This window comes from Canis aureus, chromosome 21, assembly GCF_053574225.1.
Source record: "Canis aureus isolate CA01 chromosome 21, VMU_Caureus_v.1.0, whole genome shotgun sequence".
In the NCBI taxonomy this organism is placed as follows: domain Eukaryota; kingdom Metazoa; phylum Chordata; class Mammalia; order Carnivora; family Canidae; genus Canis; species Canis aureus.
The window spans coordinates 53,753,177-53,825,265 of record NC_135631.1 but is presented as its reverse complement, the minus strand read 5'-3'; positions in this window follow the sequence as shown (position 1 = coordinate 53,825,265).

The window sequence follows — 72,089 nt, the reverse complement described above, 5'->3', positions numbered from 1 at the left end:
AGAATAATGCTAGAGAACTCACACTTCCCAATTAAATAATTTACTACAAAGTTATGGGAAGACTGCATTGCTGGCATGAGTGTAGGTATATAGATCAATAGAATAGGGCTGAGTCCACAAATAAATCATTCATAACTATTTATGGTCAACTGAATTTTTGCATGATATGAAGGAATTCCCTAGAGAAAGGATGGTTGTTTCCAGACAAAAATAGTGATGGGACAAGTGGATGTCCATATGCAAAAGAGTGAATTTCAACTCCTTACATCATATGCAAAAATTAATTCTAAGTGATTTATAGGCCAAAATGAAAGAGGTTCTGTCTTATATTTAAAACTCCTTGAAGTATAAAACTCCTAAAACCAACACAAGAGTAAATCTTCATGGCCTTTGGTTAGACAATTGTTTCCTAGATACAACATGAAGAATGTGCAAGCAACGACAGCAACAAAAAAGTAGACAGATTGGATTTCATAAAAACTAAAAACTTTTGTGCTGCATAAGACATGGCCCAGAAAGCAAAAAGATAACCCGTGGACTAGGAGAAAATATTTTAAAGCATATATATGGTAAGGTATCGATGTCCAGGATATATAAAAAGTTCTTAAAACTCAGTAATAAGGGATCCCTGGGTGGTGCAGCAGTTTGGCTCCTGCCTTTGGCCCAGGGCGCAATCCTGGAGACCCAGGATCGAATCCCACATCGGGCTCCCTGCATGGAGCCTGCTTCTCCCTCTGCCTGTGTCTCTGCCTCTCTCTCTCTCTCTTTCTGTGACTATCATAAAAAAAAAACAAAACTCAGTAATAAACCGACAAATTACCCAGATAAAATATAGGTGGGGAATTTGAATAGACACTCCTCCAAAGAGGATATTCAAATGGGCAATAAGCACATGAGAAGACGATCAACAACATCAGTCATATGGGAAATGCAAATAAAAACACAATGATACCACTTGACATGCACTAGGGTGGCTAAAATATAAGACAGACATGGCGGGTGTTGATGGAATGTGGAGAAATTGGGAACTTTGTGCTTTGCTGGTGAGAATGTAAAGTGGTGCAGCCACTTTAGGAAATAGTCTGGAAGTTCCTTAAAATATTAAGAGCATATGACCCAGGAATTCCACTCCTAGCTGTATACTCAAGAGAAATGAAAACATGTGTCCACGTAAAACTCGTACATGAATGTTCTGAGCATATTCCTAATAGTCCAGGTGTGAAAACAACCTAGGTATCTATCAACTGGTAAATGCATAAATAAAGTGAATGTATCCATACAATGGAATTTAAGTTGGCAATGGAAAGAAAGAAGTGCTCCTGTCTTTGATGAATGTTGAATGAATATTAAAAACATTATACTATAAATAATATGAATCATATGCTAAAGAAGCCAGTCCCAAAGACCACATATTACAGGATTCCATTTATAGGAAATATCCAGAATAGGCAAATATTTAGACAGAAAGCAGGTTAGTGGTTGCAGGGGGCTGGGGTCAGATGGGGGTGCCGGCCGATGGGTGACTTATACAAAAGAAATATATGCTTTTCCAGTTCTGGAGCAGAGGTCTGATACTGACGTTGAGGTGGTTGTTCCTTCTGAGGGCTCTAAGAATCTATTCCATGCCTCTTCGCCAGCTTCTGGTAATTTCCCGGCAATCTTTGGTGTTCCTTGACCTGGGGAGGCATTACCCCAAGCTCTGCCTTCGTCTTCAGATGATATTTTCTGTGTGTATATGTGCACGCCGGTGTCCAAATTCTCCCCTTGTGTCAGGTCACTGGTCATACTGGATTAGAGCCCACTCTAATGACCTCATTTTATTTTAATTAATTGCAATTGCCAAGATCTTTTTGCCAAAGAAGGTCACATTCTAAGGTACTGGGGGGTGAGGACTTCCACATAGCATCTTTGAGGAGACACAATTCAACCCATTCAGAGAGTGAATGCCATTGGGCCTCATTCTGGGGTGAAGGAAATGTTCTAAAATTAGACCATGTCAATGGTTGCACAATTCTGTGACGAAAGTAAAGACCATTAAAAAAAAAAAAAAAAAAGAAAGTAAAGACCATTGAACTATACACTTCAAATGAGGAAGTTTATGATACGCGAATTATATTTCAATAAAGCCCTTACCAATTATTTTCATTAGTGCCCCAGGGTGCTTTTACATCTGTGGAGTGACAAAAAACGGACTTCACAGGGTGCCCAATTTTCAGTGGAAAGTATTGACATCTATTGGAAATCAACACTTTTTTTTTGTTGTTATATTCAAAGCACTTCTAAACCAATTCAGAAATTTGATAAACATGAATGTTGACTCTTGGAATAAGTCATTTCTTCCTCCAGAATTTGCCGTTGAGAATAATCCACAGTCATGATTTCTAAGAATTTATGATGCTATTTTAATTCTTAAAAAAAAATGTACTGTGACCCAGGACAAAATTCCAAGGCCTTTTAAGTGGTTTAAACACAGGAGCATAAACTCTGGGTCAAAGGAAAACAACTTACAAATTCTGGGTCGAACATGATCATCTTACCAATTGTACAATTGCGAGGACGTAATGTTCATGAAAAATGGGGCGTTGTTTTTTTTTTTTTTTTTTTTTTGCAGGCAGGACAAAAATATGCTGCCTGCCTCTCTAACCCTGGCATCCACAGCTGAGCTCTGTGCTATTTTTGAAGAGCTCGATTAACCTCTCACATCTGTGGATTCCACTGGCTGCTGACAAGTGGGTTTGCAGACGCCGTCGGGGTGCGGGAGGGTGGTACAGAAGAGGGAGGGTCAGAGATGAGAAACCCGCAAGGAATTTCCCTGGCAAGACACCAGGCTCCTCCCTGGTCCTCTCTACTCTCCAGCTTTAGCTGGCGCTGCTCACGCCGGGAGCCGTCACCACGCGTGACCACTGGCCCCGTGTGCGTCCACGAGTTTCGGCTGAGCGCTGTCTGTGCCAGGATCTCTGTGGGACGTAGAGGTGAAAAGGGGGCAGGTGGTCAGGGAACGAACCTCCCTTGACACCTCTCCTCGGCCTACGCTTTGCCCTTTTGCCCACTTAGGCCCCTATAACCCTTCACTTACCTTTTTCTGTTTGCAGGTAAGGAAAGAGAGGCTCAGGGACTGTCCGTGACTTGCCTGAGGTCAAACAAATGCTGGAGGACCCAGGCCCTGGACCTTGTGTATCTGAGATCAAAGCTTTAACTGGTGGAGGAGGGATGAAGACAAGAAGGGAGCAAATGAGGCCGGAAGAGGCAGGGGACGGGCCTGGGGACCGATGTCATGAGCAGGTCAGGGCAGGTCAGGCCCTGGGACCCTTGGGAGACTAATGGCTGTGGGGTTTCTTTTTTTAAAATTTATTTTATTTATTTTATTTTAGATTTTTTTAATAAATTTATTTTTTATTGGCGTTCAATTTGCCAACATACTGAATAACACCCAGTGCTCATCCCGTCCAGTGCCCCCCTCAGGGCCCGTCACCCAGTCACTCCCACCCCCCGCCCACCTCCCCTTCCACCACCCCTAGTTTGTTTTGTTGGGTTTCTGTCAAGGGGGTGGTTGGAGGCCAAAGGCTAAGGAGGGAGGAGTGCGGGACGAAGGAGCCACCCTCCTGGTACCAGGGGACTGGCCTCCGGCCCGGGCTGCATCCAGGCTAGGGGAGGACACGCAGTCCTCACCGCCGGGTCCTGAAGCCACACAGCGTCCTGCTCCCGGCCCAGTGGGCACAGGGGCCCCGAGATGCCGGGGGGTGGGAAGCGCAGCCTGGCCCAGTGCTGGGGGGCAGGACTGTGCAGGTGGGGGGGTGGGATGGGGGTGGAGGGGCAGGGACACACAGGGGCCGTCGGGGCAGACCCTGTTCCTGGGGGCGCTGCTCGGGGGCAGTCGCAGGAGGAAGCCAGGCGGGAGGTTTACGGGGAGCATCACTTCTAGATTCGGGGAGAGCGTGGGCCGCGACGCTCCCTGGGGGCTGCAGGGGGGCCGGAGGAGGGAGGAGGCCGTGGAAGGTGCAGCGCCGGGTGACGCCTGGTGGCACACGCAGGGCGGGTCTGGACGCTGGGACCCCGGTTCTGCGCCAGGTGGCTCTGGGGGCCCTGGGACCTCAGCCAAGTCCTGGGGCCGCTCGGACTGCTTTCCTGGCCGCAGGCCGGAGGAGCACTGCCCGCGTGGCCTCCAGCTGTGTGGGGGGCACTGGGAGGAGAAGCTGCTGGCGGGGGGGCGTTCTGGAACCTTCTGCAGCTCAGTTTCCTCGAGTGCACAGAGGGAGCCGGCTCCCTCCCCTCCTGGGGCTGTGACATAACATCAGATGAGATGACACCGTGCGTGTCCAGAGCACTGGGCGCCCGTCGAGTCCTCCTCCCCGGAGAGAACAGTAAATCCAGCGACTTTCCCGAGTCCTGGGCAGCGCCGCGTGCTGCCGCCGAGAGAGAAATCTCCCCCAGTAGTTACAGTGGCCGGGGGTCCCCGGGGGCTCGGGGCGGAGCGCCTGCCTTGGGCCCGGGGCGTGACCCCGGGGTCCCGGGATCGAGTCCTGCTTCGGGCTCCCTGCATGGAGCCTGCTTCTCCCTCTGCCTGTGTCTCTGCCTCTCTCTGGGTCTCTCATGAACAAATACATAAAATCTTAAAAAAAAAATTCGCAGTGGCCGAGTAAGGGGCAGACACAGGTTTCGGATCTAACTCTGAGGCACGAGGGCCTGCCCTGGACCGTCTGTGCGTGGTCTTTGTGAACGAGTGTTGGATGCGGGCCGACGCGTCCGGCCCTCGCTTCTCCTCGTCCGCGCGAGGGCGGCCGGTCCTGCCGTGGGCTAACCGTGGGGTCTTGACTCTGTGCCTCTGGTCAGCCCACAGAATCCGTCCTGGGACGGGGCGAGTGTAAGGTGAGCTCAGTCCCCGAGGCAAACAGTTAGGACGTTTATGCATCAGCGCAAGGTGCACCTCGCAGGTGACAGGTGACAGGTGACGTCTATCACCCGGACACAGTGGCGGAGCGTTGGGCAAATAAGGTGTGTTGAACAGATTTCAGTTCTCACAGACCTGACTGCAACAGAGAAGACCCTGCCGATAGGTCATGTTCATCCTATGATGGCTTTTAGAAGTAGAGAAAATATCAAAAATGTGCATATAATTGAAGTTGTGAAAAATGAGAAGTGTAGTAACAGAACTGATTCAGAGTTTACACTGGTGAGAAGAGTCCTGGCTTATAATTATAGAGGTGATTACAATCACCTCTTTTCTTCTTTCTTTCTTTCTTTCTTTCTTTCTTTCTTTCTTTCTTTCTTTCTTTCTTTCTCTTTCTTCTTTCTCTTTCTTTTTTAAAGATTTTATTTATTTACTCATGAGAGACACAGAGGGAGAGAGAAGCAGAGACACAGGCAGAGGGGGAAGCAGGCTCCATGCGGGGGGCCCGATGCGGGACTCGATCCCCAGACCCTGGGGTCACGCCCTGGGCCGAAGGCAGGCGCTCAACTGCTGAGCCCCCCAGGTGTCCTACCTGTTTATTTCTTTAAATATTGGCCCTATGTTTTCAAAAAACTGATTGGCGAGCTCATTTAATTCATTATTCCTCTGACTTTCTGTTCGTCCATCTTCTACATCTTTCCGCCAGTCGAGTATCCCTTATGCTAATTTTTACTGATCACCTTTAAGACTTCTTTTTTCTTTTTTTACTTAAATACATGTATTTGATCAGAAAAATGCGTATCACCGCTGTGACTGCACATCCACCGTTCTCAGCATTCATACGAGCCGTCTGTGGACCTGCCAGAGGACCCGAAAGCTCTGATCTGACCCACAGCTGGCAGCGGCGTGGACTGTGCCGGACGGGGAAGGGGCGCAGGGCGGGAGTCGCCACGCGAGGACTTTGTCCCTGGGCATCGCAGGTCTGCAAGGGGGAGCAGAGCGGCCGAGGAGCCCCTGAGAGACAGCACCAGGGCGGGCCTGTGGTCACACGGTTGGGGGGACACCCGGGGGCAAAGCTCGGGGCATTCCCACGTGAGGAAGTCTTTGTAGGGCATGAGGCTTGGGGGCCCGTCAGGTGGGCTTGGTGCGGTGGGAGAAGCTCAGGAGGGGGGCGGGGAGGCGGGACATGCCTTAACCCCGGGGAGCACCCCCACCAGAACTAGAAGAATCCTGTGTTTCATTTCCCCTGGGCTGTGGGTGCGAACTGCGGTTTGCGCGCCAGGGTCCATGCGGCCCATCGCCTGGTTTCTGAGAATCGGGTGCATCACCGTGCGTTATTGTTCTGTAATGGACATTGAAGCGTCTCCTAAAATCATTTCTTTTTACTCCTGGCTCTCAGCCCAAGCCCCACGCTTTGGCAAAGCGCCGATCTGTTCTAGCTGAAGTCAGGCAAACGGACTTGCCTCCTCGGTATCTCCCGAGTGGTGCTGTCTTTGCTTCGAAAATCTCCTGAAGGGGATACAGGAGATAAAAATGAAAAAGATGCTCCTTGCACCGTGGAGTACCTCCAGTCATCGGAAGGTCTTAACCCAAGCCAACCTTCACGGCTCTGTAATGTCTGTGTCTTCAGGTTGTTCTCGTTCTTTCCTCCGTGGTCATGCAGTTGGTAACTGGTGTGACCGCCTCTTGGTTCCAGGACACTGCAAACTTCCATTAAAAAACCAGTGAGTGTTGGGGCCCCTGGGGGGCTCAGTGGTTGAGCATCTGCCTTTGGCTCAGGTCGTGACCCCGGGGTCCTGGGATCGAGTCCCACATTGGGCTCCCCACAGGGAGCCTGCTTCTCCCTCTGCCTGTGTCTCTGCCTCTCTCTGTGTCTCTCATGAATAAATGAAAAATCTTAAAAAAAAAAAAAAAAAGCATCTGACTCTGTTTCAGCTCAGGTCACGATCTCCAGGTATTGAGGTCTGGGCATGCTCTCTGCTTATCAGGGAGTCTGCTTGAGAGTCTCCCTCTCTCTCTCTCCCTCTGCTCCTCCCTCTCTAAAATAAATAGATAAATCTTAAAACACACACACACATACACACACCCAGTGAGTATTGAATAGGCCCTTAGGACCTTCCTCTAACCACTCTCCTGGCTGTTCTAAAATACTCTCCAGTGTTTCTTGGATATGGATCCTCCCAGTCCTGACTCTCACTTCAGGTTTCTCCACTTCTCACATCCTTTTGTGAATTGGCATGAGAATCTGAGGGCCGGGATGGAGATGTGCCCCCAGCCACCCTCTCCCACGATGCCGGGCACCTGCTTTTTGAAGGTCCAGGGAAGGCCTTTTCTTTCATCCTTGTTCAATACCATGAGTGTTTGGGAACTGCTGCAGTGACTGATGCTCTAAAACCAGCCCATGGGGTGTGTCTCCTGCAGCTGTGCTCAGCAAATCCTACACCGGGTCTAGGGCTGACCAGAGACCCACAAGGATGGCCAGAGATCTGGTCTCAACCATACATCTTTTTTTCATCAGTCTCCTTTGTGGGCTTGTTACTGAAATTGGGTTCCCTCTTGGTGGGTGTTGATCCAAAAGACACAACCAAGCCAAAGAATAGGAAAAGGTAAGATTTTCTTTACAATAAGTAAGGAAAACATCAGGGAAGTTTCCCACAGAGTTGTCTCCTGAAACAACAAGGTTGGGGAAGCTTTAAGGATGCACGCACAGTTAAGAAGGGGCTAAGGGAACATGCACAGTTACGCAGGGGCTCGCTCAGGGGGATGCAGCATGGAACTGGGGCAAAGGTCATCTCAAGGTGACTGAGTCCCAGGCCCAATCGGAGGCCATCAGGGGTGGGCATCATCAGTTCTCAGGCTCTGGAGAGTCGAGCGTCTGGGTGCTCAGAGTTACCTCCTGCGAAGGTAACTCACGAGTGTACGTGAGCTCGGACCCCTGTGGCCTGGCCTCGTACAGCTGTTGATTCCCGTAATCTTTATAAGACCCCTGGAGCCTAACATGACCTTTCTTATGTCCAGAAAGCTCTGTCTGTCTTTCTTTTTCTGGGAACTCCTAACTCTTTCTGCCTGCAAATTTCTTGCTTCCAGCTTGTTGACCTGCTTACAAATTCTGGCCCTAAATATAGGTGCCCTTCACTTGTTAGCATCTTGTTCCCAAGGAAAAGTGAACTTTGCAAATCCACGGCCTGGTCTGAGAAGCACGACGGGGGCCTGCTGCCATCTGGTGGTGGCGCTTCTCACTGCCGCTGTAGGAAGCTCGGTGCAGTCTGGACAGGGGCGGGTGTGCTTGTCACCTCATTGATGCCCCCCTTCTTAGAAACCAGGACGCCAACAGTAATGAAGAGGGCATATAACTGCTAGTTAGTAGCTTAACTCTACTCAAGGCAAGAGCTCTAGTCATGGGACATAGATTCTGGGTTCTTTTGGGTCAGTAGTAGATGGGAGCAAGACCACATGACAAAAAAATAATCAGAAGGGTGGTTGTATCTTGGGGGTGGGTCAGGAACTTGCTGGAATGCATCATGAGGGATTTGGGGGGATGACGATAATGTTCTCTATTAGGACAGGAATCTTGGGTTCAGGGTGTGAGCATTTTAGGGTTTGTGCATTTTGTTGTATGTGAACTTTACTTCCAAAGAACAGCATAGGATCCCAAACAAGTAGTGCATTCTAGCTAACGATGTGTGTGGAAACGAACAGGTGGCTGCTGCTCTTAAATGCACCAAAAATGATGAGATGGATTGATGAATATGTAGAGACGCAAAAGATGGAGAGGCAAGTCATAAAGCAAGTACAGTAAAACATTAATTGTAGAATCTGGATGGTGGGCATATGGGTGTTCAGTGTGACATGCTTCCAGCTTTTCTCGGTGTCTGAAAAGTTTGCAATAAGATGTCAGAAAAAAAAATTCTGTATTAAGCGGTGGGCACTCTAAACATGCTCATGTCATCAGTTTTAGCACCATATACGGGGTAAGTATTGCAATTAATTAATTAATTAATTAATTAAAAAAATTTTTTGCTATTAATTTAGGAAACTGGCTTTCAGAATGTCTAAGGAAGTTGGCCAATCTTACATAATTAATGGGCAATAGAACACATATCCACCCCCACGTTTTCTGGGTCTGAGTTTGATGGTTTTTCCATTGCAGACTCTTGCCTTCTACTAATTGCAAAGCAAACCATCTTCAGCCAATGGCTCTGCAGCTTGGACACAAACGTGGATGACCGAGGCCCACCATTTTTCTCCATGACGTTGAGTTTGAGGGAATGCAAAGAAGTGTGTGGGAAGATGTAAAAAGACTATGCTTCTGATCTTTATAGGATTTTGACTAATATTGAAACACTTGACCCTGAGAATTAGCACAGTGCCATAAATCGTAGCAAGCTGGAGATAAAATCTAGTGCCAGGAATGGTTTGTCCTAATCTGATGGAGAATGGAGGTGTAAATATGGAGCTCTGGAAATCCCCAGAGGCTGCCGCTGGTTGATGGTAAGCTGTTCTTGTGAAGAAGGACAGTCCCCTGTCGGGGACCCAGAGCTGCTTCTGCAATCAGAGGCCATATTCGCCCCACCATATTTGCCTGTCTTTGCCTGGGTGACCTCTGGTTTGGTCCAGCATTAATGGCCCGTCATCGTCCCACCTACACTGGTTCACAAGCATCGTTCTTGTGGGCCGGTGTTCTCTGGATCGTGCTGGCGTGCTGGTTGACACTGGGTAGTCCTGGATCTGGATCCTGTCTTACCCACATCTCCACAAACATCGCCCATCCTGTGTTTGTTACCTTCTCTTCCGTGGATTCGTTCTGAACACCCGATCCTCAAAGACTTTTCACGTTTCCCTCCCCTGATTCCGGGGAAAAGAGCCTGCGAGTGCCTCTGACCACTGGGTGTCACTGCTGGATCATGGAATCCTGGAATGGCATTTTATTCCCCAAACTGAAAACCTCATCATTATGTTTTCAAAAAGTGTTTCACTTGGAAATACTTAATCACCTGTTCAACAAAAATATTTTCTCCTAAACCACAAGGATTGCAGGTCTGAATGTATGAAGGGCGCTCTGGGGGACTTGGGTGGTCTGTGGCCTGCAGTGCTCACTGGGCTGTGGCTCTTCACAAGGAGGCCAGTATTTGAACACAACTTTAGAAAAGATTAGTCTTTTCTTTCTTTCTTTTCTTTCTTCTTTCTTTCTTTCTTTCTTTCTTTCTTTCTTTCTTTCTTTCTTTCTTTCTCCTTCCTTCCTTCCTTCCTTCCTTCCTTCCTTCCTTCCTTCCTTCCTTCCTTCCTTCTTTCCTTCCTTCCTTTCTTTTTTTTTTTTTTTTGGAATGGGTAAACAGATTGAGAATTAAAGTGATTTATACTACTTTTTCAGGTTTATTCTGTTAGTAGACATCCTGGGTGGACTGAACTTTGGGGAGATAAAAAAAATTAGTGGATTTAAGCAGCCCCAAATAAAAGGAAATTGTTCTAAGGTATATGTATTAACCCTTTACTAGTGATTTCCTTCAATTATTTATTATCTGCTTTCTGCAATCTTCATCGTGCAGATGTTCTGCAGTGCTTGGGTGGAGTTACCCCAAAGGAGGAGGGGGGGGGATTCAAGACAAGGAACAGCACTGATGCTTTGGAAATACAGAATTCTGAAAGACTCCACTCAGAGATCCAAATAGGTATGGATCCAAATTTAATATTGAGCTTCTTAGATTGCCAATTTATCCCTTTGGTTTCATTCTTTTTTCTTTTCTTGACAGTCTAGTCTGAGAAAAATGCTCACATGCATTAAAACTAAGAGGATATCTTACTTATATAACATAAATCCTGAAAACCTCATCAGAAGCCAAATGCATTTGTCATCTAGACTTTGAACGTGGACTTAAGCTGAAAAGATGTGATCCAGGAAATACAGTTTGAAAAAAATATATACTTCCAGGTTAAAACTAGTAATTTTATAAAAAGAGATATAGGGAATTATACAGAAAACAGAGGAAAAAATCCACTCCCTTCTTTATTCTCATTTTCATATTTTTAGATCAGAGAGTGAGAGACTGTAATCAATAAATATGTAGTGAATCCAGAGGAGAAGCAGGAGGTATGAATTATTTTGCACAACATCCTTTCCGGAGAGCCCACAGAAGAAATTCTCTAGAACTGTCAGCATCAGTCAGGGTTTTCATCTGATAGATCCTGGGAAGCCTATCACAGTGTCCCTCCTTATACCAGAGGAGCTCCGGGTGTTTGCTGGGAGATGAGCATCAAGCGTTTGTGGACGCTCCTAGTGGCCACCTCGGTCAGGCACTTTGCTTAGTCTACTGTCATACTCTCAACAGTCTTATTTTTTGTGCCTAATTTTTAGCCTGTATTTCTTGATTAACATAGACATCGTTGAGAGCTGTGTCAAATCCTCTCTGAACTGAGGTGAGGTCTATAGGACGAATTATATGAGAACAAAGGTGCATGTGTGCCCCCAGTCCATGAGCACAATGCAGGTTAAAAGTGCTGGACACTTTTGCACAAGAGCAGACTGGTGGATTTGAGGGGTGGGAAGGAGCTCTTTCTTCTGCAGCTCCTACAAGGAAGCATTTTGAATAGAAAAGAGAACAGAGCATGCAGGCGTTCTGTGTGTGTGCTGGGGACACTTCTCCTCTGGGAGGTACCACTTTTTGCCCTGAAGCCTACAGGTGGGGGGATGGCATTTCCCACCAGACGCAGAGTGAACCGTGAATGTCACTGTGTGAGAATCTCTGCAGGGGGGTGGCGAGTGTGGCAGGTGCCTCCACTGGCTTTTGCAGAGCGTAGATTTGTCCAGGGGAAGCCGGTGGCCAGGTATGATGATGCTGTCTCCTCACATACCGTGGCACACAGAATCCCCACGATACCCAGGGAAGCATGCAGGACCCAAGAAGATGAGCCAATGCAGTCGGATATTTAAGGGTGGAATGAGAAGGGCATTAGCCTCAAGCTCTTCACTCTTTAGCAGTGTCACATGCTCCACAAACAAGGTGATGGGGCGACACTGAACACAGATGCAGAAAAGAGCCTAGGGGTGAATGTGAGCTCAGATACCAGAACGGGTAATAGAAGGTAAATTTGAGAATGTAGGCAGCCAAGTCCTAATTGGTCTTCGGAGGGCTCTTATGCAAGCACAGGGGCAGAACACTTATTAAATTAAGATTAGATGTTAAGTAAATTCAGAAGGGTCTTGTAAGCCCATTGCAAGACATGCTAAAAGGCAAAACACTCAAATATACAGAAGGGTAGAGAAGTAGACATCAGTTGACCCCACAGAACTGGAGACAAGATTTAGACTTGGGGTGCTTGCATGGGGACACTCCTCATTGACCACCTACTCTGCTTAACCCTGTACAGATTTCATGTGCTTATTTAAAATGTTAACTCTAACTGCTTGGATTTAAAATTGCTTTTACCCATTCTCAAATTATCTTTTTTTTTCTTTATTGAAATAATCAAATAAAGACCTGATCCAAGAAGATTTTATAGTAAAAATAACAGAAATTAGTTTGATCTGACATACTGATTAATTTCATTTAGTACAAATAGAAGACGTTACACAGTTAGAAGTCTGAACTATCCTATCATAAACCTGTAATACAGAAAATACTCAATGGCTATTGATGAATGAATGAATGAATGAATGAATGAAGTGGATAGACTCATGATCAGTAATGTTACATTGCAGGATCCCACAAAATGTTGCATTATGTAATTAAGGCTGGCATGTAGCCAAAACCCCGGCCCGCACCGAAAAAGTAAGAAAGGGGACCACAGGGGGCCTAGTTTTAGAAAGCCCAATTTTTGTTGGAGAGATAAGACAAAGACCCTTAATTCTCCATTGAAAGGAAAGGGTGAGCTCTGTATGGAAGGGTTGGAAGACTGTCCTCCTGCAGAGGACGGAACAGGACCTGGGATCTGAGGGTGCCCCATAGTGTGTGCGCCCCTGCAAGCATGCTTGAGCAGTGCATATGGGTGCAAAGACAACGCTGAGATGGGGAGAGTGCCGGCAATGCCGAGAGGAAGAAGGCATAGTGGTGAGGCTGGAGTCTCTAGCTATGCTCAAAGGCCAGTGGCGGGAAGGATTACTGTCAGTGATGTATTTTGTGGATTGTCTATAGATCTATCATGGAGCATAATATGATCCTTTTAGGACATGTGCTTTTTCTTGCTGTTGTGGTGGCATTAGGAATACTGCAGGGTGATTGAGGAGATCGAGTTCTTGTCCTAGAAGAACCCACAGGAGAAGGTCAAGCCAAATAGGTCTTGGTTCCACCACTTACTATTGGCTGATCCTGGGGTTGGGCCTCTGCTAGTTTCTTATTTTTTGCCTACAGAATGGGTTTGCAAAGATTTGCTCCTGTGTAGCTTGCTTTGAGGAGTGATTTACTTTCTGGAATTTTCCTGGCTCTCAGTGGGAGCCCAGGTCTGAGGACCCAAGGGCGGGTGAGCATCAGAGAGGTGGGGCCCACCTGTCTCCTTCGTGCCTCATCTCCAGCACCAGGAGCATGGTGCTGTGTACTTTGGGTGGGATGCCTAAAGTCAGACATCACCAGTCTGTGAGAAGAACTATAAATTAGATATTAAAAGGTTATGGAACCCTGACCAAGAAAAGGTTAATTTCCTCAAGTATGGAGAGAGATGGGGAGATCCAGAAAGCTTCAAATGGGGTTAAAGGTTGAGCTGAACCCTGGAGGAAGACTAGAATATTTCTAGGTGAGAAGAACCACAATTTGAGTCTTCGACATCAGTATTACTGAGAGAATGTGTTCAAACAAACCTGGGGGCTTCTGATTCAGTTAGTTTGAGGTGAGGTCCTAGAATTTGTATTTCCAAAAAATCTCCAGGTGATGCTGATGTTGGGAGTCTGGGGAGCAGACAGGAAATTGTAGGGTCTTAAACAGAGGGAGAGACTCTGCACCTGGTTGTGGGGAAGCAACTCTGCTTAAATGGAATTTAAACTCTGGACTGAAATAAGGCTAGTTCTGATTTGATAATTTTATTCCTCACCCAGTTCTCCATGAGCAGGCACAAAGACTTCCCCACAGTTTATTGGGGGACCCACAGAAGCTTGAGCCAGGATCTCCCTCAGAGCCCAGAAGGCCAAGTCCTGTATTTAGGGTTGAAGGCACATCATGTCATGAGCAGACTGGACACACAGCCAGGTCAGGGGAGAACAGAGCTCTACAGAGCCCCAGGCTGCTGTTGGGTGAAGGAGGGATTTGGATAAGAATTGTTAATGTTGGCAAGTGGGTAATGCATCCTATAGAAACTAAGGATCTAAGTAGCAGAGGCCATTTCAGTGACATCTTATCTCTGGGCTGGAGGGTCATGCCTGAGACTGCCGGAAATTGCATAGCTCAGAGACATGGATAACACGGGCAGTGAGAATTGATTACCCAGGAGAAGGCCAGTTGCGGTGATGGCAAGGGGGCTGTGGTGGCCCCAGCATTGAGCTGAGGGCTTTGCACATATTATCTCCTTGAATTTCCACAGCAGTTCTTGTGAAGTATGTTAACATCCCTGTTTTATGGATGAGGAAACAGCCCAAGACAGGTAATCTAACTTCCCCACAACCACAGGGTAATAGATTAAGAGTCTTCCCGAAAAATCCTGAGAAGCTAAGATCTTCCTGAAGATCACATGCTCTGAACTCTTATAGCTTTCTATCCCCAGCTTTCCCCTTCTGGCCAAGACAGTGGGGGCTTATTCAGACTCACCTCTTATTTTCTGGAAAATGCACAGCCCAGTGCTGGGAGCGTTCCTGGTCTTCAGTAAATATTAGATTCTAAGAAAATTATACAAACACATTCAGGGATTCTCAAACTTCACATACTGTAGGATAAATAGTATAGTATACTGTAGTATACTGTAGTATAATAGTATAAATACTCCTGCCTTAAATGGCTATCCCTGTGGGACCAGGAGTCATTTCTAGGACTTTTGTCTTTTTCTCTTTTCCTCATCTTCCATTTAATTTTTAAAAATTAACAAACCAACCAACAAGAGCCAGAAACAGATTAATAAATACAGAGAACAAACTGGTGCTTGTCAGAAGGGAGGAGACTGGCAAGGTGGGGAAAATAGGTGACAGGGATTAAGAGTACAAACTTCCAGTTAAAATTAAATAAGTTACAAAGATGAAAAGCACAGAAAATGTAGTCAATGATATTGTAATAACATTATATGGTGCAGACATATTCAGAACATTCCATCCTAATGGATAAAATACATATTCTTTTCAAGGACACACGGAACATTCTTCAGAATCACATATTAGGCCACAAAACAAGTCTTAACAAATTCAAAAAGACTGAAGTCATGTCATGCATCTTCTCTGACCACAATGCTATGAAACTTGAGTCAACCATAAGAAAAAAATGCTGGGAAGACCACAAATACATGGACGTTAAATAACATGTTACTAAGCAATGAATGGGTCAATCAGGAAATCAAAGACAAAATCAAAATTACATGGAAACAAGTGAAAATGAAAACACAAGGATTCAAAACCTCTGGGATGCAGCAAAAGACATTCTAGGAGGGAATTTTATAGGAATACATACCTGCCTCAAGAAGCAAGAAAAATCTCAAAAAGCAACCCAACTTTACACTAAAGGAGCTAGAAAAAGAACAACAAGTGAAGTCTAAATCCAGCATGAGAAGAAACAGAAACTAAAAAAACAAAACAAAAAAACATAGAAGAGATCAATGAAACCAGGAGCTGGTTCTTTAAAGAGATCAACAAAATTGATAAACCTCTAGACTGACTCATAGAGAGAGATGGAGATAGATAGATAGATGATGATGATGATACATAGATAGATAGATAGAGAGAGAGAGAGAGAGCCCAAATAAACAATATCACTAATGAAAGGGGAGAAATAACAACCGACACCACAGAAATATGATTGTAATAGAATGTTATAAAAATCTATATGCCAACAAAGTAGACAACCTGGAAGAAAAGGATAAATTTTAGAAACATATAACCTACCAAAACTGCAGCAGGAAGAAATAGAGAAGTTGAATAGACCAATTATCAGCAGTGAAATTGAATCAGTAACTTAAAAAATTCCTAAAACAAAAGTCCAGCACCAGATGGCTTCTCAGAGGAATTCTACCAAACATATAAAGAAGAGTTAACATCTGTTCTTCTCAAAGTATTCCAAAAAATAAAGAGGAAAGAAAACTTTCAAATTCATTCTATGAGGCCAGTATCAGCTTGATACAAAAACCAGATAGAGATCACCCAAAATATGGAACTACAGGCCAATAGCTCTCACCCATATAGATGCAAAATCCTTAACAAAATACTAGCAAACCAAATCCAACATATTAAAAAAAATCATTCACCACGATCAAATGGAATTTATTCTCAGGATGCAAGTGTGATTCAGTATTTGCAAAACAACCAATGTGATACAACACATCAACAAGAGAAAGAATAAGAACTATATGATCATCTCAATAGATGCAAAAAAAATTGACAAAATACAACACCCAAACATGATAAAAACTTTTTGCATAGTAGGTCTAGAGGGAACATACTTCAACATAATAGAGTCCCCCTACAGCAAACCCATGGCCAGCATCACACTCAATAGTGAAATACTGAGAATGTTTCCCCTAAGGGAGGAACAAGACAAAGATGTCCATTCTCACCACTTTAATTCAATATAGTACTAGAAATCCTAGCTATAGCAATTAGACAACATAAAAAAATAACAGACATCTATGTTGGTAAGAAAGAAGTAAAACTCTCACTTTTGCAGATGACATGATAGATACTATATATAGTAAACACTAAAGTCTCCACCAAAAAAAGGTTAGGACTGATACATGAAAGTTGCAAGATAAAAAATCAATGTAGGGAAATCTGTTGCATTCCTATATACTAATAATGAAGCAGTAGGGACTGAAATTATGAAAATCCCACTTACAATTGTACCAAAACAGTTAAATATCTAGGAATAAACTTAACCAAAGACATGAAAGACCCTGTACTCTGGAAATGATAAAACACTGATGAAAGAAATTCAAGATGGTTCAAAGAAATGAAAGGACAGTCTATGTGATCATGGGTTGGAAGAATAAATATTGTTAAAGATCTATACTATCCAAAGAAATCTACAGCTTTAATGCAATCCCTGTCAAAATACCAAGAACATTTTTCACAGAACTAGAACAAACAACTCTAAAATTTGTGTGGAACCATGAAAGATCTTAAATATCCAAAGTAATCTTGGGAAGGAAAAAACAAAACTAGGGGATCCCTGGGTGGCTCAGCGGTTTAGCACCTGCCTTTGGCCCAAGGTGAGATCCTGGGGTCCCGGGATTGAGTCACGTGTCAGGCTCCCTGTGTGTAGCCAGCTTCTCCCTCTACCTATGTCTCTGCTTCTCTCTCTGTGTGTCTCATGAATAAATAAATAAAATCTTAACAAAATTTTTTTTAAAGAAAAACAAAACTAGAGGCATCACAATTCCAGATTTTAAGCTATATGACAAAGTGGTAGTTTTTAAAACAGTATGGTACTGGCATGAAAATGGACACACAAATCAATAGGATAGAACAGAAAACCCATAATTATATGGTCAACTAGTCTTTGAAAAAGTAGAATGAATATCCAGTGAGAAAAAGACAGTTTCTTTCAGCAAACGTTATTAGGAAAACTAAGAGCAGCATGCAGAGGAATGAAACTGGATCACTTTCCTACAGCATACATAAAAATAAAACGGATTAAAGACATAAATGTGCGACCTAAAATCATAAAAATCCTAGAAGAGAGCACCGGCAGTAATTTCTCTGACATTGGTCATAGCAATATTTTTCTAGATATGTCTCCTGAGGCAAGGGGAACAAAAGCAAAAATGAACTATTGGGATCACATCAAAATAAAAAGTGCCTGTACAGTGAAGGAAACAGTCAATAAAACTAAAAGCAGTCAATGGAATGGGAGTGGATACTTGCAAATGACATATCTGATAAAGGGTTAGTATCCAAAATACATAAAGGACTTATACAACTCAACACTCCAAAAATAAATAATCCAGTTAAAAATGGGGAGAAGAAAAAAAAAATAAAAATGGGCAGAAGACATGAACAGACATTTTTCCATAGAAGACATACAGATGGCCAACAGACACATGGGAAGATGCTCAGCATTACTAATCATAAGTGCAATACAAATCAATATTACGAGCTCTCACCTCACACCTGTCAGAATGGCTAACATCAACAACACAAGAAACGACAGGTGTTGGCGAGGATGTGGAGAAAGGGGAATCCTCATTCAACTCTGTTGGTTGAAATGCGAACTGGTGTAGCCACTCTGGGAAACACGATGGAATTTCCTGAAAAAGCTAAAAATAGGGCTAATCTACAACCCAGTAATCACACCACTGGGTATTTAATTCAAAGAGGTACATATATTCCAAAGTTTATCTACAATGGCCAAAAATTGGAATTAGTGCAAGTGTCCATCAACAGATGAACAAATAAAGAAGAGGTGGTGTATATATACAATGGAATATTGCTCAGCCATAAAAGACAATGAAATCTCCCCATTTGCAATAATAGGGATGGAGCTATAGGGTATAATGCGTCAGAGAAAATGAGTCAGAGAAAGATAAGCACCATATGGTTTCAGTCATATGTGAAACTTACGAAACAAAACAAATGAACAAAGGGAAACAAAGAAAGAGAGAGAAACCAAGAAACAGACTCTTAACTCTAAAGAATACCCTGATGGTTACCAGATGGGAGGCGGGTGGGGGGATGGGGGAAATAGGGGATGGAGATTAAGGAGGGCACCTGGCATGATGGAAAAAAAAAGATCAAACAACTGTGTTTTAAAGATTTTAGGCATTCTTCCTGCTTCCTAAAACCAGGAGGAAATAAAAATTTAAAACTTAAAAAGAACCCCACAACAACCACAACACAAAGCACTGGGTAGTGACAGGTGACTGTACCCTTGTGGCGAGCACTGAGTCATGCAGAGAACTGTCCAATCACTACGCTGTGCATCTGAAACTGATCTAATATTGTTTGTCAACTACACTTCGATGATAAAATTTCTTTTAAAAAGTAATTAATTAGCACAGTAGTTGAGTTGGGCTCTTCACCAATGGTGTGTCCCTCTCACCCTGGATGGTGAAAGTCGAGACAGCCCAGGATGGGCGTGTGCTTATGTTGGGCTCCGTAGGCAGAGCTCAGGGGATTCACAAAGGAAAGAGCTGAGTCAGGCCGTGCTCAATGCAGGGGACACTGAGGGGGGGCGGTGGTGCGGGGCACTGGAGGAGGTAAGAGTTACCTGCACGAGTCCACAGGAGGGGGCCGTAAGAGGCCCCTGGGAGTCTCACGCAGAACAAAGGTTTGCTGTGATTCATTCTGAAAGGTGTCCACCTGAGCTGGCTTGGGACTTAGGTCCCGAAGAGCAGCACCTTCAGGTACCTGCTTGAATCCCAAGGCAAAGTTCTTGCTCTTCCTGAGGCTTTCTAGGGGCCCCCTCCCCCCATTCTCTCTGTGTTACATTCTGCTGATGGGGTGAGAGAGAAGGTGGGGATGGAGGCCCACTGCCCAGGCTTGCCGGGACCTTCTGAGCTTAGACTGAGACAGCTTGAGGGGGCCTGGGTCTAGAACTGCCGTTAGAAAGACCTAACTTCCCCAAATGAATGTAAAAAATAGTGAAAGGGAATAAAGGGGAAAGGAGAAAAAATGAGTGGGAAATCAGAGAGGGAGACAGAACATGAGAGACTCCTGACTCTGGGAAACGAACAAGGGGTGGTAGAAAGGGAGGTGGGGAGGGGGTGGAGGTGACTGGGTGATGGGCACAGAGGGGGGCACTTGATGGGATGAGCCCTGGGTGTTATTCTATATGTTGGCAAATTGAACACCAATAAAAAATAAATAAAAAAAAAAAAAGAAAGAAAAACCTAACCCTCTCAGGTGGGAGGGTAGACACTCCAGGTGGCAGCAGGTGCGCCCCAAGCCTGTGGTCTGGGTTTATGAAGCAGCAGCTCCTCCCCTAGCCTCCCCCTCCTGCTGCAGCTGGATGGCACGAGGCAGTTTCTGCAGGCGGGGCCTGAGGCCTAATTTTTAACCAGTGCAACATGGAAACGTGAGCCCTCCTGCTCCCAGGAAGAGGAAAGTGCTGTGAAAGGTACTGAACTATAATATTAAGGTACTATACCATGACGGGGTGCAGATATGGTATCTCCTCTGCTCGTGAACATATTCCATCCTCTGAGCAGATTTCACTTACAAAAAAAGCAAATTCAAAGATCCAATTATTAAACATTTTGAGACAGTGCCAGCAGAGCAGTAAGCACTGTGGGCCCTTCGGAGCACAGGCCTGCGAGGCTGGCATGGGCTTACTGTGTGGATGCAGGAGTCCTAGTGAGCCCTCCCGTGGAGCTGGAGCCATGCCCGGGGGAGGGCACTGGCAACTTAGCTCAAGAAGGTTGGTCTGTTCTGAGTCTATGTTGAAAAGATGAGTCTGTGGCTCCTGTCATCTGCTTGACAAGGTCAGGAGGGATGTTTTTGTATGTCGGGGTCGCCATGGTTCTGGTTTCTGACTTTGGACCGTTTTGCTTTCCTGGGAGTTCTTGTGGCCTTTGAGTTTTCATAGGTGAAGGACAGGGGAGTGCAACGGACTTGATTAGAAGTTTGTGGTCCACCAGGGAGCTGGGGGTAACGTGGCTGCAGGAGCCGAACTAAAGCATCAGGGAAAGGAAAGGGTCCTTATTAGCATGGTTCTCGTGCCCCCAGCGCCAAGGGCTGAGCCAACCCAGGAGCCCTACGGGTGACTGGAATCACAGGGACACTGCAACAGTTAATGCTGACGGCCCAGCTGGGACTCCCCATAGGAGGGTGGCCGTCAGCCCCCTTCACCAACATCTGCCTCTTGGAACAAAATGCCGTTACCACCAAACACCAAAGAGCATTATGGATGGGGATTCATCCAATACAGAGGGTTTTTTGGTTTTCTTTTGTTTTGTTTTGTTTTTACAGTTGGAAATTGATCTAATACAGAGTTTGCAAACTGGAGGCCCCAAGAGGTTTGGTGTGCAGATGGGTTCAGTTTGGTCCACACGGTGAGCTGAAAGGAATTGAAATAGTTGGTATATTTGCACATTTGGAGATTTTCCACATAGTAACGCAAACTTTTCTCTTAAAAGAATCCTCAGAGGGCAGCCCGGCTGGCTCAGTGGTTTAGTGCCGCCTTGAACCCAGGGCCTGATCCTGGAGACCTGGGTTCGAGTCCCATGTCAGGCTCCCTGCATGGAGCCTGCTTCTCCCTCCCTCTCTCTCTCTCTCTCTCTGTCTCTGTCTCTCATGAATAAATAAATAAAATCTTAAAAAAAAAATCCACAGAGCTGGTCAGAATTGGCACAGGTGCGTTCTATAGCCAGGCGCCCCCAGAGTGGGTCTGAGGTCACGGCCGGCTGTCCCCAGCGGGGCCAGAGCTCCAGGTGTAAGTCCCGGCTGCCTCCAGCCAAAGGGTCTTCCTCTCCCCTCTCTGGCCTGACATTCCCTGAGCTCTGGCCCTACAGCCCCCAGGACCCCACCTCCCCTGGCTCCTGCCGAATAAGATGTCAATGAGGATAATTGCTTTTTAAACTGGGGACCTAATTCTTTGCAACGTGTTACAATCCATTTCTCTCCACGGTGCTGGAATATCACTTGAAGCAAATTCTGGAATGCGTACCCAAAGTGCGACGGCCAAGGAAATACAGTTACTTTTATAAATATAAACACTTACCTGGGTAGGGGAAAAACCAGAAATGTGTGTTCCAAAGGGCAGGTGAAGGATCGGATCCCAGCTAAGGGACCGTTTCATGGTGTGTTTGCTTTTCCCTTGAAATCCCACTGTCGCAGACCTCCAGGCCTGGTGTCCTCTTGGATTCACACCCCCTTCTGCGCGATGCCTCTGCCATCTGCAAAACAGACTTGAGGCCCCCAGTGCCCCCTTTCTGGACCCACAAGAGCCCCGGGGGCCGCAGGCATCCGCACAGGACAGGACACGTTCTGGAAGTCTGAGGCCACCGTTTCCCGCAATCGAAGGACCCTTTGACCACGGGGATCTTTCCAGTCGGGGCAGGTGCACGTGGCTCCGAGTCCGCGAGGCGCGGCTGGCAGTGCTCCCCTTAGGAAGGCCGTGGTCTGCACGCCGGGGCACCCGCTCCATGCCTTCTGCTGCAGGACGTCTGGAAAAGGAGAGGCGAGTGGAATGATGGGGGGCTCTTAGACGGCGAGGGGAGCAGGTTGTGTTTCCGTAGGTCAGGTATTTGCTTCTTTTGCTCTCTGTCTACTTCGCGCGCCAGCACCTGCGGCAGGTGCCCCCGGAAGGAGTTCATACGAGGAGCGTGTCCTTCGGCCCTTCCCTGGAGGCTTTTTGTGTCTTCAGGGCACGGAGTGCTCGCGGGACCCCGAGGAGACACGAGCCTTGTTCCAACTCTTCCAGAAGGGTCAGCAGGCCCAGCCCTGGGTGCCCCCCTCCCCACTAGCCCTGCGGTTCGTGTCCCCCTTGCTCTGGGGACGCTGCTTCGAGCCTCTCCTCTAGTCACCCCCCAGCCCTCCTGCTCCTCATTTTGAGGCCCTTGAGTCACGGAGACAATGGAATCACCTGGAAGATGTGCACTTCGTTTCTGCACCATCAGACCCACACCTCTGCCTCTGGCCCCTCTCTGTTGGGCTACCGACACCGCTTGGGTCCCTCCCATGCTGCTCTCTCATCCTCTGGCCTAAGGGAGAATTGGACTCCGGGGGACCCCCCACCCATGCTCTTGCTCCTGCGTCAGAAATTGCCCCTTGCACACGGGTGCACACAAGCTGTGAACTCTGCTGCCTTTTCTGCAATTCCCAGGAACCGCTTTTCTGGTTTTCCCTGAACTCCCGTTCTCTGCTGACTCCACTGCCCTCCGGCCTTGTCCCCTCCCCCTACACCTGGCTGCGGGGACACCAGGCCACAGGGACACCTGGCCTCAGGGACACCTGGCCATGGGGACACCGGGCCGTGGGTACACTGGGTTGCAGGGACACGGGGCTGCAGGGACACTTGGCGAAAGGACACCGGGCCACAGGGACACTGGGTGCAGGGACACCAGGCCATGGGGACACCGGGCCACAGGGATACCTGGCTGCAGGGACACTGGGCCGCGGGGACACTGGGTGCAGGGACACCAGGCCACGGGGACACTGGGTGCAGGGACACCAAGCCACGGGGACAACTGGCAGCGAGGACACTGGGCCACAGGGACACCAGGCCACAGGGACACCTGGCCGTGGTGACGCCAAGCCATGGAGACACCTGGCCACAGGGACACCGGGCCACAGGGACACCTGGCCGGGGGATACCCGGCCGTGGGGAGATGACAGCAGAGCTGAGGCCCCTGGGGAAGACCCTTCTGTCTCCAAAGCCCTACAGCACTGCCGGCCTCCTCCGGGGATGATAGAGACGGGCCAGGAATCACTGGGGCCTGGGTTCAAGGTGCGCCCACAGGACCCGGGGCCTTCCGAGCTGTGGCCTGGCCCCCAGGGCGCCCTCCTCATGGGGAAGCGACAGTCGCCGGCCCTCCTGGGCTCTGCTCCACCCCAGGGCACACAGGCTCAGCCTGCGCTGGTCAGGACATGCACCTCTTGCATGAACTGAAGGCCATAGACGTTTCCAGGTGAACTTCCCCAACGTGCCGTCCTCCCGCACCATCCCTTTATTTGAGGCCCGGGGATGCACAGAATGCCTTCGGGTTCTGTAGGAAGCCGCGGGGCTGCGGATGCCTCGGGCCACTTGGGGCCACCTGCACTGCCGAGGCCCACAGGGTGTGCCATGCACCAACCTGGGGTGCAGCTCCGGGGCACCCCGGGGTCCGCCACACGGGTGCAGGAGTCAGCAGTTGCGAAGTGCGGGGCTTCTGCGCAGAGTCCGAAGCCATGCGGGCCCAGGGGGGCCTGGAGGAGAGAGCTCTGGCCTACAGCCGGCCTGCGAAGGGCAGGCATCAACCCGGGGTCCGGGCGGGCGCCGGCGACCAGCAGCTGAGGATGTGCCAGGGCGCCAGTGGGAGTGAGGCTGGGGGGGCTAGGGGAGGGCCAGGGAGGGTAGGGGGGCAGGGATGGCCGGGAAGGGCCGGGGAGGGTTGGGGAAGGGGGTGTCGGGGAGGGGCAAGGGGGACCAGGGGGCCAGGAAGGACCCGGGAGGGCCAGGGAGGGCCAGAGGGAGCCAGGGAAGGCTGGGAAGGAGGAACCCCGAGCGCCTGAACCCTTAGGAGGCTGAGGTCAGCTGCACCCGGGGAGCATGGTGCTCACCGTGGTGAATGGTGATGCCCGGAGCGGGACCGTGGCCGTAGGAGGACCCGTCCTTCGGCTGGGGCTGAGAGCACTCGTGCCACACTTGGTGAGCACCTTTTTAAGATCCCAGAAAGGTGGAGGTGGGATCCGTGTTTGGCTTGAATTTTCTTCCTCCCATTCTGATGATTGAAATAACGTGGATTAAAATCTTGCCAAATCCGGGGCAGGTTTTGATTCTGGAGATGGGACCTTAGGGTTCCTTCCCATTGCTGAACCATAACCTTCCCCTCAGGTAACACAGAGCCACGGTGCTAGGTCTCGCTGGTAGGGCTCTTGGAGAAGTTTTCTCCCTCAGAGGTTGGTAAATCTAACCACTACGCCACTCCCTGAGGTGAAGCGGAGTCACAGGCCTGCAGAAAAGCTTAGTAACTCCAGAGGGAAGGTAATGGGGCTCTCGGTTGGGGCTGAGTTGGTCCAAAAGGCAGGATGTGAAGGCGGCCAGCCTGCGAGGAAGGAAAGAGCCTCCCTGCTCAGACGGGGCGGAGACGCCCTTTGCCTTAAGGACCAGGGGAAGGGGTGCCTCTGCGTGTAGGACGGCCCTCCTCCCCCGCAGCACACCTGTGCCCGAGCCTGGAGCAGGCCAACAAGGATCTAAACAGTGGTAAAGAGAAGTTTTTGTAACACCTGCAAGAGGCAGAAGGAGGCAATGCTGCATGAGGGCTCATCTGAGAGGTGCCTCGGGTGGGGAGCGTTGGCAACAGACATATTTGTCCCCATTCTAGGGGTTGGAAGTCCACGCTCAAGGTCTGTGAGGCTCTGCTTCCTGGTTCATAGACGCCACCTACACTGTGTCCTCACACGGCAGGGACAGAGCTCCAGAGCTCCAGAGCTCCGGTCCCTTCCTCTCCCTCTAAGGTCACTAATTCTCTCCTGGGGGCCCCACCCTCCTGATCTAATCTAAATCTCATTACTTCCCAAGATCTCCACCTCCAAATGCCATCCCCCTGGGGCTCGGGCTCTGATATTTGAATTTGGGGGCACACGAACATGCAGCACTAAGGAGTGAGTGTGGGTTGGGTGAAGGTCCCTTCCTTCCCCTCAAGACACTATTAGAAGACGAACTACTCCATGGGGTCTCAGCGTCACAGCAGCTGTGCTGCCCCTGACACAGGATGGGGCTGCCCCAGGCTTTCTGCAAGCAGACAGGCAGAGAACAGTCACTTGTAGTTTTTGAGAGCGGGGGAAAAAGCTGGGCTGCCAGTGCATGGGAGATACGGCCAGCGGCCCCGCCAATGAGCTGTGAGACAGTTGAGAGGACAGAGGTCCTCACAGAGCTCGTGAAGTATGGCCCCTAGAATAAAGGGATATCGAATGTGGAGTAGAGACCTTGCTGGCCCACCTAGTCTATAACGTAGGTGCCCGTAATTTTTCCAGGACCTCAGGGAGCAGCACAGCATTCGAGGCTTACCACTTGGTGTCGTGAGCCTGCGGAACCTCTGTTGAGGTGTGTGTGGGTACGTGTGTGTGCGTGTAGGTGCCTGTGTGTGCAGGTGTGGAGAGGAAGGAATATTCAAGCCGAAAGATGAAGAGGCCAGGTGAGGGCTGGTGGGAGCAACTTCAGTGCCGTCACTACTCTATGCTCCGGTCCAGGTCCTGCCAGCCGTTCGCCAGCCCTCCCGGGGTGGTTTAGCTCTCAGCCTCCTCGTTCCTATCAGATTGGAAGGACCTACCTCCTTCACTTCCACTCTCCCTCCCAGAGATACCTGAGCCTGTTTCATGGTCTCCGTGTCCCATTCTGTGTGTCGGGTCAGAGTGGAGGATGGTGTGTATTGGGCCCTGGGTCAGAGCCGCGTGCGTGTCCTGGGGCCACCGTGACAGAGTACCACAGGCTGGGGGTCTAAACCACAGACTGATATTTCCTCGAAGTCCTGGATGCTGAAGTCTGAGATGCACATGTTGGCAGAGTTGGTTCCTCCTGAGTCCTCTCTTCCTGGTGTGTAGACAGCTGTCTTCTCCCAGCTTCACGTGGTCTTCCCTCTGTACATGTGTGTCCTAAGCTCTCATGTCAGATGACAGCCCACTGCGAAGACCACAGTTGAACTTAATCTCTTCTTCAAGGTCCTGTGTTCACGGTTACTGTCTGAGGAAGTGGGGATAAGACTTCAAAGTATGAATTTTGGGGGAGACCGTGGAGCCCACAGTGACGCTGGACTTTCAGAGTGAGGTGCATCCATTGGACGACATTCCCAAGTCTTAAGGAGGGCCTGGACAATATTCCCGTGGAGGGGGGGTCATATGGAAACACTTGTGTTTTCCCCATCAGAGACCAGAAGGAGAGTGAGGTCAGGCATCTCTGTGGGCTGTACTGCAGACACTGCCCACCCTCTGTGCGGTGAGCTCGGTGCAAGGTGTTGGAGTCAGCACAGAGCTGAGCAGATGTGCCCTGCTTCTGACGCGCTTCGACTGAGTTGTGGGATAGGACAACCACCTTTGTGACAGCAGAGCAGAGCAGGATGAGGTCGGAGTTAAACCTGCTGCTGGGCATTAAGAATGCTTCCTGGAACCTGCCCTCCCCCGCCCCCAGAATTTGTGGCATGTGCTGAATGATGCAAAGTACAATTATCCAGAACAGGGGACGAGGATCTCTTTTAGGTGGAAAGAAGTGATTGCCATCTACTGAGCCTTCTCCGTATGCACCTGGCTTTGTATATGTTAGCTTGATGGTACTTCATGTCAACTCTCTGAGAGAAGCTTTGTTATTGCTACTATACCTCTGAGGAACTGACTGTCAGGCAGGGAGGATACTTGTCCCCAAGTCCCTGAGCTAGAAGTGGGGGCTACCAGCTAGGGAAGTGCTCACACAGCTGTGTCCCCAGAAACCTGCCCCACTGAACAGCAGCACAGGCCAAATTCCAGAGAAGGAACACCCTGTAAAGAGCTGGTCAAAGGCTCACCTCCTGTGGATGGTGTCGGATGTTCTCCAGGAGTGGGAGGGTGAGAAGTTCCCACAGGGTAGTGCCTCTGAACCTCCCGGAGGACATTACAGCACTCATTTCTGGGCCCAAAACCCAGAGTTCCTGGCTAAGTAAGTCTGGGATGAGGCCACAGAGTTGTAGTTTCTAACAGGTTGTGGTGTGGGCCCTGCCTTTTTGAGCACCATCCCACTGGAAGAGAAGAGTAAGAGAACAATGGAGACATGAGACTCTTGGTGTCCAGACTGGAGAAGTAAGAATACAGTTTCTGCTCAAGAGGACAGAGTGAAAAATTAGGTGAAAATTGAACTTAGTGATTCACTCAAATCCAGGTATATTCATGTAACTATGCCATAGCTGGGTATCTTCTGACTTTCTTTCTCACTTATCCTATTATTCTCTACAACTCCAAAGACCATACATCTCTCGACCAGACCAGAGGCCGTGTCGTGGGGAGAATCCTGATCTGAGGTGGGTTGAGGATGAATGTGGCAGGCAGTACTGGCAGCCTGAGGACACGCATTATCTACTGGCCTCTCTCTGGTACTGGAAGCCAACATTTGGGGTCATTTCCAGCTGTTCTTCTCCGTAGAGTCCTAGAATCTCCATGCATGTCCTACTAGAGGGTCCTCCCCCCTGAGAAGAACAGGGGCTCTTGGATTTCCTCTGTGCATATTTTAAGCCCTGACTGGTGATGGACCCTTTCTAAAGTGCTCTCCCAGGAGCCAGAATTGACGTTCACGCTGCTGTCTGGGTCCATTAGCACTCAGGCCCTACTGCTCCTGCTGGGGATTAAATCAGATCATGGAATTCAGTGGTTCTGGCACAGAGGCTTTCAGTGAAAAGGATCCTTAGTTAACTAGGTTCTTCTTTAAAGGTCAGTCAATAAAACTTTTCAGTTTAGTGCTTCAGCTGCAAAGTTTGCCCTCCTTTCTGTATATCCTTATTCGTGTCCTAGCCTCAGCGAGGCTGGTCCTAAATTCTGGGTCGGAACCCTTAGTCTTAATGATGGCTCCAACCAGCAGAGAAGAGGACTCTGTTGGTACTGACACAGGCACTGACTTATTTAAGGATCTCCTTGAAGAACTCTTAACTTATCAAGAGGATATTTTAAAAGGGGAACCAGCTTTGGAAAAGATCATACCATAGCAGCTAGAACAAAAGGACTTGAGGCAAATTATAATAAAGAACTCATTTCCTCAGGACGGAAAGAGGTAAAAAAGTACATTTGAAAGGAAAGCCTGAGCAAGGGGTGCGGGGGATCTCCTGGAAATCCCACCTGAAAGCAGTGGCCACTTAACTCTTCATTTACTGGCAATTTGTGTAAAGACAGAGGCGTAAAACAGGTGGCAACTCTTGCATTTTATTAAAAGAAGCTGTAGGGGTACATGGGTGGCTCAGTCTCTTGACTGAGCATCTGACTCTTAACTTCAGCTCAGGTCATAACCTCAGGGTCTTGGGATTAAGCCCCATGTTAGGCTCTGCACTGGGCATGGAGTCTGCTTGAGCTTCTTCTTTCCCTCCCCTCCCCCAGTCCCTTGCTTGCATGCACATGGTCTCTCTCACACACAGTCGCTCTCTCAGAAAAAGCGGAAGCTGTGAAGGATTGTCACAAGAATCACCATTTTCTCAGCTCAAGCTCAGAAGAGTTTTTATTTTTTAAGACTAGATAAGCCACACTGAACCACAGAGTAATCAATATTTTAGAAGAAATTTAAGAATTACACAAGGCTTTTTCTTTCTTTTTTTTTAAGTTTTTTTTTTATTTATTCATGAGACACATACACAGAAAGAGAGAGAGAAAGGGAGAGAGAGAGAGAGAGAGAGGTAGAGACACAGGCAGAGGGAGCAGCAGGCTCCCTGCAGGGAGCCCAATGTGGGACTCAATCCCCAGACCTGGGGTCACACCCAGAGCTGAAGGCAGACGCTCAACCACTGAGCCCCCCTGGCGTCCTAACGCAAGGCTTTTTCCATATAGCTCTTTGTCTTAATAAGAGTTGAACAGAGGACTTTAGTTTTCTGACCAGGCATGTAAGGAGCTTAAAAGTCACCTCTTCGTCTTAACAAGTAAAAAGATGAACAAACTGAAAAGCCAACAACTCCTCTTAGATCTGCCAGAGAAGAGAGGTCACAGGAAAATGGCTGACCCCAAAACCAGAGAGACAGACAAGCTGAGACAGGGAATCCTAACTCACCACAGCGGAAACCTCCATAGAATGCAGGCCAGGGGGATCCCTGGGTGGCGCAGTGGTTTGGCACCTGCCTTTGGCCCAGGGCGCGATCCTAGAGACCCGGGATCGAATCCCACGTCGGTGCATGGAGCCTGCTTCATCCTCTGTCTGTGTCTCTGCCTCTCTCTCTCTCTCTCTCTGTGTGACTATCATAAATAAATTTAAAAATTTTAAAAAAGAAAAAAAAAAAAAAAGAATGCAGGCCAGGGCAGGCAGACGTGAACCATGACTGGCGACTTGCTGGAGGCTCAGTGTGGACACCTCTGAGAGTTAAAACTCCAGGGGGACCAAGTCATGGGGGAGGTTCCCACATTTTTGTGAATTTTACTGCCAGGAGCCCTACCAGGTTCTTATAGTGATGTTTATAGAGAAGTCTCTTTGTGTCTCCCGCAGTGGGAAAGATAAAGGAACAATTTTGAAATATGTCAGAATATTTTGTTCTTTTAAAAAAGGGTTGCTCTTAGAAGAACTGTTTTATCGGAACTTAACCTACTGGGGTTTGATCAGAGCCTAACCTACTTGGGCATAGGGAAATACCCAACTCCAGGCCCCTGTAACCATCCTATTTCACCTGAAGGGAGAAAACAAAAAGTGAGAAACACTGGGGGAAATTCACAGTCTAGGGACTCAAGCTCACCAAATGATGGAGACCTAATCATCAGAGTGTAGGTGCTTCCCATCCTCCAATGCCTTGCCACTAGACTACTAAAGGCCTATTTACTGCTATTTCTTTTATGAGATACATCATGTCCAATTTTCAACAAATAACTAGGAGGCAAACATACAGTTTGAAGAGACAAAGCAAGCATTAAAACCAGAGATAGGGGATCCCTGGGTGGCGCAGCGGTTTAGCGCCTGCCTTTGGCCCAGGGCGCCGTCCTGGATATCCGGGATCGAATCTCACGTCAGGCTCCCGGTGCATGGAGCCTGCTTCTCCCTCTGCCCGTGTCTCTGCCTCTCTCTCTCTCTCTCTCTCACTGTATGCCTATCATAAATAAAAAAAAAACCAAAAAAACAAAACTTAAAATAAATGCAACATGCCATTTATTAAAAAAAAAAAAAAAAAAAAAAAAAAAAAAAAAAAAAAAACATAGATAGTTATGGCAGGAAAGTTGAAATAATCATATCCAGGATTTTTAAATGCTATGATTAGTACACTAATAATTTAATAGTTTATTGGAAAAATTAGACAACATGCAAGAGTGAGTAATGTAAGCAGAGAGACGGAAACTTTAAGGAGGAATCAAAGAGAAGAGACAGAAACAAACAAACAACAACAACAACACTGCAAAGGAAATAAAGAAGGTCTTTGATGGGCTCATTAGTAGACTGGACATAGCTAAGGAATGAATCTCTGAGCTTGAAGCTATGACAATAGAAACTTCCTAAACTGAAAACAGAGCAAAAGAATAATAAAAAAAATAATAAAATAAAATAAATTAAAAAATAATAAAATAAAAAAAATAAATAAGTAAATAAATCAGAATAGATGCAAGAACTGGGGTATAGTTACAAAAGGTGTAACATAAGTATAATGGGAATGTCAGGACAAGAGGAAAGGGAAACAGAAGCAATATGTGAGGCAACAAGGATCCAGAATTTTCCCAAGTTAATGTCAGACACCAAACCACAGATCGAGGAAGCTCAAGAAACACCAAGCAGGATAAAAGCCAAAAAAAAAAAAAAAAAAGAAAGAAAAGAAAAAAGATGCATTTAGGCATATCATACTCAAGCTTCAGAAAATCAATGATAAAGAAAAAACTTTGAAAGAAGCTAAAGACAAAATACACCTTACTTCTAGAAGAACAAAAATAAGAATTATAGCTGGTGTCTTCTCAGAAATTATGCAAACAAAGAGAATGGAGCGAAATATTTAAAGTACTAAGATAAAAATAGTCACTGGTCTTGTTAAATTACCTTTCAAATATTAAGGAGGATTAAGGACTTTCACAGACACACAAAGATCAAGGGAGTTTGTTGCCAGTACACTTGTCTTACAAGATATGTTAAAAGATGTTTCTTAGAAAAAAAAAAAGATGTCTCTTAGAGAGTAGGAAAATGATATAGGTCAGAAACTCAGGTTCACAGAAAGAAAGGGAAAAACCATCAGAAATCATGGATTAGTGAAAGTAAAAGAGAAAACATTTATTTTTCTTATTCTTAATTGATCTAATATATAATAGTGTGTTCAAAATAATAGCAATAGTGTACTCAGTTATGTAGGTAAGCACATATGTGTGTATGATTACATCAGGAATATTGTGTTATTATAAATACCTTGCACTAGGGATAGCCCAGTTTAGTGGTATTCGAAGTGTATTTGGATTAGTTGTAATGTATATTGCAAACTGTAGGGCAACTACTATAAAAAGTGAAAAAAAAAGGAATATAATTAATGTGCTAAAAGAGGAGAGAAAATGGAATTAACAGAACATGTTCAACTAAAACAAAAAAAAAAGCAGAAAAAGAGTGGAAGACAAAAATAGGAAAAAATAACAAGGGCAGCAAATAGAAAACAGTGACAAATATGGTAGATTTTATTTCAATGGTAACAATAGCCATTTTAAATATCAATGATGCAATACAACAATTAAAAGACAGAGATTGTCTGGGGCACCTGGTGGCTCAGTTGGTTAAGTATCCACTCTTGGTTTTGGCTTAGGTCATGATCTCAGGGTCATGAGATTGAGCCCTGCATTGGGCTACATGCTGGGCATGGAGACTGCTTAAGATTTTCTCTCTCCCTTTGCCTCTCCCCCTGCCTCTCCCTCTCTTAAACAACAACAACAACAAAAAGGACAGAGAATGTTAGAATGAATCCAAAGGAGGAAAAAAGAAAGAGGCTTAAATATATTTTATCCACAGGAAATCCTCTTTAAATACAAAGATACCCATAAAAGCAAAGGTATGCAGAAAGACACACCATGCTAGCAGTAGTGAAAAAAAAAGCTGGAGTAGATATATTAATTTCAGTCGGAGCAGACATTAGAGAAGAAGAGTTATCAGGGATAAAGAGAAGCATTACATAATGATAAAAGGGTCAATTCTCCAAGAAGACATAATAATCTGTAGTGTGTATGTGCTTAACAACAGACCATCAAAATAGGAGTCAAAAACTAATAGAACTGCAAGGAAAAATAGATAAATTCATTATTATAGCTTGTAAGCTTCGCACCCTTTTATCAACAGAGCCCATCCACTAGGCAGAAAAATCACAAGGAGACAGTTGAACTCAAAGCCATCATCCATCAACTGGATATAGTTGACATCTATAGACTACTTCATCCAACAACAGAAGATTACCCAAGAGTTTTTCAAGCTCACATGGAAAATTTATCAAGATCGACTACATTCTGGGCCAAAATCACAACTTAGCAAATATAAAAAATATATATATAAATCAGACAGTGTCTGCTTTCAGACCACCATGGATTAAATTACAAATAAATAACAGGAAGGTACCTGGAATATACCAAAAGACTTTGAGACAAACACAGAATTTCTAAGCAACACATAGGTCAACAAAGAAATCTCAAGAGAGATTAAAAAAAATATTTTGAACAAATTAAAAAGGAAAATACAGCTTACCAAAACTTGCAGAATGCAGCAAAAGCAGTGCTTAGAGGGAAATTTATAGCATTGGCTGCATCTATTAGAAAGAATTATCTAAAATCAATAATCTCAGCTTCCACCTTAGGAAACTAGAGAAAGAAGAGCAAATTAAATAAAAGTAAACATAAGAAAATAAACAATAAAAATCAGAGAAGAAATAAATGAAATTGAAAACAAGAGCATGATAGAGAAAATCAGTGAAATGAAAAGCTGTTTATTTGAAAAGATCAATAATATTGATACTTACTAGAAAAAATTAGAGAGGACTCAAATTACTAACGTCAATGAAATGAAAGAAGGAACGTTAACACAGACCCAGTGGATGTTAAAAAAAATAGGGAATAGAATGAATAACTCTTATGCTCTCAAATTTGATAACCTAGATGAAAGGGACAAATTCCTTGAAAGATGCGATCAACCAAAGTTATACAAGAAGAAATGGACAATCTGGGCTAAATCTATTAAAGAAATTGTACCAATAATTAAAAATCTTCCCAAATAGAAAGCACTTAACAGATGTGTTCACTAATGAATTCTACCAAAAATTTAAGGAACAAGCCTGACCATAAGACTTAGTGGAAGGAATCACTGTCGGAAAAAAAATAATTGAAAGATGGAACAGAATGGAGAGCCCATAAATAGACCCACCCAAATGGAGTCAACGGATCTTTAACAAAGGAGCAAAGGGAACACAATGGAGTTAAGAAAGGCTTTTCAATGAATTGAACAAAGGGACACCCACATGCAAAAACATGCATCTAGACACAGACTTTGTAGCCTTCACAAAAATTAACTCAGAATGGATCATAGACCTGAGCATAAAACTAAAAAAATCATAAAACTTCCTCGAAGATAACAGGAGAAAACCTAGATGACCTTGGTTCGGTATGAGGATGGCTTTTTAGAAAAGAAAGAAAGAATTGATAAGCATGGCTTCATTATAATTTTGTTTTGTTTTGTTTTGTAAAAGACAATGTAAAGAGAAACAGAAAACAAGCCACAGACAGGAAGAAAATATTTGTAAAAGATCCATAAGACTGTTATCCAAAATATACAAATAATTCTTAAAATTTAGCAATAAGAAATAAGCAATACATTCTTAAAATTTAGCAATAAGATAATAAAGAGCATTAGGAGATAAACAAGTTTTCACTACACTCCCATTAGAATGGCCAAAATCTAAAAAGCACTGCCAACAGCACATTCTGGCAAGTGTATGGGGTAGCGGGAACTCTTACTCATTGCTCCTGGGAATGAGAAATGGTACGGCCATTTCAGAAGACAGGTTGACAGATTCCTATAAAATGAAACATACTCTTCACATATGATCCAGCAATCGCACCCCTCGGTACTTACCGAAACGAGTTAAAAAAAAACCTCTGTCAAAAAAAAAAAAAAAAAAAAAAAAAACCTCAGTCCACCCCAAAACATGCACATGAATTTTTATAGCAGCTTTATTCATAATTGCTGAAACTTGGAAGCAACTAAGATGCTCTTCAATAAGTGAGTGGATAAATAAATGATTGCAAACCAGACGATGGAGTATTTTTTAGCGCTAAAAAGAAAGGAGGTATCAAACTATGAGAAGATATGGAGGAAACTTAACTGCATATTACCAAGTGAAAGAAGCCCACATCAAAAGGCTCTGTACTGTGTGATTCCGGCTCTATGGCATTCTGGAAAATGGAAATTATAGAAACAGCAACATAGGGGACACCTGGGAGGCTCCATGGCTGAGTGTCTGCTTTTGGCTCAGGTTGTGGGATCGAGTCCCGCAGGACTCGCTCTGCCCATGTTTCTGTCTAGGTCTCTGCCTCTCTCTCTCTGTGTGTCTCTCGTGAATAAATAAATAAAATCTTAAAATAAAAGGAAACAGCAAAAAGTTCAGGGGTTGCTTGTTATTTGAGGTAAGGGGAAGGTGAGTATGCGAACACAGAGGATTTTTTGGACAGTGGCGTTCTATAATCATAGACGCATGTCATTACGCATCTCTCCAAACCTATAGAAGGCACTAGGGTGATCCTAATGTAGGATTTGGGGTAATGGAGGATGTGTCAGTGTAGTATTAATTGTAACGAATGTTGCCACCCTGCGGGGGTGGGGGGCGGGAATGTTGGTAGTGGGGGAGCCATGTAGTTGTGGGGACAGGGCACATATACTCTCTGTAGTTTACACTCAAAGTTGCTGTGAATCTAAAATTGTCCCAGAAACATAAAAATTATGTGTTACACAAACGCAAAAAAAAGATGAGGACCCAATGTGACCTACGTCGTGAGCCTGTGAGGATACTCATGTGTGCGTGTGCGAGAGCGTTTGTACCCAGAGAAGAATGAGCAGGTGCACCTACAGTTCACAGCTTTCTGTTACCTTTGGTGATTAAGGCACAAACTACAGAGGGTTTTCAGAAGGGAGGGATTGGTTAGTAGCTTAGCCTCTCCTCAGAATCAACTGTCTCTACTGGGCATATTTTCCTTTTTTAAATTATTTTTATTTTATTTTATTTTATTTTATTTTATTTTATTTTATTTTATTTCATTTTATTTTATTTTATTTTATTCTATTCTTAATTTTTTTTTTTTATTTATTATTTATGATAGTCACACAGAGAGAGAGAGGCGCAGAGACACAGGCAGAGGGAGAAGCAGGCTCCATGCACCGGGAGCCCGATGTGGGATTCGATCCCGGGTCTCCAGGATCGTGCCCTGGGCCAAAGGCAGGCGCCAAACCGCTGCGCCACCCAGGGATCCCGTATTCTATTCTTATTATTTTTTTGTGTGTACAATTTTTTTATTGGAGTTCCATTTGCCAACATATAGCATAACACCCAGTGCTCATCCCATCAAGTGCCCCCCTCAGTGCTTGTCACCCAGAATTTAAGATTTGATATTTGAGATGGAGCTCCTTGAGTTGAATCTGGAGGGAAAAAGAAGGTAGAGATGTGTGTGCTTGAGTGTTTTATAAAGCCCTACAGGCCTTATGCGGATACATTGGGCCGGGGAGGCTGGCAACCATCAACATGAACCATGTGGGACCCCCTCCATCTGGGTGTCACGTCTACACTGGGTGGTGAGGCTCATATCTGCACCACTGAATCATGCGTATCATTGAACCAACTGGCCACGGACTGCTTGTGTCTGCAGACACGCTGCGGAGGCCGATGGCCCAGCTCGTGGCCACGCTGCGGGAGACAGGGCTGAAGCGGTCACGCCTTGGCGGGGGTAGGGGCATGCATGCTCCCCTCCACTGCAGGCCCTTCCCTTGGACTTGCCTTCCAGATGAAGCGCCCATACGCCCTGGCTCTGCCGACCACTGGGTGCTTATACTCAGCCCCTGGAGTATTCGGGACGTACTTACACCAGCAAATTATTTGCACATATTGAAATGAAGATGTATCTGGGCATCCTTGTTTTTATTCGCCAAGTCTGACATCCCTCCCTTAGGATTCTCCGGGAACCCCGTGGACTGTTTTCCTTACCCCAGAAGCTTAGATTTCAGGGAATTCATGGATCTTGTGATTTTTCTCTACCACTAAGTTAGGCGTTGCCCTGTTCACGGCAGCGGCCAACCACTGGGTGTTCAGGGGACCCACCAACTACATCAGAGGCAAGAGCACACTTTCAGTGAATTAGTGTTTGCCACGTAGATTTATTTCTTCATTATTCAATGGGGCCAAGTATAAACACACAGTGATCACTAAGGCCACTCACACGATATCTGTGCAAGAGAAGGATTTAGAATAAAGAATCCCATGGCCCTTTGGTCTTTAGTGGGCAGATAGCATGCAGGGAGTGAGCAGGCATGGGACCAGGATGAGGCTGACCTACCTGCAGGGAGAAGGCAAACGCATCCAAGGTGGATTCTGGGGAAGTTTCTACTGTGTTTCTTGACCTTTCTAATCGGTGTTAGGAACACAGCTTTTGACTATAATGGACACGTTCGTCCAGACGTGATTTTATAGTTCCCAGCTAAGTTTTCAGAACACTAAAACACTGAAGCAAAGCTCTCCTTGTTCAAGGGTTTCACGCAGGTCGGAGGAACATCTGAGAGCCTCAGACGTGCAACATCCTGGTTGCTTGTGCAGAATTTACAATCCCTCCTGATTCAAGAGTTTTAAATCACGAATGCCTTAATACAAAGAAATTGAGAAGAACCATCAATCGTCTTTTTTTTCATAGTTATAGGAGGAAGTACATATTTTTGTATTTCAAAGTCTTGAAATGACTTTGCTGCTCTACAGACTAGAAGTTTGTGGGGATTTCCTGCTGTGAGATGCACAGAGCGGCCTAGGAAGGAGGCCGCGGCTCAGTCGAGGACAGCGATCTGGGATTAACATCGTTTGTTCCGACTGTGAGTTCATGCAGGCAAGGATGGGCAGATGCAGGGATCCTGGCACACATTTATTTCATGTGATGATGTGAAATCGTCTCCTAAACAGATGACCAGCTGTTTCAGATTATTCTGTGAATTACAGTAATTTTGGTAATTAGGAAAAATATTCTGATTTTTTTTTCCTTGGCAAAAGCTCTAAATGTCTGATACCCTCTGACCTCGGAGAGCATCTTTCTCCCATCTGCAGATAACCCAGAGGGGGATTAATTAAACTGAATTAATGTAGTCATTTCTAAAACGGCTCCTGGGATAGCTCAGTACTGAGACTGCTGCAACCCCAGCACTGTTTTCCTTCCCGTTTCTTCCTCAGAGTTGGAGTCGAGGACACGTTCTCCCTGGAGCTGCAGGATGCAGGGTTTTGGGAGGTGTGGGTGCCTGAGATCCCCTGCGGTGGGGGGGGGGGTTCCTGCATGAAGCCACCTCACCCTGGAGCCAGGCCCTTGAATTTAACCTCAGTCACAAAGAGCTGTGCCTCCAAACCTTTCATTCCCATCATGAGACGTTTAGCCTCAACTAGCTCTTAGTTCAGAAAACCAGGACTTATCTTGCCTATATTCCATCGCTCATGGTGTTTAGCGACCTCAGTTTGCCCATCTGTGCAATGGGAACAGAAAGAGGCTCCGTTACCCCACACGATAGGTCATGCACCTGCTTTGTGAATTTTAAAACCGAGTCAGCAGAGGCCGCGGGAAGCTTTGAGCTCTGTCCAGGGCCAGCTTTAGAAGCAACTGTCCTTCCTTCATAGCTCTGTTTTCTCCTTGCCCCTTGGTGATAGAAAACATGAACAGTGATGGTAGTGAGACAAAGCTGTGATTTAAATTATTTGCGTGCCAGAGAAGGCCGCAGCTTTGGGGTTCTTTTTTTTTCCTTTTCCTTTTTTTTTTTTTTAGCTTTGGGTTTCTAAATTCAGATTTCTCAAGGTGCGTTGAAGCTAATGGATATGAACCTCACAGCTACATCTCAATTTAAATTCAGTCACCAAGTGCCTAATTTCTAAAAGATTATCTGCACATTTCCAACAGAATGTTATTTGGAAAGGCAGGAGGCAGGAGCAAACGTCTTTCCTTTGAAGTAAAGCCTCCTACTTGGGACTTCAGGGGGCCCCATTTATTACCACAATGGCTAACCAGCCCCCGAGTGCTTGAGGGCATAGCAAGTCCTATGATTTTACCCCAGGGACTTCAATTTATAGTTTCATTTTTTTTTTCTGGCTTGTGGAAGTCATAAACCCAAATATTCAGACCGACACTGGATAGCAATTCCAGCGTGGTGGTTCAGGGTATTTACAACATCGTGTGTCCTGGAGGCTGCGGTGACCACCCTGGGGCCAGGCACATCCGCCCATTTCCCTCGGATTTGGTACTACATGGTCGCCAGAGGAAGAATGGGTCATCCTGGTGGGGCAATGACCACAGTGCGGCCTGGGAACAGACCCTTTCACATATGTTGAAATTAACTGCATTATTTTGGAGAAAGCCACAGTGAGTGTTTAAAGACATTTAAAAGAAATCGTGTCATTAAACAGAATTTACCTTTATCTCTATGAATTACTTTCTCCAGATTGTGCATCTCAGGTGTTTTGGCCAGAATTAATATGATAAGTGGTAATTCTTGGTAACTTTTTGAAGTGTTTGACATACATTATAGATAATTTTCATAAGACTTCCCATTTTATAGATGGGTAAACAGATTGACATGCACTCAGTAAAATGCCCCAAATTAGAATTAGTTTATCTTTCTTTTTTTTTAAGATTTTATTTATTTATTCATGAGAGACACAGAGAGAGGCAGAGACACAGGCAGAGGGAGAAGCAGGATCCATGCAGGGAGCCCGACGTGGGACTTGATCCCAGGACTCCAGGATCACGACCTGGGCTGAAGGCAGCACTAAACGTCTGAGCCACCCGGGCTGCCCTAATTAGTTCATCTTTTAAGGAGAATTCCCAGCCTGCCTGCACTTGGTCCTGTGTCAGCCCAGGACCGCCCAGTGGCCCTCCTTAGTAGCATTATCTCCCCCAGGCCTCCAGTACTATATGGAAGATGGACACAGGAGAATTCACTGACATGCTCAGAAGTAGCAGTGATGTTATCAATGTTGTGCCCAAGATTGCAAATCTGAGAAACCACCGAGGAGCCGACACTGATGCAAAGACACGAGGGTTTATTTGCAAGCTCGAGCTTGGGTCCAAGTACACCCGACACAGAGGAGCAGGGACTTGGACCCCGAGGTGGGTTCCAGCTTAGTTTTATGGGCTGGTCTAGGGGACCTCCAGAAGGGGGGGAGAAATTTGCCAAGTTCTGTTTACATTCCGATATGGGGCTTTCAAGGGCGTTGAGCTCTGTTCTCATTCTAATAAGGGGGTTCCTGCCCTTGGCTTGGGCTCTGTTCTCATTCTAATGTGGGGCTTTCTGGGGCATTAAGCTGTAAGCTGTTTTTTTTCTGTAACTGAAGTGATGTAAATTCCAGCTCTTATTCACCGGGGCCTGGGATGGCTGGACTTGTGCTAATGCTGAACTTAAAGTGGAATGGCCTTAATTTTCTCAGCCTCCACAATCAACATCTAAAGCCAGTCTAAGAAGAGCTAACCTTGCACAGTAGTGTATCCAGCTGCATCCCCAGCACTCCAGGATTATGAGTCTTGGGTACAGCTGAGCAATTCTCTCATCCTTTAACAACACTCAGCCTATCATGAACAACTGGGCACCTATATGAGAAAACAGTTGTCTAAGACTTAAAGTGTGATCTTGCTTTCGCTGGGCATTTGTATGTTCTCAGAAATCTTAGCTGGTTGCCTTTTTGTGGGTCCTTGACATCTTGTGGCACATAGCAACTGCCCGTTAGCATTGGGAACATCTGACACATGGGGCATCCTATAAGGCTTCGTATGAAGACTACTGAGTAGACCAGACTTCTCATCACGAGTGTATAGTGGACTTGCTTAGAGAGACTCTGAGGAGGCTCTTCTATAAATGTGTCTTTCAAGAATATTTGGCATATTTTCAATTTGTCATCAGGCTCAAACACATTACTGTGGACTTACTAGAACCCAATCATAAACCCATAAATGGGAAGAGTATGTGCACTCTTCTTTCAGAAGCAAAATTACAGGAGCTGGGAGGCCGAAAGGCAAAGATGTAGGCCAACAAGGACTCTCAACTGAATAAGGTCAACTGAACACTCTCTCCCTTAGGTCAGCTGCCCCTAATTATGTGAGTCCCTCATTTGAAATTTCCCATTATTTCCCACTGCTCTGTATTGTCCTGCAGGAGTGTGAGTAGTCTCATGCTGATTAGAAGACGTCATTCTTGAATGTGGGGCTTGGGAGAGCCTAGCCTATTTCTAGAGACAATCCTCAATGGCTACAAATGGTGCCAAGAACTTCTGCTTATTACCAAGATGAGAATCCACTTTTGAAACATTCTTGCCCAAAGTCAGATTGACCAATGCAGTAACTGGTGAGTCATTCTGTAAGGGATGATGACCAATTCACCAGTTCACTGAGTTTAAAAGCATGTTGCATAAGAAAAATTTTACTTTCATTCTTAATTTTTCTCATTTACCATGCTGAGGGGGCATTTGCAAAAAAAAAAAAAAAAAAAAAAAAAAAAAAAGCCAGCGTTTCCCCTACCTCTGAGTCAAAAACTGACATTTTCCCATGTCCTTCACATGTGGTCCCAGCAAAATGCAGCCACACAACTGTGACTTGGGGGACTGGGATATTCCCCTGCTTCTAATGACCATTGCAGGTCCCTTCTAGCCTTATCTGTGGTGCATCTTTGTCCTCTAGTCAAGGGGCCTCTGGTCAAGTTCTCTGTCTCCTGATTCAATCAATCCTTCACTAAGGTGCCAGATATATCTGAATAAAACTCATATTAAATCTCGATTTAAGAATCTTCATTATCTCACATGTACTTAAGGAGTAAGTTCCTTAGAAGGGCATAAGAGACATGACCCACACTTACCTGTCCTACCTCAGCTTGCTCACCCTTGTCATATACCCCGAGTCCTCCAATGTTTTAAAAATACATCATTGCTGTAGGTCACTTGACATGCTTTTTGTGAAATGACCTTCCCACTCATCTTCATCAGGCATGATCCATTGTCCTTTAACATCCACTTTGAATGTTGTCTTAGTTAACTCAGGCTGCTATAACAAAATACCACAGACAGGATGGTTTAAAAAAAAAAAAAAACAAATTTATTTCTCATAGTTCTGGAGGCTGGGAAGTCCAAGATCAAGACACCATCAGATCTGGTGTCTCTGAGGACCTGACTCATAGCTGGTACCCCACAGCCTTCTTGTCCTGAATTCACATCACCTTTCCTCAGCAAATGACTATAGACAGAGCGAGAGAGAGGGAGAAAGATGTCTCTTCCTCTTCTTATAAGGGCACTAATCCCATCCCTCATGATCTCATCATAGCTTCAACCCTAATCACCTCCCAAATTTTCCACACCCAAATACCATCACTTAAGTGTTAGGGCTTCCACATAAGAACTTTGAGAGGACACATATAGCCCACAATGAATGTCATCCTCTTTGTGATACTTCCTAACCACTTTGCTCCATAAAATGGAGATATTTATATACTCTCCTGTATCCTTCACTACCTCAGAAAACTCTTAAGATGGATCTTGACTCTTAGCTCAGTGCTTGAAATTCTGTGGGGACTTAACAAAAAATATATAAAAAAAAAAAATAATGGAGGTTGGATTAAAGAAGATCCTGACTCGTCCTGACTGATCCTGAAAGTTCACCCCCAACCCTGATCTCCAGATCATAATAATCATCTTAGGGCAGCTCAGCTGGTAAGCAAGGGTCTTCTCACATCTTGTTTTCTTCAAAATCTGTGATGCAATAAGAATTGATGGTAGTGGCAGCAACTGTACGAGGGGCTTATGATGCCTTGCATCTTTTCCTATTCACCGGATGCTGGGGACAGACTCCTTAGTGACCTTTTAAGATGACCGAGCAACCACTTGTGTCTTCACTACAGGCTTTTTTTTTTTTTTTTTTTTCAGCAGAAATCACAAATTTATTAACTCTTAAATATATCAATCAGTCATTTACCATTATGGCAAGAAATATATACAGTGTCCCATGGTAAACTGCAGTGTTTCAAAATGACAGAAGATAATGTGTAATTCAGTTGTGGAGGAGAGAACAAATCACAATTTCCTCACATCTCAGTGCGGAGACAAACTTGATCTACAGTAATACTTCAACACCACATGCTAAGTTAAAAGTGTAAACAACAACAACAAAAAAAAACCACTCTATACCTATTATTTTTAAAATACATGTAAGCCACATATAGCCCTTCCTGAAGTGACTGAGAATTGAAGTCACTTACATTCAGTTCATAATTGAACTGTCAGGGCAGAGAATTAAAACCATCATGACTCAACTCCGTACCAGGATATTCTTGGAATTCCTGGAAACATAAGTCTGTAAGCCAACCAGTAACTCAACAGTTGCCTTAGGAATTTCCTGAAAACCAATTCAATTGTGGATAACTCTTCTCTCAAGAAGTATTCAGCAAACAGTTTACTTATCACACAATAGTTTACTTATTAAGATGGGATGAAGGTACTCCCTTCACTGTGTTCTCCAATCCTAAGTCATCTCCTCCCCTTATCCAATCAGCTCCCCACTTTAAAGACCCACTCAAACCACTTGAGGCCAGACCCCAAACACCTGGAAATACCCTCTCCTGATCACTTTACTCTGAGACACCTTTAAGACTCTGGGAAGGTGGTGCTCTCTCATATCACAGGACTAATAACCTTGCCTTTCCTTGATGAAAGAACTACTCAACTCTTTTTGTGGGTGGCCAGTAGCAGTGCATGTGGCTTTGACAATACTAATGTTCTAGAGAATGGAAATTTTGTTTAGGATACAAGTCTGGAGCTCCAAGGTTTGCTGTGGCCTTGACTGTAAACTTGAGCAAATCATTTGCTCTTAGAACCTCAATTTTATCACATAAAAAATGACCAAGGTTGGGGCTACTACTGTCCCTATGTATTTACACCCGTGTTGATCCTCTCCTGTTCCCAAGGTTTTTATGGAGAGTAAAAGTCATAGTCAATACAGGGGGAAAGAACAGTTATCTGTTAGCTGTAACTAATTTCATCTATATTGGATACTATCCAGTGAAAGGTTCTTAATATTCCTTGACATTTAGGGGGAATGAGGCAGTTCATTGAAGTGACATTTCCATGTAAATGAATAAAACTTACCCCACTTCAAACATCTATAAAAATATTAACCATTTAAAATAATAACCTTTCTAAATTCTTTCATAAAATCTTCCTAAAGCTATAGTTCTCTCCCTCCCAATGCACAGCATATTGACTCTTGTTTTTTTTTTTTTTTTTTTTTTTTAATTCCTATGACATAGGATGTTGGATAGACCTAAAGAGACATTGCTTATGTGAAAGGAGACATTGATATATTCTTGGCATTATTTGTAGTGATGAGATATTTGAAACATACTGAATTTCCGCATAGAGAGATTCATTCACCATGTTCTGGTGCATGTAAAAGATAAAATCCACAGTGGTCCATGGAAGCTATATGATAGAAGAAGAAGAAAAACAAGAAAGCATTCACTCACTGTACAGTAAGTACCCCTCTTAAAAAAAAAAAACCATTTTTACAAAAATATGTACAACGATTACTGGAAAGTTAGATATTATTAACTGTGGCTATCTCTGGAGGTGATTTGAATTGTTTTGTATTCCTCTACACTTTCCATATTTTCAACACAACAATGCATTCCTTTCATAATACTAACAGATAAGCAAGGATGTTCAAGTGCAAAGCACCAGCTTGAAGTGTGGCCAATCAGCTAAGAATTCCCTGAGCCAGGCTGCCTTCCCATCCTGGGGTGATGAAAGTGAAGGTGACCCCAAAACACAGAGGTTAACAAGATTTTGGCCACCAGTGGCAGCAGAAAGCAATGGCCTTGAGCCAGGGCTGCAAAGGTGTCAGGTGCTCAGAGGTGTTTCACTTAATTTTTGCCCTGGAGGCGTACTCAGGAGGGCTGGTGTCCAGAAACAGGAATAGGCACTGAATGTTTTTATATATTAGTGGATGAAAAACTTAAATTTAAGGATGGACTCGGTCAACGGAGTGATGGTGTTCAGTGACAAGAATGCTACTGTAGTATCCCAGGGGCAGGACACTTCTGAGCAGCTCATAAAACACTGTGCCCCCAGGGATAGAGTTTGACAACCACTTCTGTGAATTTTTTTTCTAAACTTTTAAGTTATTGTGTGATGTGTTTCCCATCTGTCCTCCCCAAATATCTTTGTCTCATTTTTCACAATTACACTCATGGACTCCTCTTGGTGTCTCGGAGTCCAGGGATCTTTTGGCAACTTATTTATTCATGCAGTTGTTGACCTGCTTGTCCAACTTTCTAAACTTACTCATGTGATAAAGCAAAACCTAGAAGTAATTCCGAAGTGCCACCAGACCTGCCAAAATCTCATTGGCCCCAATATTTGCAATGGGACCATTCATTATATTTATCACCATCAGCCTCTCCCCACTGCCATCTTTAACGGCTGCTTGCCACATTTGCAGACTGTGAGAACAAATATATGCCTGCCGAACATGCTTCATTTCCTTCCAAACCACCTGGACTGTCTTCCTGAACCTCGTGAACTTTCTAGAACAGGTGAGCTTAAGAAAACTAAGATTTTGAGTTAAAATTATTTAGAAATATGTTTACGTTTACTAAAATAAAATGACAGCACAGCTTAATTGCTACAGGGAGCTTCTTAAGTACTTTTCAGATTGTTCCCTGTGCTCCTGGCAAGGACTCTGTGAGGCAGGGCTGTTGTGTTCTCTGTCTCACATGTGATGACATGGAGGTGTGAATGGGAGAGTAATTCACCAAAATTCACTGAGCTGGTAAATGGCTGGACCAGCACCTGACCCAGGTTGTGAGCCATTGAAATCATACTCTGAAACTGCATGTTGTGCTACCAAAAGAGGCACCAGCAAACGACACAAAACAATGCTAACTAAGCAATCTTGGGTGTGGTACCACTGACTTCTAGTTGCTAACCCTTGGCTACTGGAAGCATCAGGACTCCCATCTGCATTTCAAATGATGTATTTGTGTGTTTCTTTAAGTTGTAGTTAATATGCAACTTAACTGGATTGTTTCTGTATTTATCCCTCTATCTTATCTTATCTTATCTTATCTTATCTTATCTTCTTATCTATCAACTCATCTTATCTTATTATTGTTCCTCTATTTAAAGGCACATTCCTCTGAACTTGCACAATTCAAAATTGTGGAGGCTTCCTCCTCCAGAGAAGCAGAAGGCCCTCTGTGTGGAGGGAAAACACCTTGGGCTGGTTCTTTTTAAACTCCTGGTACATTTGGAAGGACTGACCCACACTTCTCCCCTGGGATTACATAATTTCCTGTTCTAGCACTTCATGGGTGGTATCCATCTAATCTTCAAAATGACCTCATAAAGTTGTTACAGCCATTTTAGAGGTAAAGAATGAGTCACAGAGAGGTTTACTAGCTTGACAGATCTAGTATGTGGTTCCTGAACCATGTATGACGATGTATGAAGCCTTGGGCTCCTGAAATATCACCACGGTCATGGGAAACTGATTTTTAAAAGGCATATACACACCAGATCAGAGAGAACTGGTGAAAAGGGACAGAAGTTAGCAGTAATGGATGAAAGGAAACCAAGCATAGCAAGCCTGCATGGGTTGGAATCTGAGTTAGCAACACAAAAAACCCAGCAGAGGCAAATTCATTTTTATAATCCCAGGAATTCAGGATTTGGAGAAAATAAGCATTTACAAAAATGGGGACTAGAGGTGGAGGCTGAAATAATGATTTTTAAAAAATGCTCTATAAAGATATTTAGACCCCCAGAACCCTCTTCCCACCTTGAGAAGACTGGCAACTGCCTCTTTCTAACCTTAGTGGAACATGAGAGGAAGTTGTCCTCTTTGCAAGAAGAAATTCTATGGTGTTCTGCACCAGGGTCTCCAGGCTCAGCTGCAGGCAGAGGATCTGCACTGGAAATGGTAAAAGGTGGAAACTAAGGGACAATGTGATCTTCCCAGACCATGCAAAGCATTAGCATCCAGGATTACAAAGAACTCAACTCTCCACCACTCGCCTCTCCCTGTAGAAGATGAAAGAATTCCTCCCCTACAAAATTGATCAACAAATGAGAAAACCCTGCAGATACTGACGAATGGAAACCGCCCCCCCCCAAAATCAGGTCAGGTCTTCCTTTGGTGATGCCACCAGTAGTGGCTAAATCCCATCCACACAGAGGCTACTTCATTGTTGCTGTTACTTGTTTTTGTTTTTTTTTTTTTTTTTTAAGATTTTATTCATTTACACTATATATATGTACATAATAATCTATATGTGGGTGTCTATATATATATGTGTGTGTGTATATATATATATATATATATATAGAGAGAGAGAGAGAGAGAGAGAGAGAGAGGGAGAGCACAAATGGGTGGGGGGCAAAGGGAGAGGGAGAGAGGGATAGAGACTTAAGCAGACTCCCCACTGAGCACGGAGCCTGACACGGGACTTGATCTCATGACCTGAGCTGAAATCAAAAGTCAGGCACTCAACTAACTGAGCCACCCAGGTGCCCCAACACACACCCTGCACTTTGAAAAAGCTTTTTGCCCTCACTCATTAATGTAAGCAGACAGTAAAAAATATCCAGATATTTTCAGAAATCCTCTAACCTGAAAGACATTAAAAAAATAAAGAAACCCAGACAAAGAAGAAACACAAAATGAAACAAATAAGCATATTTGGAGTAAATATAACATACATAGAGAATGGAAAATGTGAAAAAAATCTATAAAATGTTCAGCATATTAAAATATGACACCTGTGATATAGGAATGGGAGCTTATTAAAACAGAGAATAAGAATGAAAAAAATTCCCTGGAAATAAAGACAAATATCAGTTATAAAAAATTAAGTAGAACAGATGGGAGATAAAGTCAAAGATAGATTTGTTTTCAAAAGTAGAACTGAAAGACAGGAAGATAAGAACATTGGAGCAGAAGCCCCAGAGGTCCAACATCCGTGTGATAGATTCCAGAGAAACTCATTTTTTAAAAGAAATTTATTTATTTGTTTTAGAGAAAGAGAGAGAGAGTGTGTGGGGAGGGGCAGAGGGAAAAACTCTCCAGCAGACTCCACACTGAGTGGGGGGACCCTGATGCGGGATTCGATCTCACCACCCTGAGATCATGACCTGAGCTGAAATGGAGTCAGACACTTAACTGACTGAGCCACCCAGGTGCCCTCAAAGCAACTCATTTTTAAGGAATAATTTCTTAGACTTAAAGACATGGGTCTCCAGATTAAGTGCTTTGCTTGGTTGCCTGGCGAAACGGGTGAAAATAGAAGTGTTCCAGGTAGTGAGATGGTGACCTTCTAGAACTCTGGAGACAAAAAGGTTGTGAAAAGTCCCAGATACTCACATGGTTTACTTTTACAGAATCAAGATCAATATGGGACCAGAGTTGTCCACAGAGTGCTGGACACTCATGGAAACATGCACTGGACGGAGTGAGAGAAGCCCTAGCAGTCCTAAGTGAAAATGGCTTCTAAGTTAGAAATTTGTACCCATTCTGATGCCCAACCAGTTATGGGAGTAGATTAAAGATCTATGCAGGCATATGAATCTCAAAATTTTAATTTTCACAATGTCTCAGGAGGCTCCTGGAGAATGTGTTCCACCACATTTTGAGGACTTAAGCAATGATGAGGAAGGCATGGGCTCTACAAGATAGATAGGGCTCCTGCCCCGGAGAGGTGAGGGTGTCCTCAACAGGGTGGTGAAGGGAGGTCCCAGGACTGGAGCTTTGCTGCCCTGAGAAGGATCTCATATGCTTGGATGTGCTGAACCGGGACTTACCCTTAACATGCAAGAGTTTAGTGATGCCTACTGAAGACAAAAAAGAGTGAGAAGCTTCCTTGTGTTCACTAAAAGGAAAGGAGAGGGAGAAAGGCTGAGGAGTAGGATCAGAGAGAGAGAGAGAAATTACCTACTCTAGGGAAGGCACAAAGTTGTATCAAATGTAGCGGTACTCCCTCCATGGTTCAGCTGTGACTCATGACATCTTCCTAAAACAGTAAACAGATGCAGAGATAACCACACTTTTTGCTAGCACTGTCCTGGGGTGCTAGAGGAAGGAAAGCTCTGTGAGTGTTTTGGGGTGGAATATTGGAGATTAAAATTCTCATGCTCACAGTAGAATAGCATCTAAAGCAAAAATGCCAAATATAGCAGTGTCCACATTTAAAAAACTCAAAAACCCAGAAACATGATTGTAGCCATACCAGAAAATGTAAGTGATTATCTTTGTACTTTCACTATAGGGGCAAGTACCTGTTTGACATACAAAATATATGTGTATATGCATGAGCTTATACACATGTGCACATAGACGTATATGTACACGCATGTGTGTATATGAACGCAGACATACACATGCCACTTTGCTAAAAATATGTGAATGAACAAGCAAATACAAGGTGAAACTAATGGCTGGGGGCAACCTGGCCAGTAAAGGCCAAGGAACTTTCACTGGAGCTGGCCTTTCTCTGTCCCCATTGTCCTTGCTCTCAACACTTTCCTATATTCCCTTCCACATTTTCACCATCCCATTCACTGGGCAGGGGGCACGGAGAAGGGGCAAGTATCAAGCCTCACACTCATCTACCCTTCAATATCTAACTATCCTCTAAAAGTAACAACTGATAGCACACATTTTCTGGAACAGAAATTGTGGCCAAAATGTTAGTAAAATCATGGCATTTTACATTAAGGGAAGCCCAAGGTTGAGGTCTGTAGTTAACCAACCCCTGCACTGCAGGTCCTTGGGTACAACATAAAACATACGCAGTGGACATTCATTGTCCCCTAGGTTCCCAGCTGTCTTCCTAAGAAGTGGGTCCTGACTCTGTTTATTGTGGGTCCTGGAAGCTGGACAACAACCTTCTGATGGTTGAGATGGCGCTTGCAGATTGTAAATGCACAGCTGAAAGAAAACTGGGGTCCCCATGTGGCTGTGCTTTGCCTTCTGTAATCACGTAAGTCCCTCAGGCCTAGGATGAGCCATCTCAAAAGAGTGGGTGGATAAAATTCCTCAGATTAAGACTCCCCTTGTGGGCTCCTGCCCTATCCTTAGGTTTGGTTACTAGGAGGCTTCTATCAAAGTAACACGGAGGGTCCTGCCATCAGTGTTTCTGTCCTGCCAGCGTATGTGTGCATGCTGGTGACCTCAATACTTTGGAGACCTTCAATACTTTCAGTTTGTCATTCTTCCAGGGAGAAGATGAAAAGAAGAGGTCATTAGAAGGATGGGGTGTGGGAGAGGAGGAGGGAAGAGGCAGAGAGGCAGGACAGTGAGCGTCCGAGGAGGACTCGGGAAGTTGTAGGGAGAAGACAGCAATCAGGAGACCATGTGTGCAGGTAACAAAGAAACCAAAGGAGGGGCAGCTGGCTGCCTGAGAGGATGGAGCATGTGACTCTTGACCTTGGGGTCATGAATTGGAGCTCCACATTGGGTATGGACTTACCTAAAAAAAAAAAAAGAAAAGTAAAGTAAAAAAGAAAAAGAAACCAATAGACAAGATGATAATTTCACCCTAGAGCGGTAGTGCTAATTGAAGGTGACTGTGGCTTTGAGGTTTGTGCAATTCCGCTCCCTTTCCAGGAGAACCTGGAATTCCCAAGGCCTACGGCCCTCGAAGAGACTGGCTTCCTGTGGCTCGGTGTGCTCTGAGTGCTGTGTGCAGCTCTGCGCTGCGGTCAGTTCTCTGCCTCCAGGTTGCCTCAGCAGAGTGGGAAGGCCTTCATCTCCCTCTCTCCCTGCCTCACGCACTCCTGCCTTCTCCAGTACTGCCCTCCGCCGCGGGTCCTTCTCCCCACTCAGAGAATGTGGCCACACCACAGATGAGCTGACGCTTAAAACGTACCCTAGGAAAGCTTGCTGTATGAAGCTGCCCAGGATCCTATTTATTGGGGTGAGGACAATGCTACTCTGGCAAGGAAGGCTGGGAAGCTCTCTACACAACCTCAACATCATTGTCAAGCCTTTTTTTTTTTTTTTTTCTTGCTGTCCTCTCTCTCTCTCTTTTTTTTTTTTTTTTAACCAGGAGAGTATAAACATTCTAGACTCCCTCTAGAGAATCGCACAGTGCATGCTCACATTTCCAGGGTCTGCTTTCCTCAATTGATATTGTAAGTCCTGACTTTATCCCACATTCAGCTCCTTGTTCATCCATCAACCTCTTTGCTCCTTGGCTTGTTTTCGTTCCTATCACTGCAGATAGGTGGGGCTGACACATAGCCCCCACAAATGTACTAATAACTCGTTTTGCGTCCATTTCGAATCACGGTGCATTTCCCTCTCCTATGGTGTAGGCTGTCCCCTTGATCTGTCCTCCCCCTTGCACTTGTGACTTCCTGCATTGCACCTCATTTTTTTTAAATTGATTTTCTAATTATTATAAGTAATTATAGCAGAAGCATTAAGAGACCCTTACTATTCTATTCCGTTGAAACCAACTACAGGTTCAGATTTGCTGTGGATTTCATTCCAAGTGTGAGTAAAGCCCTCGTTATAAACCCTTTTGTTGTTAACAGCAGATCTGTAAGAAGTTGATGCAATCTCTTGGTTTTTATTTTATCTTGAGGAGCAGCCTGTGGTCATTCAAGTTGTCATTCCTGTACACAATGAGCTACTGTACGACTATAGGGTCAGGGTGTAGTTTTCTGTGGGTTAATTTGGCTTAAGGTCCATGAGCTTTTTCAACCTGTGAATTTATGTCTTTCACCAACTTGAGGCAGTTGGTCAGTATTTCTTCAAATACATTTTCTGCCACAGGCTCTCCTGTCTTCTTTCTCTCCCTCCTTTCCTTCACACCGGGATTCCAACTGTGAGTATTTCAGACATTTCAATATTGTTCTCACTGGTCCCAGTGGCTCTGCTCACTTTTTCTGGCCTCTGTTCTTCAGGTTGGGTGATTGCTATATGGACAGAGGGGTACCAAGGACACTGGCACTCTCCTCTGTCATCTTCATTCTGCAGCTAAGTCCCTCTGGGGATAAAAAAAAAAAAAAATCAAATGTTATGGTTTCAGTTCTAGAATTTCCAGTTGTTCTCTCTTCTTATCTCTCTTGCTTTACTGAGGTCCCATCTTTTTTATTCATTGTGATCATGTTTTTCTTTTTTGTCTTTAGGCAAAATTTTAAAATCCCTAAAAATCTTCACTGGCTAATGCAACATCTGATTCATCTTGGGATTGAGAGTAATTATGTGTTCCTTCTGCATCAGGGAGGTAAATTTGAATTTTATCTCAGAAGTTGGTTTGATATGTTGTAGAAATCCTGATTTCTGTTAAGTTCTTCCGGAAGCATAATTACTCTTTTTTAAGCAGGCAGATAATTGGTTGGAACTATTGAGATGATGGCAGTTCAACTTTCAGTTTAATTATTTTGTGTTACTTGTAAGGCTACTTGGTATTTAGCCCATGATCATTACATGGATGGTCAGCCAGGCATTTGGGCAGTTTTTACAAGAATAAAGGACTCTCTCTGGCTTCTTCCTTTCTGACGTTTTTCTCCTTCATTTCTTCATCAGCTATAATATCCACAAACCATGTCCATTTATTTTATTATTGTTATTATTTGGTCTAGAGAGATCATGACTTTTCCTTTGAAGTCTTAGATTCTTAGATACCTGGCACAGACTTGCCTAAAACAGAAATTCATACTTTTCCTTTCTTTTTTTCCAAGTGTCAACTCCTCTCTTTTAATTACTATCTGGTGCCATACGTTTATATTCTTTTCTATTTTTTCTAGGAGTATATAGTTGCTCTCATTGCAAGGTTTTTTGTTTGTTTGTTTTGTTTCTTTGTTTTTTGTTTTTTGATAGGAAGCAGTGGCCATACCAGAAAGAGGACTGTCCCCTGTGTATCATGTTGTATTATCTATAAATAATATACAGTATGGCTTTGTTTATTTTGTTGTTGAGTGATAGGATATTCCACATTTGCTTCTGCAATGTGCTCTTGTTTATTTATTATAGTTTTCAATTCACACGTGTCAGCACACACAACTGTTTCATTCAGTTTAATTTCTTTATAGTATTTTATTGTCCAAATAGACCAAAATTTATTTATCCTGCCCTGTTGAGGGCTATTTGGATTATTTTTCTGTCATTCTTGTTATTACTAAAATGACATTCTTCTTCATATTACCTTGAGCAAATAAGCCAAAGTTATTTGGGGATAAATACTAGAAGTGAACTTAAAGTAAAAGGCAAATATGTATTTTCCCACCAATACTTTATCTCCACATTCTCTCTGGCACACTACCAGACTTTTTGAATTTTTGCCAAATTCATGGATATTAAATGGTACATTCTTATTTTATTATTTATGTCACTTGTGAATTTTTATGTGTCTTGGCTATCTGGATTTCATCTTTCTTTAGTTAATATCATTTGTTCAATTTTTTATCAAGTTTTATTATTTGATATAAGTTGTATATAATATATAGCTACTTATATATTTTTGTACTAGTTCTTTTACATATGCATGTTTCTGAAACATTTTTAAAAACCTGTTTGTGACTTATTTTATAATTTTGTTAGTTCTTCGTCTTTTGATGAATAGAAGTTTGAAGATTGACTGTAGTGGGGGGATGGGCAACATGGATAATGGAGAGGGAGAGATACAGGCTTCCCAGTAGGAAATGAGTAAGTCACAGGAATAAGAGGGACAGTACAGCAAATACAGTCAATGGCACTGTAATGGTGCTGTATGGTGACAGCTGGTAAGTCCCCCATGGTGAGCACAGCATAACGTATAGAGAAGTTGAATCCCTATGTTGTGCACCTGAAATGAATATAACATTGTGTCAACCATATGTGAATAAAAATGTTAAAAAGAAGAATTCAACCAACCTTTAAAATATCGATCATACCTCAATAAAGCAATATAAAAAGTTAAAAAAATAAAATTCTACATAGTCATATTTACCAATATTTTCTTCATTGCTTGTGCTTTTTGTGTCTTTTTAAAGCAATCTTTCTGTGCTTGAAATCATAATGATATTTTTTTTCTCCTAACAGTGTGAAGGCTTTGTTATATGTGCAGGACTTTATTCTTTATGAAATTGTTTTTCCCTGTGTTGTGAGTTACTGTATATTTTTTCTTATTTGGATAGCCAATTTCCAGCATTATTTCTTGAATAATTCATCCTTATCCTATTTACTTGTAATGCCGTCTTTGCTGTATATCGGTATATTATATCTATGGTGCTTCTGCTTGGGTTTCTCTTTTCCTATTGATTTATATTCCACACTTTTTTTTTTTTTTACTTTAATGATAAAACAATATAAAGGAAGTCTATCTCTTTGTGCTTTTCCTTCAAAATTGTCTCTGCTAATCCTGGATCTCTGCTCCATATAAATTTTGGCTTGCCAAGTCCCACAAATTAGCTGATTGGATTTTGACTATAATCGCAATTAGTTTGTAAATAAAATGGGCAATAAGAATTGATATGTTCATTGTATTCAGTGTTCCCTTTCATTATATCTGTCTGTATCTGCATTTCCATTGTTATTTCCTCTATCCCTGCATTTGTATCCGTATCCATGTGCATCTGTATCTACATCTATCTCACTTCTATGTCTGTGTCCTGTGCCTACCTCTAGAACTATCAATAGCTATAAAGATATACCACATTTTCACAGATTTTCATTTTTTATTCAGAAATAATTTGCAGCCTATCTCATTGAATTTCTAAATATCTTTATAAACATTTATTCCAGGGGCACCTGAGTGGCTCAGTCGGTTAAATATTTGACTCTTGATTTTGGCTCAGGTAGTGATCTCAGGGTTGTGAGATCAAGCCCTGCATTGGGCTCTGCACTAGGCATGGAGTCTGCTTCTCTCTCTGCTCCCTCTGCCCCCAACTCTCTCTTCCTTTTTCTTAAAAAAGACATTTTTTTTTAATTCCAAAAGCCTATGCCTCCTGTTGCTATTGTAAATGGACCCATGTTTTAAATTTTTATTGTTCTAATTTTTGCACGGTATGTAAGAATACTGCTGGTGTTTGCATGCCCATCTTGTATCTTTAAAGAAGAAACTCTTCCATGATGCTTGTAAACGCAAGGCAAGGCAGACTTTATTTAAAGGGTCACCATCGTTATGGGTGTTGGACCAGTGTAAGGGGATCTGCAGTGGGTGAGAGACACTGAACTTAACTTGGAACGCAGTGTGGGCAAGTGGGGATTTGTAACCAAGAAGCAGGGAGGTCAGCAGATGGAAAATAGGAAAGGAAGCACCAGGGTTGAGAAAATTCTGGCAAAACCAACCTAATAGGGTCCTTGCTGAAGACAAGCCAGGGCAATCAGACTTCCCGGGGGAAGGATGCAGGATGAGGAGTCCCATCAGATGAAGAGGGTGATGAGCTACAGAAAGCGAGGTATGCTGGTTAAACTGACTTATCAAGATTCTTAGTAAAACTGGACAGTGAAGAAGGCAACATGGAAGTGAGCCAACTGAAAAGTTCAGGGATCTTGTGAAGGGTTTGGTCAAGGAGAGAATCTCTGTTACATCCAGGTGTCTTGCTATTTTCTTTTTAAGCAGTTTTTAATAAATTCCTTGTTGATTCTGTTAGAGATGACATATTTGCAAATAAGAATATTGCATGCAAATAATGAGAATTTGATTCATTTCTCATTCTTATTCTTCTTATGTTTAAAGGAAATTTTTCTCATTGTGTTCGCCTGGATCTTCAGGACTGTTCATCAGAAGTGGTGAGAATTTCCATTCTTTTCTTGTTTTGCCTCTAAATAGAATGCATCTAATATTTTATTATTACTCATGATATTTTCTCTAGGTTCTTGTTACCTATCATTTGCCAGGCTAAGGCAATCTCCTTTATTTCCAGCTTGCTTGCTAAGTGCATTCTTAATTATAAATATACATCAAATTTCACCTTTTTTGGGCATCATTTAAAATGACCATAGATTTTTCTTTTCCTACCTGCAAATAGGGAATATTATTAAGATTTTGAATATTGTAGTGCCTTTGTGTTCCTGAGAGAGACCCTACTTGATCATCATGTGTTTTTCTAATATGTTGCAGAAAATGATTTATGGGAATTTTCATTTAGAGTTTTGGCCTATTTGTTCCAATTGAGACTGACCTATAATTATGCTCTTCTGCAGTATCCTTTTTCAATTCTTGTATTAAGCTCATAATAGCTGATTAATGAGTTGGGGGTTTTCAGCTTTTTAAAATTCTCTTATTTCAGTTTATATATAAGGGAATCACCTTTTTCTAATTGCTTATATCTGTATGTGTTTGTGTATGTGTATGTAGACTGTTCAATTTCTTTAATAATAAATTTTTTTTTAAGTAGTCTGAATGCCCAGCATGGAGCCTGATGTGGGGCTTGCAATCATGATGCTGAGATCAAGATCTGAGCTGAGTTCAAGAGTCAAATGCCTAACTAACTAAGCCATCCATAAGCCCCAGTTAATTTTCTTTTAAAGATTTTATTTATTTACTCATGAGAGATACACACACACACACACACACACACACACACACACACACAGAGGCAGAGACACAGGCAGAGGGAGAAGCAGGCTCCATGCAGGGAGCCCAACGCGAGACTCGATCCCGGGACTCCAGTATCAGGCCCTGGGCTGAAGGTGGTGCTAAACCGCCGAGCCACCCGGGGTGTCTGAGCCCCAGTTATAAACTTAATTTCTGTCTGCTTTTTCTTGGGTTAACTATAATAATTTCTATTATTATACAAGTTGACCACTACCCTTGAGTTTTTAAAAATTTGTTTAATTAGCAGTAGGGTTTTTCAAACATTCTCACAGAAATTTAATGCCCATTGTATCTCTGTTCCTTTGTACTTTATTCTGCAAGTAAAGTATTCATTCTTGCTCTTCCTAGTCCTCCTACATCTCTGAAGTCAGAATAGTTACCCCTGTTTTTACATGAAGAACAGAGGCAAATACATGCCTACGGGGCCATCAAGGTCTCCAGCTGGTGAACACTGAGATGAGGGTTCAAATCCACATTGGTGATTCTCCAGCCCTCCTGCACAGGAGCAGAGGTTTGTTACAGGTCCCACACTTCTAATAGGGATTTCTCTGTCTTCATTACTCTGTTTCTCTTTTACAATTTTCCTTCATTTTGGCTTGGGTATCAGCCACCCTATTGAACGTTACGAATTCTATGCTCTTTGCTCCCTACTTCATGCCTCCTTCATCTCATCAGGAGCATATTATTGGACGGGTCTGAAGTTGAACAAAGGACCCGGGTTCAATCAGGCACTTAGAGGATCTGAAATGTATTCATTCCTTTCTCTAGCTCAGATGATCTCACCTCTGACCAAAGGAAACATGGTAAACAAGGGAAGTATCCAAGGGGAGGCTGCTATCTTATGCATTCAAATGAAGACATTCAATCTCAGCTCTCCTAGGAATCTTTAGACCTTGATGAGATTCTATTTGCATTAATGGAAGCTATGAAATTCAAATGTTTGGGCCAGTATCGGGGGTGTCGGAAGCGTAATGAGATGGATTAAGGAAAGAAACGTTTAGCCTGATCAAGGTAAATCTCTTAATGAGCTCTCCCAGACAGTGAAATTAGGGGAGAAAAATTAGTCTGGCTGGACAAACAGGAATCCGCAGGGATGGGGAGCAAGGATCTTGTACTTAACTCAAGGTTACAGGATCCATTAAGACTTCCGGTGTTAACCTTCTTTGCTCCCGAAATCATCATAACTTACCTTTGTTTATAAGTTCTCTCTGCACACAAGTGAAGCTGTTTAGTTTGTTAAAAACAACACGCAGTTTTTGAACGTCTACTCTGTGCCTGGCACCTTGTCATGTAATTTAATTACCATGATTTCTTGCATCGAAATTTAGCTTCACTGCGAGGAATACTTTGCTTTAATTGCTTGTGTAATTGCCTCTCCTCCCAGTTAGGCCTACGTCCCCCGTGGCAGAAACAAGGTGTTTCTCTCCATTGGGGCATGGCTGGTACTGGCCAAGCATTGATCTGTGTGGGGTTCTCAGGCGCTCAGAAAAGGGAATGGATGGAGGACCCCGGCGGTCTCCAGTTCCTGGTCTCGTTTAAGGACCTGTACTTTGGTCTCAAAGACCTTTATTCCTGGATTATAGAGCTTCACAAGGTCTTCATTTTGTGTCTCTGGGTATGACAGTGCCTAGAACAGTCTTTGACTCCACTCTACTTGTTGAATGTATGGGTGAAAACAATCTTCCCTTCTGATCTCTGGTTTCTTGGAAGTTAGAATTTCACTTCCCAGCACGTGGCTGTCACATTGGAGGTGCCATGTGTGTGTGGTGGAGGAGGAAGCCAGGGCTTGGGGACACTGGAGTGAGGCTCCCGCTCCCTCCCTTAAGCACCAGACCTGGAGGGGACTTAACGATTCTCACTTTCTCCAGATTTCAGGCCAGCTTCTCGGAGACCCAGCTGGGATAAGCTGTGTTCCCAATCTGTCACTTCCCTTACTAATATCTGTTTTCTGTTTGCCCTAGAGTTTCCTTAAATATTTAAAATCCTATGCTCTTTCAAGGGTCTGCAATATTTTCTCTGAGGCCTATGTTAATTATCATGAATCCTCCTATAAAGAAACTGCTCACATACTGCTCATGTGCCCTGGAGAAACTAATCTTCCTTCCTCCAGCTGCCATCCCACATCACCAGTCCCACCAGCGGGAAGGCTGCGGGGTGGGCAGTGGCAGGAGGAGTCGTTTCTCTCACGCCACCTCCAGCTCAGGATATTATATCTCGAGTGTGGGGGGATACGGTCACTTACCACCGACAGTAGAGCGCATGCTCTCGAGGTACACAGGCAGCCTCCAGAGGAATCTAATCATGACAGACATTAAAGAGTATCTCACTTCCCTTAGACGTTAGCAGAAGACTGGTATCTTTTATGGCCATTTGAAGGCGAATTTCAGATACTAAAAAAATAAAAAGATGTACTTCAAGGTTTAATCTTTCAGCCAAGTGTGTATTTCTCATACATTTGAATAATGCGACAGCCCCAGAAACACGTTTGTTCTAAATTTTGTAGGTGGCCATCACAGGAAATAGCCTCTGGGTCTACATTTAGAAGAACAGTAGTGATAGAATAAAAGATAATACAGATTTCAATCTAAGGCAACTACAGGAAAAGGGCTTCATATACATACAGATCACCCACCAGCTCCGGTTTGGGGCTGAATGTCACCTCTGTGTGACTGGCATGGTTTCAAAAGTGAGCATGGAGGAAGGGAGATGGACAACCGTCTAAATTCTTGCTCTTCCTTGGGCAAAGTCACAAAGACAATGGTGCAGCCCTTATTCTCACTGTGACTTCAAGCTGAGGTGTTAGGATTCTGGACGGGTGGGGGGCAAGGGGAGGTCCCTTTCTGAAAAACACACCTGCTCACTGGGGCGCTCATTCCTCACCTGATAATGATGCAGGTGCCAGAGCATATAGGGTAGGGGAGTGCTATGGGCTTTATTGTGTCCACCTCCTCAAGTTCATGTGTCAAATTCCCGCCCCTAGGGCCACAGAATGTGACTGCCTTTGGAGATGGGGGCTTTACAGAGGTAATAAGTGAAACCGAGGTCATTAGGTGGGCCCTGATTAAATGTGACTTACTCGAAGGGAATTTCGAACAGATGCTGCTGAGAGAGGATGATGTGAAGACACAGGGAGAAGAGGGCCGTCTATATGGCCTGCACAGGTCCTTTCCGAGAAGATGTGTTGCTCTCCCACTTCTAGCCTCCAGAACTATGAGACACTAAACTTCTGTGGTTCCAGCTGCCCAGTCTGCGGTGCTTTGTTAGGGCGACCTCAGGGCTACCTGGAGGCCCGCCCTCATTCCTGCAGGCCTGTTTGATGGCCGCCTTTCAGGATGCATCGTAGGAGGCCCCTACACACCCCTGAGGCCTGTGCTCACCCACACTCAGGCGCATTGTCTTCACTGTCAGAGGTCTTGGTTATCTATTCCTCTGCAACGCTTGGGCTCAACCCTTACCTGAATCCAGGTATTGCCTTACAGAATTAGCATCTGCTTCTGGCTCAGGGTCTCTCATGGAGGGGCCGGCTGATTGTTGGCTGGCATGGCCATCTCAGATGGGGCTGCAGGAGCCAGTGCCAAGCTTATCCGTGTGGCTGCAGGCAGGAGGCTTCAGGTCCCCTGTGTGGGTGCCTCCACAGGTACGTACAGGGTGGCTTCCCAAAAGCAAATGGTGACAGGGAGAGAAAGAGAGAGAGAGAGGATGAGTGAGTCCGGGCAGGCAAAGACAGGCAAAGTCCAAGATGGAAGCTGCAGGTCCCTTACAACTAAAATACGGTCACATCTGTCCTATGCTTTTTGTGGGAGGAGAGCCCTGGGGCTTCCCAGGAGGCTGGCTGGCACCTCAGGCACAGCAAATTCTCCGGGGAGTAGCTCTCTCTCATGTGCAGGATGTGCCATCTGGTTCTGGGCCACACAAACTCTAGGTTAATTCTGCTTCACCTTCAGTAGAACATCATCAACTACCTCCATTGTCACCTGCCTTCTGGCTTCCCATCTGTGATTCTTCCATTTTAGGTCCACCTCGAGCTTGTAGGTTCCCTTGGAGCCATGATGTGGTTTTGGTAGGTGACTAAGGAGAATTCCTTCCCTCGGACCAAATGCCACCACTGGATGGGTTATGATGTGACCTGCCAGATTCGTTGCCATCGGTGAGCCTGTCAATTCCTTTCCTCTAGTCTCAGCCAACATGCACTGGGCACGTTGCATAAGGCTCTGTGCCAAAGGCTTGCCATGCTGGTCTTTACCCTCAGGTCCCTCACAACTGGGGTCCTGACACACAGCTAGGTCTCTTCAGCCCACAGGGCAGATGTTTTCCAGTGTTAGGGGAGCCCAGAGGAAGTGGCCTGACTCTGGCAGGTGAATACTGGGGCACACCCCCTGTTTGGTTGGCTTCCATTGACACGGAAAGCCTTTGGACCCAAGGCTTCTTTTCTCCATCTGTTGGGAAATACTAGGTCCTGTTTTATTGAAGCTCTTGAATATTTACTCCTTTATGCTTCACACTGGGGAAGGGGATAATATTACTGTCAGAGAAATTATCCTCTGCTTTACCCCTGGGGATGGACTTCGGCAGCTGCATCTGAGAATCAGGGGCATCTAACTGCTTCAGAAACTTCATTCCACCTGTCTTAAGGAGACTCTAAGAACCTTTGGAAGCAGACTTTCAGTGGTGCTGGCAGGTGGATTTTTTTATTTGTAGAGAGTCTTTGTAGAGTCCATCACATGCCATGCCTGCAGCCGCCTAGCTCTGTCCCTTGGTCATAAAACAGCCCTGTGTCACCATTATCATTTTGACAGCAAGATGAATATTTTTCAATGATGTGCTCCTGCATTCAGTCAAATTTGAGAAACACATTAAAATCAGTCATCTGAGTGGGGCTGTTTTCTCCTGCTTGTGGCTAATTAGTCAAGATGAATGTACACATGGAGCTGTCGCCATCATTGGCTGCTACTTTATTATGAAAAGAGCAATCATTGTCAGTTTTTTTTTTTCTTTTAAAAACATTTTTGATACACAGGGGATTTAAGTAAATAAGAGGACAGGAGAAATCAGATTTTCCACATAAGCTTGACAAGAGGTCGACCAAGTTTCCTCAGGCAGTCTGTCAGCATCTCTCCAAGGGGACTGACGAGGTGTGTGTACGATGCTGCAGCATCCTACCCCAAGGACCTACAGGGCAACCCCAGGGGGGCTATGGTTTAATATGGGGCAAGATGGTGGACAAATCATCCTGGGATAATGCTGGAGTTCGACTTGGTTAAAGATGCTTTCAAGAGAACCGGGGAGAACCCTGGAGATAGAAATGCACACAGGAATGGCTCTAGCTTGCTGGCTGAGCGGCGTTGAGCATGATCCACTAACTTGAGTTTTCTTAGAAAAGGAAATTATTTCTATCTGTCGGGAGTACCAAGTGAACCAGGGTTTAGGTAAACACAGGGAATCCTGCAAAACACCAGGTGGATGATGACTTTCAGTAGGACAGATGTGAGTTGACCATGTTCACCACCTTCCTGAATGTTATTGAATATTCCTTTGCAACTCTCAAGAGGGTCAAAATTACACATTAGATAAGTGAAAAACACTCAAAGCAATATTTCTAAGGAAATACTTACCCATTCTCCATCTGTTTTATTCACTAGCCCTTGTGGTTCACTGTCTCATGAGAAACGATGTCATTCAGATGATTGATTAATCTTCAGTGACTCAACATATAGGCTCAAGAATTCTAGTCTGTCTCATGACCTTGTGGTCCAGAACCATCTTTTTGTCTTCTTTTTCTTAACCAGCAGAGGATTTCTCAGAACCAAGTATTCAGGGGACCTTGGTGTGATGTTATCTGTCCTATCTTTTAGTGATACCGAGCCAGAAGCCTTCCAAGACTCAGTGGATACACTTCTCAGTGCTTGCAGAGGAACAGAGTCAATATGGTGGGTGGATGGGGCCTCATCACTCAAATCTTCCAACTCCACTGAAGTCTTATTTTCACTACATTGGGTCTTTGCTGCCAGGAAAACTTAGGGACACCTGCTGGAGGCAAAGAAAGCAGGCAGCATGACATAGATCCCTCCTTCTTCCTAGCCTGCACCTTCCCTCTGAGCGGGAGCAGACGGATGATATGGCATTACGGAAAGAGCAAGGGGCCCAGCAGGAGACGAGGGTGTGTGTGAACCCACAGGTACCAGAGATGGCATGTTGATATGGGACGCCTCCTCCGGAGATCAGAAAAAGATAACTGCCATGGGCTTTAGGAGACCCCTATTCAAGTGACTAGAGAGACCTGAACAACTGCGTAACTCAGAGTAATTTCCTCACCTAGAAAAGGAGAGTAATCACGTGTCATTGCAAGACAGTGTGCAATCATCTCACGTATACGGGACACTCAGTAAATGGTTGCCAGTTTCAAAACATTGGATGGAAGCATCGCTGAGACAGGTTTTACTTCCATTTATCCTTTCTGCCTTTATGGGCTCACACCCTTGCTAGGATTCGTTGTACTTTATCCTCTTTTACACCTGAAAATATATTTCATTTTCTTTTTTTTTGTTTTTTTTTTTTAATATATTTTTTTTATATTTCATTTTTGATTTGGTTTTCTAAAACTTCGTGGGGAGAAAATGTTTTCTGGACCCCGGTACCCATCTCTAGTGAGCACACTCGTGTTTGGATTGCTGCTGGGGCTTCAGTTCAGGTGTGATTACGTGTCAAGCCTACCACAGTACACGTCAGGGGGTTTTTATTGTTATTTTAATGTAGAGGCTACTCAAAGGGTGAACGTCTTTTAAAGTCAGCATCAGTGCAAAACCACATTTGTACCTAGAATGACATCGAGCAAGGATAGAAAATGTGCTAACCAAGGGGACATAATGCACTTCGGCTGCACAGTCTGGGAGCACAAGAGTCTTCGGAGTGACAAAGGGTGAGCTGCATGCAACCCATCAGTCCTCCTGTATCCGGCCTGCGGGGATAATCACTCCGCATGTTAGAGCCAACTCGGCCTCGCCAAATGCCCATTGTTCTGAGGGAGGTCCCGTCATCGGTGCACATTGAACGTGCTACTCCTCACCAGCCCGTGAGAGGCACGTTGTTACTTCCCCGTTGTGCTTTTAAAGAAACTTGACACTCTGAGAGGAACAAAAATAATGAATTTTATCAGAACCGATTCTATGATGCTTTGCCATAGAATCTTTCTTTCTTTCTTTTTTTAAGTTTTAGATTGTGAGATAGTCTCACTTACAGACAAGTGCAAGAGTAGAATAAAGAACATGTGTCTCCCGTTTATAAGGGTCTGCCACTGTTAGTATTTGCCCTATTTTCTAGGAACCATCTCTATCCGTGTGTCAGTGTCTGTACCATCTACGTATGTATGTATGTATGAAGCTATACATCTATTTTTTTTCTGAGCCATCTGAGTCTAAATCACATATATCATATCATTTATCCTTGAAGACTTCAGATGATATCTCCTAAGGACAAAAACTTATTATTATTTTTTTTTGAGAGAGAGAGTATATGGGGAGGAAGAGAGGAAGGGGGAAAAGAAGAGAGAATCCTAAGCAGGCTCCACACCCAGCTTGGAGCCTGACCCGAGGCTCAATCTCACAACCCTGAGATCACAACCTGGGCCAAAATCAAGAGTCCGACACTTAACCTTGCCCCACAAGGACCTTTTCTAACATAACTACTGTCCAGTTATCAAATTCAGGAAATTTATCATCAACACAATATTATCATGAAAACTACAGCCAATAGGCTAGTTTCTCAACTGTTTTTGATAATTTTTTTATGGCAATATAATTTCTGGCAGGGATCCAATCCAGGTGCACACGTTGCAGTGAGTTGCCAGGTGCCTTTAGACTCCTGTAACCTCAGCCTTTGTCTTTTATGTCACTGACATTGTTGGAGCATAGACTAGTTATTTCTAGAATGTTCTCTTGGCTCCGGTTGGCCTAATGTTTCAGATAATGCATGTTTGGGCAGAAAGGCTTCGTGAGTGATGCTGCGTCCTCAACATCATATTGTGAGGCTCATGAAGTCAGTTTGTCCCAACTTTGGTGATGCTAACTTTGACCTTGTTTCTCCACTCTACAGTTACTATTTTTAAAGATGAACACATAATTTGTTAAAAATATTTTGAGGCCATGTAAATATCTTGTTCCTCTGAACTTTCCTCTGCTAATTCTATTTCAGTTTTGATTCATGATATTTGCCTGAATCAATTATTACTATGATGATTGAAATATGGTGATGTTCTTATAACATGACTTGATAATCTCTTGTCAGCACTTATTGATCATTTATAGCAGCTTCATGAGTTAAGAGTGATTATATCCATTTTTGATACATAACCTGATAGTCACAACTTAGTGGTAAAGCCAGACTTTGAATTTAGGACTTCTCATTAAAACAAACTGTACCTTTTGCTCTATAGACCTTATTTGTAATTACTTATGACAGTGACACTTCATTTTAATCTTTGGCTTTTGCCTTGTTTACCCAGTTCTCACCGGGTGGACCACCACAGAGGTTAGCTTTGCTTTTTGCAGTGTGCACCCACTTCCCATTCTTACCATTGGACTATATATCCCCTGAGGGCAGGTCTGTATTTCCCTCACTGCTATGAGCCCAGACCCCAACACCACTAGACATGCAATGAATATTTGTTGAACAAATTAATGAATAGGTCAACACTGGTTTTGAAGTCAACCTTCTTTCTTTGAATGCAGCCCAGCAGAACAAAGTTTACAAGCTAAAGTCCAGCAAATGTTTAACAGATTAAGCTTGAGCTCTGGGAAAGTCCTGTTCCCAAACTGGGCTAGAGTTTTTGGCTTAATCCCACGCTACACATTGGCTCTCCGCCACTGCTGTGCGCCCCAGGAACATTGCCTGGCTGCTTAAGGGGAGTTCTGGTGGGGTCAGTTTATGGGGGAATCTGTCTTCTGCTTGTTGAGAGAAGAAGGATTTTGTTTGTTTGTTTCTTTGTCTATTTGTTCTTCAGTGGCAGAAGCTGAGCTACCTGGGAGTGGAGGTGATTGAGGTGTCTTTGCTGTTGTGAGGCAGAGCCAAGGTTTGAGATTCAGGGCAAGAGGGACCCAAATGGAAAGGAAGTCAGGTAGGAGGAGATAGTTGTTCTGAAGCACAGAGTGGTCCCTGAAGGCTTGCTGAGTCAGAATTAAGGTCACAAACATGGTATTTGATGCTGGGTGGGTCACAGGGTTCTATGGGGCTGAGGGCTGGAAGCTGTCTTGCAGATGCATCACGCCAGATCCAGGATGTGAGGCCAAGGTTTTGAGAGCAGTCCTGGCTTTCCACTGGCAATGGGGCATTTTCAGAGTCTGGAAATTCCACTGGCTCTGTAATTGGCAGAAGAACTAATCACTTCTCTTTCTTCTGGGGAAAAAAAAAAGAGAGAAAGTGTGAGAAGGGAATATTATGGGTAACATTTGTGTTTATTTCAACCTTGAGTTTCTAAGACTGAGTAAAGGAAAATGATTTTTATATCCTACCCCTACTCCCTTAGTTTGTGGGTTGTTTCCCAAAGTGTTTTCCTTGTACACCAAATTTCTGGGATGTCAACCTGCACTCAAACCAACCATCAGCATCCACAATACAAGACTCCTTGGGCACAGGCCTTCATATCACCTCCAGCCACTGCTCCTCCTCATTGTGACTTCCTTACTCACTTCCATCCCCTTTGCGGCCAAAGTTAACTTGGCTGCTGCCTACAGAGTGCAGAGTCCAGACTGCCCGGACTCTGATTGTTCCTTGCTAGGAGGCCATTTCCCTTCATGTGACCATCAGAAGGGGAGTAATTGCAGTGGGTCAAGCCCTATAACCCTCACAGCACCATCATGCAGTTTGATGTGTTGGGCATGAGTTCACTGGAGAGTAGAGATTGATTAAAAGAGATTGCATCAAGGGGCACCTGTGTGGCTCAGTCTGGGAAGTTTCCGACTCTTGATTTTGGCTCAGGTCATGATCTCATGGGTGGTGGGGTCAATCTTGTTGGGCTAAATGTTGATCAATGAGCCTGCTTAAGGTTGTCTCTCTCCCTCTCTCTCTGTTCCTCCCCTCACTTCCCCTGCCTGCATATGCAAGCACTCTCAATATCTAAAAAAAAAAAAAAAAATTGCATTGTAAAAGATGACAAACAGTTTAAATGTTTTTTTCATATGGCTCTCCCCCAAGACCATGGGAAAACAACAGATATTAAGCCCTTTAAGAGTAGCTTTGCTGAACACCTTGATGTCAGTCCTTGCCCCTCTATTCTGAGGTCCGGGTTCCTCCTAGAGATCATTTCCTTCTTCAAAGCCCTGTACTGAATATCCTTCCTCCCCCTACTTAATGGGAGATATTCTAACCTAAGGATACTCTCACCTCCAGGCCATTGGTGGGGCCCAATAATCATAGGTAGTATTTATAACTAATTATCCAGTTTAGAATTGCCCTGTTCAACAAGGAGTGTAGCCACTAGCTACATGTAGCCATTTAAATATAAATGAACTACAATTAAATGAAATAAAACATTCAGCTTCTTGGTTGGTCAGTTGTCACGGTAACTAGTGATTGTCACATTGGGCAGGGCAGATAAAAAATACTTTCATCATTAGAAAAAGGCTTATTGGGCAGTTGTGGTCTATGGCAGAGGCAGACGAAATCCAATGCACCACCTGTTTTTGTAAATGAAGCTTTACTGGAACACAGCCATGCTCACTCAGTTACGATTGTTGTCTCAGGCACCCCACCACTGTCAGAGTTTAGTAGTTGCAACTGAAACCGTATGGTCAACAAAGCCTAAAGTAGGTACTGTTTGGCCATTTCTATAGAACAGTCTGCCAACCCCCAGTTGACAATAACGGGCTACCTGGGGGTTGGTACTTCAAGACTGGTCACATTTGAGCTTCTCTGCCTCTGGGAGATACATGTGTATATATAGCTTCTCAGCCTTCCAAGTTATCTGACGGCTACCTCTGAATCAAATGAGCTCATGCAAACACACTCACACACTCTCTCATACACACACACACACACAAGACTCTCACACAGTCACACACACACAATTCACTCTCACAAATACACACATATTCTTTCACACACTCCCATGCTCTCAAACCCACTCACTCTCAGAAATACATACTCGCTCTCACACATGCACATTCTCTTTCTCACACACACCCCTCTTGCCTTAGGACAGCTATATACGCATGTTGAGTGGAACCATTACATTATTTTCCTAAACACAATACTCAGAAAAGAGACAACCTCTTGCATGGATGTGATTTCAGGCTGTGTCTGGGGTCTAGTGGTGCAGAAGCAATGAACTCGTTAGAGAATCAACCAGTACCTACTTAGAGTGACAAAGACCCAGCAGAGGTGTTGCTCTTTTTAATATTTTATTTTCAGCCCAGTGTCAGCCAAGTTCTGATCGTGTTTTCCTATGTATAAGGAAGGTGAAGGCATAGTCTACTCCAGCTGCCAGCCAACTCCTGGTTTTAATTGATCTGTGGCTGTTCCTCCATTTGGAAGTGTTACACAAACAAAATTACTGGTGAAGTAGGTTCAGGTATGTGTGAGTGACGCAGATTTCCTTAGCACAGGATGTTCTATGTCTTCACCATTCATGTGTGTACGTACGAATCTTGAGTCTCTGATAGAGTGTTTATTTAACAATAAACGTTCTTCCTGTCTTGCTTAAACTCTCCTTCTCCTGTTTCCCTTTATTTCTTGTCTTTTTTTTAAGCATCTATTGAAACTAGTGTTCACAATGATACAAATTGATGTAGACATTGAAGGTAAAATTACTTGAACATGGGGAAATTATGTCATCAATGCATCCAGCACCTTTGGAAATCCCAACACTACTACACCCAGTGAAAGGTGTTCAGGGTTCGGGGCCTGGGGTGCCTGGGTGACTCAGTCCGTTTCGTGCCCTACTCTTGGTTTCGGCTCAGGTTACAATCTCAGCGTTGTTAGATTAAGCCCCACAATGGGGCGGTCCCACACTGTGCTCAATGGGGAGTCTGCTTGCAATTCTTTCTCTCTTCCTCTCCCCCTCTCATTCATGCTCTCTCTTAAATCAGTCAATCCTTTATAAAGGTGTATAGGGAACACAGAATTTGCATTCAAAGCCTTAGAAAGCATACCTGGACTTGGGTGATTGGAGAAGGTGGTGGAAAGGGGGCAGACCGTGGCTGGGGCAGCAGGACTAGTCTATGTCCATTTTTAACCAGGCTGTCAGTTCTGAACCAAGATAGGAAGGAGACTCTTACTGCCCTGTTTCTCTCCTGATGGATTCCCTCTGTGGAAACATTTTGGACGTCAACACACTGAGATAGAACTAATGCTATGATGCAAGAGGAAAATAATTAAATGGTGAATTTTGAACCTAAATTCTTTCTCATTTTATTTCTTTGTGTCAGAGCATCGTGGAGCTGAGGTTGTCTGGAGGATCACTGAATATGGTCCTGCCATGGTTCTTGACCCTGCCTTGGGGAAGGCAGGGTGGAGTCAGAATTGCAGCAAGCTCTGAGTCAGGCCTGATAGCAGCATCTCAGGCTTCCTATCTTCCCACCTTGAGATCTAGTATGTGGATGAGAGCAGCTCTGTTTTCTTCTCTGTTTTGTTTTCTTTTTTTTTTTTTACATTTTGTTTATGTATTTATGTATTTATTTATTTAAAGAGTGTGAGTCAGAGGAGGAGCAGAGGGAAAGGGAGAGAGAAAATCCACAAGCCGACTCTGTGCTGAGCTCAGACCCCGGTGTGCGGCTCAGTCTCACAGCCCTGAGATCATGACTTGAGCCAAAATCAAGCCTTGGATGCTTAACTGACTGCGTCACTCAGGTGCCCCAGCTTCTGTTTTCTGAGTCCACTTCCAAAGCAGGTGAGCTCGATTCAGTAGTGCCAGGCACAGAATCTTCTCTTTCTCAGGTGTTTACTGAGAGTTTGTGCCTAGAAGGCCTGTCTTGTAAGGGACCGGCAACTGGCTGTCTTCTGAATCAAGCTTTCACAAGAAGCAGAATTTTTGCAAAAAGGGATGGTCTTGCTAAGGACTTCCTGCGTCTGCCACAATGACCAGAGAGTAAGAGGTGTCAGGGGATGACAGTGTGGGGTTGTGGCGGGTGACATAGCAGGGTGGACAAAGAACGAGATAGAGGCTTGGCTCTAGAGAGTCAGAATCCCTCTTTCTTCTGCAAGCAAAGGTTAGAAGAGTCTGGATTATGATTTGATGGAGAAGTTAAAATTTAATTTAGTGAAAGAGTAGCTTGAAAACCCTGTGGAGACATTCTATAATTTCCCTCTAGCAACTATCTTAATAGTTTGTTTTTGAAATGATTTTCCAACAATGTGTGACAGAGCTGGTGATGTTATGTTGAAAACAACAGCACTTACTGAACACCTGCCTGTGTCAGATATGGCAAAGCCCAATCAGCAGAGCTCATGCTATTGCCTAAAACATGAGGGAAATGGGCTCATATCTTATCCAAGGGATTACAGTTCTCTTTTTTTTAAAGATTTTTAAAAAATTATTTTATTTTATTATTATTTTTTTAAATTGGAGTTCAATTTGCCAACATATATCACCCAGTGCTCATCCCGTCAAGTACCCCCCCTCAGTGCCCGTCACCCAGTCACCCTGTCCCCCTGCCCACCTCCCTTTTTACTATCCCTTGTTTGTTTCCCAGAGTTAGGAGCCTCTCATGTTTTGTCTCCCTCACTGATATTTTCACTCATTTCTCTCCTTTCTTCTTTATTCCCTCTTACTCTTTTTTATATTCCCCAAATGAATGAGACCATATAATGTTTGTCCTTCTCAATTGACTTACTTCACTCAGCATAATGCCCTCCAGCTTTTTATCATAAGCTACCCTCCATAATACCCTCCAACCTGTTACGTCGAAGCAAATGGTGGGTATTTGTCATTGTCATTTCTAATGGCTGAGGAATATTCCATTGTATACATAGACCACATCTTTATCCATTCATCTTTCTATGGACACTGAGGCTCCTTCCATCTCCAAAGAAACAAGAGCTTTAAATGATACACTGGACCAGATGGATTTCACAGATATTTATAGAGCTTTACATCCAAACACAACTGAATACACATTCTTCTCGAGTGCACATGGAACTTTCTCCAGAATAGACCACATATTGGGTCACAAATCAGGTCTTAACTGATACCAAAAGATTGGAATTGTCCCCTGCATATTTTCAGACCATAATGCTTTGAAACTAGAACTAAATCACAAGAAGAAATTTGGAAGGAATTCAAATACGTGGAAGTTAAAGACCATCCTGCTAAAAGATGAAAGGGTCAACCAGGAAATTAGAGAAGAATTAAAAAGATTCATGGAAACTAATGAGAATGAAGATAACAACAGTTTAAAATCTTTGGGATACAGCAAAAGCAGTCCTGAGGGGGAAATACATTGCAATACACATATCCATAAAAAAAACTGGAAAGAACTCAAATACAAAGGCTAACCTTGCACCTAAAGGAGCTGGAGAAAGAACAGCAAATAAAACCTACACCAAGCAGAAGAAGAGAGTTAATAAAGATTAGAGCAGAACTCAATGAAATAGAGACCAGAAGAACTGTGGAACAGATCAACAAAACCAGGAATTGGTTTTTTTTGGAAGAATTAATAAGATAGGTAAACCATTAGCCAGCCTTATTAAAAAGAAGAGAGAAGAGACTCAAATTAATAAAATCACGAATGAAAAAGGAGAGATCACCACCAATACCAAGGAAAGACAAATGATTTTAAAAACTTACTATGAGCAGCTATATGCCAATAAATTAGGCAATCTGGAAGAAATGGATACAAACTACCAAAACTGGAACAGGAAGAAATAGAAAACCTGAACAGGCTGATAACCAGGGAGGAAATTGAAACAGTCATCAAACACGTCCCAGGACACAAAAGTCCAGGGCCAGATGGCTTCCCAAGGGATTTCTATCAAACATTTATAGAAGAAACCATACCTATTCAACTAAAGCTGTTCCAAAAGATAGAAAGGGATGGAGTAGTTCCAAACTCGTTCTATGAGGGCAGCATCACCTTGATCCATCCAAAACCAGAAAGACCCCACCAAAAAGGAGAATTATAGACCAATATCCCTGATGAACATAGATGCAAAAATTCTCAACAAGATACTGGCCAATAGGATCCAACAGTACATTAAGAAGATTATTCACCATGACCAACTGGGATTTATATCCCGGATGCAAGGCTGTTTCAATACTCATAAAGCAATCAATGGGATTGATCATATTAACAAGAGAAAAATCAAGAACCATATGATCCTCTCATTGGATGCAGAGAAAGCATTTGACAAAATACAGCATCCATTCCTGATCAAAACTCATCAGAGCGTAGGGATAGAGGGAACATTCCTCAGCATCTTAAAAGCCATCTACGAAAAGCCCACAGCAAATATCATTCTCAATGGGGAAAAACTGAGAGCCTTTCCCCTAAGATCAGGAACACGACAGGGATGTCCACTCTCACCACTGCTGTTCAACATAGTACTGGAAGTCCTAGCCTCAGCAATCAGACAACAAAAGGAAATAAAAGGCATTCAAATTGGCAAAGAAGAAGTCAAACTCTCCCTCTTCACAGATGATATGATACTGTACATAGAAAACCCAAAGGAATCCACCCCAAGATTGCTAGAACTCATACAGCAATTTGGCAGTGAGGCAAGATTCAAAGTCAATGCCCAGAAGTCAGTGGCATTTCTATACACTAACGATGAGACTGAAGACAGAGAAATTAAGGAGTCAATCCCATTTACAGTTGCACCCAAAAGCATAAGATACCTAGGAATAAACCTAACCAAAGAGGGGAAGGATCTATATCCTAAAAACTACAGAACACTTCTGAAAGAAATTGAGGAAGACACAAAGAGATGGAAAAATATTCCATGCTCATGGATTGGCAGAATTAATATTGTGAAAATGTCAATGTTACCCAGGGCAATATACACGTTTAATGCAATCCCTATCAAAATACCATGGACTTTCTTCA